A 72089-nucleotide genomic window follows, 5' to 3' on the forward strand; every position below is an offset into this window, starting at 1 on the left:
GCGGGGCCATGAGGAGTTTCCTCGAACGCCTGGCGGGACCCGGAGTCCAGACCCTGTCCCAGGTCCAGGGACCAGAGCTGGCGATGGCGGCCCAGAGACTGAGGGAGAAGGAGCAGGAGCTGCTAGAGACGGAGCGGCTGCTGGAGGGTGAGGGTGCGGGAAGACGGGAGCGGTGCAGCGGCGAGGGCCGGTCCGGGGTCCCGGAAAGGCTTCCAGGGGAATAGGGGAAAGGCTTCCTCGACTTTAAACTGCTCGTTCTGGTAATTTGGAAGGTTGGGGCTGCCTCATGGCTCATTGTCGGCACTAATAAGAGGTTAACTCCTTCATCTGTATCCAAGATTCCCCTCCTCCCTTTCATTTACACCCGTCTGTGGCATCTTAAAAATCATCGTTTGCAAGCCCTTCATTTTAGCCCTATTCCTACATAACCGTCCCTTGGGGCAAGGAAAAAGTAATTAAGCGAAAATATTAGACGGGATGACAGTGTCTGACATTTTATATAGTGTTTCGGCGTAGTAGCACCCCCACACACGCACACGCACCCCACCAGCCCCTCCCCCGCCTCGTTACCCCTCGGTTCCTTACATAGTCTTTCCACCGAACTGTGCTGACCCTGATCCATACTCCGGCCATTCCCTGAACATTTTTCCATTCCAGACACTGCTTATGTCCTTTCCCCTTAGAATTCCATCACCACTCTGCCTATCAGAATACTTAGAACCTGTAAGGAGTAACTGAAATGCTTCCTCTCCTATGAAGTTTTTCTTAGTGCCTGGAGCCAGAAACATTTTCTTTACCACTTTTGCCGAGCTCATAGCATATAACTGTACACACGACAGTTTATTATAAACCTTGAGGGCAGTGTTTTGCTGTGTATGCCTTACTTTTCCTTTACCTTTGACTGCTTTCCATTTTGCAAAATGACGGTCACCAGACTCTTTATCATTCTCCCTGACCATAATCAGTTCCCTGTCCCTAGAGAAAGCAAACTTGTTAGCAGATATACAATAAATGAAATCAGTGCCGTTACTGGTACCATGAAAAATTTGACTTTCCTCATGAAGATGTACTTTAAGAAGTACAGCTTGATAGTTTTTTACTTTATTTTTCTTGGGGATTTTGTGTGTGTGTGTGTGTGTTTACTTTGGCTACATGTCTAATATGGGAAATGTTTTACATGACTTCACATGTATAGTCATTATAATTCTTTATCTTTTCAGTGGGTGGGAGAGGGGAGGAAATTTGGAACTAAAAGGTTTTTTTAAATGTGTTAAGATTTACACATAATTGGAAAATATTTAATGAAATAAGTAAAAATACATTTCTTAAAAAGGAAGCATAGCTTGATACACTGTTTTAAGTAGTCAAGCAAAACATATCAGATTATCTGAAAATTTTAGTTTCATTGTAATTCTTCAGTTGCCTAGAGAATTCAGTAATGTAGATGAAACCACAGTCACTTTGAAGGGTGTTTTTAGATAAAAGCAGCTAGGCATAATTTTTAAGGGGATTACCAGTAGAGGCTGCTATTTGATTATATTAATTAACAATGTTCTCTAATATAAATTCCCTAAACTTAAAAATCTCTGCAGGCATATTGGAAAGTTACTTTGCTATTTGCTGGAAAAGAAAAATTAATAAAAATGTATATTTTTTTCAACACAAAATTTCAACTATTTTCTTAAAACTTATTAACTATGTAATTTCAAATCTTTGCTTTCCTAGATGAGAATGAAGACCTAAGGAAACTTGCAGAAAATGAAATAATTTCTTGTCAGAAAGAATTAACTAAATTGAAGCAAAAGGTATTGTACTTATGAAAAGTAAGTGATGTAGTAGAAAAAACATTCTTGGGCTTTTTTCACTGTGTATCCTAGAAGGGAAGTGTACCTTTAATAGTGGAAATTACATCCTATCCCTATCTTATCCTGTGGGACTCTTGCCCATCTCCTATGAATACTACAGAGGGGTTCCAACCATTTGGGGAGATTCCTTTTAGCTCTCTTGACATTGCATAAATGCCAGTGAAGCAGATGTACAAGCTTTAAATCAAGCTAACAGATGTTTAAGCAACTACCATATTCTCGGCACTGTGTTAAATATTGGGTATACAAAAAAAAGACAAAAACCAAACTGTCTACTCTCAAGAAGCTCAAACCTTTTTTTTTTTTAAAGCAACTGGGGTTAAGTAAGTTTTTTGTGTGTGGGTGTTAAGTATCTGAGGCCAGAACCGATCCCAGGTCTTCCCAACTTCAGGGTCGGTGCTCATACTCACTGTGCCACCTAGCCACCCCAAGAAGCTCAAATCTTAATAGAGGAGACAACTATACAGATAAGATATGTGTAAGATAAGGGTATACCCAAGATAATATCAGAGAAAAGGCACTAATACTAAAGAGCAGGGGAGGGATTTTTTGCAGAAGCTGGAACTTGAAGGAAACATTCTCACTCCATAATCTGTCCATCTTCTTTTCACGTTTATAATTAATGATATTACACTGGTTCTCCTTTCTAATTCAAATGTGTGTGTGTATATATATGTATGTTTATATATGCGTGTGTGTGTGTATACACACGTAGATACACACTGCAACTTGTTCTCATCCACCATGTGCTTCTCTTGCCCTTTGGTTGACTGACAAATTTAATTTTTTAAAGACTGTATTATCTGACTGTCAGCCATATAGCATCAACAGAAAAATATCAGTGTTACAAAGATGGGCCTTTATTTCAGGGGGAAATATGGATATTAATAAAACCACTATATGATTTCCCAATGGTAATTCAACTGCCTTTCTCCACCTTTTCAAATTTGGGTCCAGTCTAACTGTCTAACTGCAGTGACTCTCCAAGGTATGAGTACTAATGCAGTAGCTCTGCACTATCCAATTGTATATTATAGCCTGAATAGACATTTTTAAAAATAAATTTTTATTGGTACTAAAAAGAACGATAAAATCTGCAAAACTAGCACATTCTGAGAAGATATGCACTGTTCCATATCCAGGGAACTCCTAACCCTGAATAGGAGCTTAGAATCTTCAACCTAAGAACCCTGAGAATAGAAGACCCTAGGATATAGAACTAAGTCCTGTGATGTCAAATCAAGTGTTCTTTCTGATATGCCATATTGCTTCTCAGTGGTTCTGTAACAATTTGCAGTTGTTTGTTAACATCCATGTGTGTGTTTCTCCAATTACAATAAAAATTTGGACAAGGGCTATGTTTTGTTTTTTTTTTTTTGGTATTCTACCTGCATGGTACATAGTGTAATGCTCTCTCCACATAGAATGCTCGTTGACGGAATGGAAAAGCAGTTTGAACATATATAAAGAAATACATATATACTTATAGATATTATAGTTGCAACATCAACAGTTTGTCATATTGAGATGTGTATCTGGAATAGCCTGGTAAATCTTAATACTTAAATTGCCCCTGCCTGCCAATAGCCCCTTTGTTCAGTTTTTAAAATACCTATCTTAAATATCAGGATTGGAATTTTTGTTTTTACAGATAATCTTACTCTTGATTCCCTCCGAAGAAACAGATGAAAGTGACTTAGTCTTGGAATTAACTGCTGGAGTTGGGGGTCAGGAAGCTATGTTGTTTACTGCAGAGATGTTTGATATGTACCAGCGATATGCTACATATAAAAAATGGCATTTTGAAATACTGGAATATTTTCCCAGTGAAATAGGTCAGTAATACCATATCAATTCACTTGGAATTTAGTAGGTTGATTTCACTGTCCTAGTAAAGAGTCGACTTGGAGCTCTTTCAGGATTCAAATCCTGTCTCTGAAACTAGCTGTGAGAGCAGCAAGTCTCTCTCTTCTTCTGAGCCTCAGTTTGTTCACCTTTAAAATAAGAGTAATACTTATACTACTGACTTCAAAGAGTTGTTGTGAGGAGAAGACTTTGTTTAAAGTGTAAAAAAGCTTCGTAAGTAATTGTTATTCTTACAAAAGGATTTTGGAGAGAAGGAACAAAAATGTACATACAGGTTATTATTTGTTTATAAATTATAGAAAAATCACCAATATGAAACACAATGATAAAATACAGGTCCACTCCTTCCCCTTCTCAAAAAAGTTTGGGGACAGAGAGCATGTTATTTATGTTTTTATGCCCCCCCCCCCTTCCCACCATACCTAATGGGGTACATTGAACAAAATTTAAATCATTAAGTCTGATGAAACATATTCTTGTATTTAGGACATGTTGAGGCATAATATTACTGATTAGCTGAGGAAATAGATTATAAATAGTTATCTACAAAATTTAAATGCTTACTTTTTGTTGCTGTGTAAATTATATTTTAAGATGGTAGAAGTTACAGTAGTCTTTGTAAATGGCAGTAATGAATACAAATTGTGCTGCTTCTGTTTTGTAAGGTGGCCTAAGACATGCATCTGCCAGCATTGGGGGACCAGAAGCTTACAGGCACATGAAGTTTGAAGGAGGTGTACATCGAGTACAACGAGTGCCAAAGACTGAAAAGCAAGGCCGGATGCATACCAGCACAATGACTGTAGCAGTACTGCCCCAGCCTACTGAAGTAAGCAGCAATATTTCCAGTTATTCTTGATATAATTCTATACTTCCTTTTCTTCTTACAGACTTAATTGGTTTTGAGAACCCATGATTTCACTTTGGGTTGTAAGGAAGGGGAAATTATAATTTTCCTGTGCACCTCTTATCCTTAACTTGTTGTGAATTATACACATACTGTGTTTCCCCGATAATAAGGCACTGTCATCATTTTTTTTGGAAAGAAAAACACCAGAGGGCTTATTTTTAGGGGAGGGCTTATGTTGTCCTGCCTCAGCTCTCCTTCGAGGCACTGCTCTCAATGGCGCCAGCAAGCAAATCACTGGGGAAGAACAGGATGACAAGCTCACTGCTGCAGCTCTGATTGGATGCAGCTCGGAGCGCGGCATGCGTTTCACGAAGGGGGGGGCAGTGCATACAGAGGGTACCATAATGTAGCGTGTAGCGCAGGGGATCACCTTGACTACAGTAGCAATCTCAATAGGGCTTATTTTCGAGGAATCTTACACAGTAAGGGGAGGGCTTATTTTCGGGATAGGTCTTATTATCGGGGAAACACGGTACTTTTCCTCATTGTAGCACCACTTTTACTGGTGAAAGGACTTTATAATATCCTTTTAAAATTTTGAAAACTAAACTACCTTCCATGGGGTGAATTCTATCCTTTGCAAATACAATATGACTGATTCTAGCATATGAACTATATAGATAGAATGCTACTTTAACAAATTAAAATATTCACAATATGTCTAAAACCCATTAAAATGAAAACCTAATCCTGAAGGCCCAGAACAAGTATATACTGGGGGTTTTTTATTCACATTTTATATATTCACATAAATTATTAGGTTAGACTGTATTTCCTGAAAAAAAACAAATTAGTTGAAGAGTGGTTCCTAAACAGTTATCAGAGACTTAGAGCTGAAAGTGACCTCAGAGGCCATTTAGGCCAGTGGTGTCAAACTCAAATGGAAATGGGGTCCACTAAACCTGTGGGCTGCATATATATTGACTTAGAAAATAATATATTAACATTATGTTTTATTGGTTTTTTTCGTTGTTGTTGTTAAATATTTTCCAATTACATTGTAATCTGTTAAAAGGCTGCACTTGGGAGTGGTGTGGGCTGCAGGTTTGACACTTCTGGTGTAGTCCAGACCTGTCATTTTACAGGTTAGAAAACAGATCCCAGACCAGCCTCAAGAATTCAGTTAGTTTGATCGTTATTCATCTTGTATATTGAATTCTGAGATATTCCATAAAAATTATTTTAGCTAGTAAGTTCAGTTGATCTCCTATCTTGAAGTAGAACCTTGCTAATTTCCAAGGAATCTCTATTTTGAGGATTAAAAAATTCTGAATGGCATTCTTTGTTCCCTTTTTTAAGTATCTGTCCTCTGACACCTATAAGAGACTATCAGGTGCATTACAGTTTGATAATGACTCAGCTTTATGCAAATAATCATACATAAACATATGTATTTGTGTTTGAAATTATTTTTAATGCTATTTCTTTTTCTTATGTAGATTAATCTGGTAATCAATCCTAAAGATTTACGAATTGAAACTAAGCGAGCTAGTGGAGCTGGGGGTCAGCATGTAAACACTACTGACAGTGCTGTCCGAGTAGTTCATCTTCCAACAGGTACTTCTTGATTTTCTAACATAGAAGTTGAAGGGAACTATATAAGCTCAACTGAGTGTCGTAATATGGTCATTTTTCCTAATGAAATGGATCTCTGATTATTGGCATAAAAAATTATTGAAGAGCCTTTGAATAATTAAAGAACATATCAATACATAGACACACCTACCGTAAATCCCTTGGTGTAGATAGCTAAGTTTAGGGGACTGCTCATCAAGTTGCCACGTCCCTGCTATTAGACATTACAAGCCTTTGAAATACTATTAAAAATCATTCAAGAATTCAGCCTCAATATTCACACAAAAATAGCAAAGTTATCTTGTGTCTAAACTGTAATATGCAGTTGCCTGGATAACCTGTTGAATGTATCTAACAATATACATATCTAGGAAAAATAGTGCAAATGGACACTGCGTTGGGCCCACATTTAAGAAAGAAGAAAGTGGGCTAGACTGAATTTGGGAAAATGCACAACACTTTGCTATTCTTTGAACAGGCTGCTCATCGAATGACTCCACACATTTTTTCTGGCTGTCTTCTATCCCTGGAACTTTGTCCCTCATCTCCACCTCCTAACTTCCCTGGCTTCCAACTTTATCAAGAAGCCTTTCTCAGTTCTATTTAGTTCCTTCCCCACGGATCATTTCCAGCTTACCCTCCATATATCCTTTTTTATACAGCTGTTTGATGTTTGTCTCTGGATTAAAACTGAGTTTCTTGAAAGCAAGAACTGCTTTTTCCTTACTTTGTATCCCCAGGGCTTAACACTTTGCCTGACAAATGGTGTGTGTTTAATAATGCTTCTTGACTGACTGATCTTCCTATAAAGACTTTGGGGAGTAAATGAATGTGGATGGATAGCCATTTATATCTCTGGAGGGAAGTTATCAAACTTGTTGAGATCACATATCCACATATCTAGTACCCTTTATTCTGGAGAATCACTGTTAATATTGAACAATGCAAAAAAAGTTTTAAAGATGAACCTCCAAAAGAAACCTAATTTTAAAAATTAATTGTAGTGCAACTGGGAAATAAGGCAACGGGGTATAGAAATTCATCTTGCCCTATAAGAAAGGAAGGGGGAAGCAGATTGGGGGGGATAGAAAAGAGGGAAGACTGAGGGAAGGGGTAATAAGTATGCTTGCCATCTTGGGGTGGGGCATAGGGGAGAGATGGGGAGAAAATTTGAACTCTAAATCGTGTGGAAATGAACGCTGAAAACTAAAAGATTAATGGTAGATGGCAAGAATTGGGGGTAAAATATCGATCTTTTGTTAAATGATTTATGCTTATTGTTTGATAAATGTCTAAAGCAGGAACCTTTATTCTGTAATTGGAACTTGAAAGGTGATTTGTGAGCCTTTGAAAAATCGTCATGCTTTTATAGTTTAATTTTTTACTAGAGCCCTCTTTTTTTTTTCTTATGAAATAGAAAAAGGAAGAGAAGGAAAAAAGGAGCATAAAACATGAAGAAGGCTTTCTGTTAAAACTCTCATTCTCATGACACTATTCAGGTGTTGCTACTGAATGCCAACAGGAGAGGTCTCAAATAAAAAATAAAGAAATGGCCATGAAAAAGTTGCGGGCAAAACTATATAGCATGCAACTGGAAGAAGAGACCAGCAAACGATACAATGCTAGAAAGATTCAGGTAAAATTTTCTTTAATGATATACTAAAAATAAAGGTATCTGGAAGAAAATGAAAACTTAAAAGCAATGAAAAAAGCTGTATTAATCCCATTTCACAACTGCTACGAAATGTGTTTAATTTATATCTTCAGAGTATGAAAGTTATTTAAAGAGTTGAACAAAGGACTGGATTCCAACTTCTTTGATAATTTTTTACATCTTTCCTAGATCTTTAGCATTATCATGCTAGGTTCTAAGGGAGAACAAAAGTTTAGATTAAGGCACACCTAGCTTACATTTAGTTTAGGTCTAGTAGGATGTGTGATGGGGCAGCTAGGTGGCACACTGGGTAGAGTGCCAGGCCTGGAGTCAAGAAGACTAATATTCCTGAGTTCAAATCTGGCCTAAGTCACTGTGTGACCCTGAGCAAGTCACTTAACCTTGTTTGCCTCAGTTTCCTCATCTGTAAAATGAACTGAAGAAGGAAATGGCAAACCAGTATCTTTGCCAAGAAAACCACAAATGTGGTCATGAAGAGTTGGACATGAATGAAGATAACCGAACAGGATGTAATGACAAGCAATTAGTAGTACAATAGATAATATAATAGTACTGATAGATTATTAGATGAGTGCACAAAGAATCTCTTAGTAAATATGTCTCCTAAACTTTATATCTCTCCCAAATTTCTTTTTTTATAATACAGCACAGGTATTCCTCTCTTAAGGCCTCACCACCTCAGTGACTCGAGGCACCAAAGCCTTGATCACAAGTTCTTTGTTTTTACCAAGTATATATAGGTTCAGTGACAAACTAGCATCCAAGGACCAACTAAGTTGAGAGATTGGTTGCTCAATGATGATTATTTTTGGCTACAACTCTATAGTATGATTTACATTAGTGAAAAAGTATCCACATATCAGTGAATGCAGATATTTTGAAATACCCAGGTTTTTTGTTTGGTTTGGAGGGTGGAGAGGGACTGGTGGTCCTGACTGGTTATTCAATTAATAATTTTTAATTATTTAATTAAATTTTAATTCCTTACCTTTAATTGGGTAAGAAGCTATCTACCAATGCAGATCAGTATCTGCCTGCAATTTGTAATCTTACAGACATGTGTAAGGTACTAAGAGGTTGAGTGACTGCCCAGAGCCATATATCTAGCTTGTATCAGAAGCCTCTCATCCACCACACCATGCTATCTAAATACTTTTATAGGCATTAAATTGTTAATATTTCAATCTAGTTTATGTTGCAGCCTGAGGAATAAGATATGATTATCTATTTCTTGTAAACTTACCTTTTGTTTTGTAGATTGGAACCAAAGGAAGATCAGAAAAAATAAGAACATACCATTTTCCACAAAATCGGGTTACAGATCACAGAATAAGCAAGTCACTGTATGACATCCAAAGTTTCATGTTAGGAGAATATCTACTAGATGAACTTGTACAGTCATTAAAGGAATATGCTGATTATGAATCCGTAACAGAAGTTATTTCAGAAAAACGTTAATATGCCCCCCCCAAAATCCTGTATTGTAGCTTAGCAAAATCGGTTTCTATTATGTCATCTTTAATGTACATAAGGCTAATCCTTTTTAAAATGCCTACCTGAACACCATAAACGTTCACTCATTTATAAATATGTATTTGAACAGTAACAGAAGCCAGAGTAATTTGTATTCTGGGGTTCTTAAACTGTTCCTCCTGTTAAGTTACCTTGTCAAAAGGCAGATACATTTTCAGGCGTCTTACATCCTATTCCTCAAAAAATTCATTATGAATATGGTTGTAAATTTATTTGTTGCTCTAATAAATTATTTTCTTTTCAATTCAAATCAACAGATATTAAGTGCCTACTATGTGAAAGTATTAAATAGACAACTGGTTTAATATTGTCTTCTTTCTTGTGACTTTTTTTCCTTCGTTGTAATCGTTAACACACAAGCCTTTCTAATACAAACCACCTGTTTTATTTGTAGCATATTTTCATACAAAACCCAGGATAAATGTAAGGAATTAATAAAAATGAGAAAAACTATATGCTAATGCAAATTGTCCTTAAATATTATTTTTACAGTACATTTTTATTTGTTTTGTCTTTTTTTTGCAGGGGGGGAGGCAGGGCAGTTGGGGTTAAGTGACTTGCCCAAGGTCATACCACTAGTAAGTGTTAAGTGTCTGAGGCCGTATTTGAAGTCAGGTAGTCCTGACTCCAGGGTCAGTGCTATATTCACTGAGCCACCTAGCCTCCCCAACAGTATGTTTTTAAATACTATTTCTGCCCAGGGAGTGGGTAGAAAAAGCCAGCCTTTTGGAACAGTTTTTCTTTGCTTATACTTTAATACACCAGTATCATTTTGGACCTTTGTGCCCTCCTCCTTCAAACCATATCTGGGTCAGTTAATACAACCAGTGCATTTATTAAACACTATGTGCCAGGTGATAGGAATTAAAAAAAATTTTTTTTTAAGACAAAGAGTGCCTTCTCTCAAGCTCACAATCTAAATGGGGAGACTGTGCAAATAACTACATACATGCGAGATACATATGGTTTAAGTAGATGATCTCAGTTGCCCTGCCTGAGCACAAACTGCTGACTGCATAGTTCTCCATTTGGTCCTAACCATTCTCATGGTGAAGTACCACAATGAGGTCCAAATCACCCATCTATCCTCAACTGTGTCATCCTGACCTGCTGCCTCTGACAAATCAAATAGAGTAAATATTAATGGCCATAAACTAGAGATTTAAACTTGGCACAGGAAATGTGCATGAGCATTATAAATCATAATTCCATGGTACTTTCAATATCATAAAAGGTGAATGTATCTACTTAAGCAGCCATAATCTCATATATCCCTTAAGGAGACAAACCTTATAGACTCAAGGTTACAGATTAAACCATTTAGAGGGCTCACCATGGATTGATTTGAGAGGGGTATGCTGGATATGGAATGAAAGTGGTAAATCACTTCCTCTCTCTGGGCCTGTTTTCTTATCTGTAAAATGAGGTGACTGTACTAGTTGCCTTCTAAGATTTCTTCCCGCCGTGAATCTGATCCTGTTATCCCTTCTTGAAAAGATTTAGTTTATCAAGTGGTATTCCTAAAATGTGATGCCCAGAACTGAATTCCAGTTGATGGTTTAGAAGTTTCATTTTAGGGAATTCAGGCTGTTATTCTAGTCTGAGATAATTTGAGATCAGATCCCGACTCTCACCCAATTCAGGATCACTTAACACTCATTTCTACAATTCCCCAGGGGATGGCAGTGTGGTCAAATACACAAGAGGGCTAGACTTCAAGGCAGGATGGCCTCCTTTAAAACCTAAATCTTGATTATAAGCAAGTTACCTAATGTCTCTGAACCCCAGCTTTCTCATATACGAAATGAGGATAAATACCTCCTACATAAGGCTGTTTTGAGGCTCAAATGACATACTTTAAAATGCTATTTATGCAATCATTATGCCATCACATTTGGCTCTTTATTTGACAGTCAGGAGTCTCCTGTATATCTCAGTAGGTATGGGACACACCACAGTATAGTGAGTCCATAAAATTCTTTCCATTCACTTCTAACTAGCAATATTTAACAAAGATAGTCATCTCTGTTTTCATTACATGAAGTATTTTCTTCTAAGAAGCTTTCCAACTTAACACAGTGGTTGAATTTTATACAAAACTGATTTGTATTTTTGTAGAACTGGGTGCAACAGTCCATGTGTATTTATTTTAGTCATTGTATTTACTTTTGACCCTATATAAAGAGATTTTTGTTCATCTAGAACAAGAACTCTTAATTGGGGGGGTCCACAGACAAAGGTCTTTAACTTCAGATTCACTATTCTTTCTACCATGCACACTGTCGATGGAAGTAAATGTTTTATGGATGTGGGACGGTCTGGAAAGTATTAAGAGCAGGGAAAAGCCTTAGAGCAAGGAGTTTTGGCTGGAATGAAGGTGAAGTGTCTAGAACAGACAAGGACAGTGGGACGAACTGATAAAGACTTTTCCTAGCATGTAGAGAATGTAACTTAATCCACCCTTTACAGATTAGGGCCTATTATAGTCCAGCCTCTCACTGAGGTTGTCATTCCACTGAACTAAGCACCTAGCATCATACTTAAAGCTAGCACATTACCAAAACTAGTAAAAATAAATCCCAGGTAACAGCAGGGACATGGGGATGGGAGTGGCTGGGAAGGGCTAAACTAATAACTTTGCAATTGTCAGTCATTGGATGGTTCCTCCTAGAACCTCCATTTAAAGAAGGCACCTAGATCAGCCTTCTCTTCATTTTTCTCCAGACTCTTCCATTATGCTGCAGTGCCCAGTATTTTCTTTCTCCTGTTCTCCTATGCTCTTTTCAACTTCCTTTTGTGTTGTCTTCCCCCATTAAAATGTAAGCTCTCTAAGGCAGGGACCATCTTTCTTTGTATTTGTATTCTACTTGCTTGGCACAGTGCCTGGCACATAGTTGTTCAGTCCTGTCCAACTCTTTGTGACTCCGTTTGTGGTTTTCTTGGTAAAGATACTGGAGTAGTGTGCCATTTCTTTCTTCAGTTCATTTTACAGATGAGGAAAGAGAGGCAAATAGGGTTAAATGACAGGGTCACATAGCTAGTGTCTGACACCACATTTGAAATTAGGTCTCCCTGACTCTAGGCCCAGCACTCCCCATCCACTACAATACCTGGCTGCCTAAGGCACATAAAGAAGATTTAGAAAATGCTTGTGGACTGAATGACACACAGTAAGCACTTATTAAAATACTTTTTTCCTGCATTTGTTGAATTACCATACAACACTGGTTCTAGCCTAACATTTGAACAGTTTGCTTCTGGTTTCCAGATCTCATCTCATATCACTTTGTACAACCCAGTCAAATTAATCTACATAAAGCCTCTGGCCACTCTAGATAACTAATTTCCTAGCTCTAACTTGGCCATTTCCCAACTTGGAATGCAGTCTCTTCCTAGTTTTTCTTTTCCTAATTAAGAAACATCTTTTTTCCCCCTCAAAACATAACTTAAAACAGCCCCTTTCCTGATCAGTCTGGGTTCATTATTCCTTCATTCCATATTCATTCAGCACTCCTTCCTATATTGTGCCTATTATAGTTCATATGCCAGGGGAGGCTGCATGGTACACTGTAAGAGTGCTAGATTTGGAGCCTGAGGGTCTGGGTTTGAATCCTGGCTCTTCTACTAATTATTTATGTGACACTGGACAAATTAATTTATACCTCTGCTCCAGTTTCCTAATCTGCAAAATGATATGATTAAACTAGATGACCTCAAATGTTCTTTCCAAATCTAATTCTATGAAACCGTCCTAAGATCCAGGTTTGAAATCCTGACTATGATCTTATAACCTGTGTGACCTTGGGCAAATTACTTAATTTCTCTGGCATCTGTAAAATAAGTGGACTAGATGGACTCTAAGGTCCCTCCCAGTTCAAGGACTCTGATGCAAAGATTTCTACCAACTGCTAGTACCCTCCCTCCCTAAACTACTTTGTACTTTTATTTTTCATTTTAGTCATTGTATTTTAAGTGACCTGCACATAGTTAGGCACTTAATAAATGCTTAAGACATTAACCAATTCTCAAGTTTTTTATGTATGTGCTCTGTGTTCATAAACTTTAAATTTCTCAAGTCATGGCGCCAATGTTTTCTATTTCTCCTGTCTATCGCCTACCTTGCAGCAAAGAGCACAGCACAGTGGGCTTCATTAATCCATTCAATCAAAAAGTATTTCTTAAATGCCTACCACATGCCAGGCACTGCAACAGATGCCGGGAACAAAGACAAAAATAAAGCACCCCTCCCTTTATGGAGTTGACATTCTTTTAGAGCTCCAGGTCAAACTAACAGATAAGGAGATAACAATTGGAGGAAGATGGCTCAAAAAGTACTCGTGGTTGCTCAGCCAAAGCCCATCTTCCCAAAGAAACCTTTCCACATTCTCCCTGAAAGCTAGGGCTCTCCTTCGGAGCATCACCTCCAAAGGATGGTGTATTTACAGCTGTTTGCATGTTGTCTCACCCATTTGAATGTGAGCTCCTTGAGGGCAGGCCTCTCTTTTCCTTTTCTTTGTATCTACAATGCTCAGCACAATGCCTAGAACATAGTAGGCACTTCATATACGATTGCTGACTGACTCCTCGGAGATTTCATTGTGCTCTGACTACAGCAATAGGTTACGGACCAGGCTTGTGATTTCAATGTTATGGGGAATTCCAGGATGAAGAAACTCCCTCTACCTTCTCCCCAACTTATAGTATTAGAGCTGTCTATAACAAAGGGGTTAGGTAACTTGCCCAGGGTCACACAACCGGTATGTCAGAGGCAGTGATGAGATATGGGTTCTGGGAGTCCCCTTGAGCTCTGATTAAATGGTATGAGGCATTTGCATGAGGCAATAAGCCTTACTTTATGGCTGGGCCCACACCTCTGTTACTAGCCTAGCCCTCCATTGTCCCACCCTTGAGCCTATCAAAATATCAATCCAGGCTTGAACTGGCCTAGCCCACCATAGTCTGTAGTCTCTAGGTAGCCTCCTGCAACTTCCCACCCTTAATTGATTTCATCTGACTTCTCCTGAAGACCCTCCCCAAACTCCTCAAGACCACCCCTAGATTCCCCCCACAACTTTATGTATATAAGATCCCCTCTTGCCTCCATGTATGTGAGAGCGCCATAGAATGACCTAACACAGGCTTATTCTGTGTCCAATACAAGCGAACCTTTAATAAACTACTTTTCTTTGGCTAAGAAGACTTGAGTGGAATTCATTCAGTAAGACCCAGCGTGTTGGTATTTTGTGGTCTCCAGAGCAGCCCTAACCCTCTTTATGGGTAACCTCTTCAGCAGGACCTGACCATGTCTATCTGGTTCAGAGGTCAGCTCTCCACTAACTACAACCATGCTGCCTCTCATTGTAGGAACAGCAACTCAAAATCCTGCCAGCCACCAGAGTTTAGGACAGCAGAAAATGGCTGGCACTTAGCCTGGTACCAGATGAAAGTTTTCTTTTTGGCTTCTGGCTCAAAATTTTAAAAAGCAAACAATAAAGCAAAAATAAAACAAAACAACCCAACGATGCCCAGAAAAGCAGGGGCCCCTTCCAGCTAAGTCTTATAACCTATCCCAAGACCTGGCAACTCGGTTTGTATTTTGACCCTTGTACTTTTAGTATCTGTATCATCTTAGGCAAGCTGACATCTCTGGGTCTGTTTTCTCATCCGTTGAAGTTGGATTAGATGATGTCCTCATGTGTAGAGAAGTTGGATTAAGTTACATTCTCTATATGTTAGGAAAAGTCTCTCTAGCAGTCAGTCCTCCTGTCCCCCTCTGCTCCAGACAGCTCACCTCCATTCCAATCAAAGTGACTTTGCTACCCCCTACCCTAAGCCCTCCGGAGCTCTCTCATCCATAAAACTAATTTACTTCCATCTACTAAGCACCCTGTGGAAAGAACACTGGGGGGTTCTGCATCCTTTGTCCCAACAACCTACACTGTCCACACCCTCAGTAATCGAGGAGATGGCATACACTAAAGCAAGGTGACCTAGAAGCAGTTAATCTGAGCAGTGGAATGAAGTCAAGGAAGACTGGAGTTCCAATACTTAGCAGCTGTGTGACCCAGAGGAAGTCCCTGCCTTTGTTTCCTCAAATATAAAATGGGGATAATCATAGCACCGACGTCCCCTTATATACGTGTTCGCTGTTATTATGATTAACACTGACAACACAAAATCGTGGATAGGATGGGGGCAGTTTTCAAATCGGGTGAATCCCCTTTCACCAGTAAACAGTCTGATTTTCCAGGGTCCCATCTTCATTATTGGTCTTGAAAAGTGGCTCCTGGAGTGTATAAATTGGGAGTTAAAGAAGCAGAATATTAAATAAAATCAAAGCGGTTCTTTCTAGAGTCTGAGGATTTTGCACAGATATCCACAAAACAACAGAAAAAGAGACTTGAAAATTGTAGTAAGTTGCCGTTTCCCTCCAATTACACCCACCGGCCCCGCCCCTCCCGCCCGATTCAGAGATCTTGGGCCGGGCGCCCGAACAGGCAGGCGTGGGGAGGTGCCTTAGGCTCTTTGGGCCGGAGTCCAACTCTAGGCGGGATCCCCGCCCTCTAGTTTGGCGGGGTCGATTGCGCGGGACTCCCAGGGCGGGGCGAACCAGGAGAGACTAGGACTGCATCCGCCCCGCGCCTCCTCCTCCTCCCATCAGAAGCGCGGGGGATCCAACACGCACGCGCCACCCCGCCAACTCTCAAGGCACCTGGCGCCTGCGTAGTGGGAGTTGATGGGGGAGGGGAGGGAGAGCGGGAGAGAGAGGAGGAAAAAGAGAGAGGTGAGCTCGTTTGACAGAATAGGCCGGGGAAAGGCGGGGAGGGGGCGAAGGAAAGGAGGAGGGAGGCGTGCGAGCTCCGCGAAGAACCGGACTCACAAAAAGATTGACCGGAAACGCCCCTCTGACGCTCACAGAAGCTATCACCTGCTGAAGGAGAAAGCCACTGCCCACCCACCATGGATTCTCGAGCTGGAGCTGATGCTACCCGCAGACTGGAGCAGGAGCATACAAAGAAGCCTGATGCCATGAATTCTGAGTTGGTCCTAGCTGAGGGGCGTGCGTGCAGGTTGGGCTGCGCGCCACGTGTGGTTGAGCCGCCCGCCTCTTGCAAGCCCCGCCCCTTGTGCTCTCGGTTCCTGCATCTTTCCGGCGCTGCAGAAACTGTGCTCCAGAGATGGAGAGAGGCGGGGCACTGTCGGCATCGGCCCCGCCTCTTGCCGGTGACCGCCGCCGATTGATTGGCCGGCGATGGAGGCTTCCCCTCCTTTCGCCTCCCTATTGGCGGGCTGGTCAGACCGCCTGCCATCATTGGGTTTCACGGATTTGGGCACCAAATTCAAAGATTTTAAAAGTACCAGCTGGCGCCTTTTACTAGGTACTGCTCTGGTGCAGCCGGTGCTTCTCCTGCCTGCTGTTGGAGGAGTCTTTTCTACCTGAGCGTTGTTTCGCTCCCAGCGCCTAGGTCTGGGCATGAGCCGCCACCGCAGTCGCTGCTCTTGCTGCTCCTCACCTCTTTCGGCTGCATCCTCCTGCTGCAGCAGCCTGGGCGCCGTTACGGCCGCAGAGTCCCCGCGCCCGACTGACAGTGAGTATCTCAGGAAAGAGGGCGCGATTCGGGGCGCGCGGTCCCCTCGCGGGGGTGGAGCGGGGATGGATGGGGACGATTCCCCCCCTCCCCAGGGACGAGGCCGCGAGCCAGGCTTGGGGTGGTTGACATCTAAGGGGGTTTCTGGGATATGGAACTGGGGTGGGAGGGAGAGGGGAAGAGAGGGAGCTGGAGCTTGAGAGAGGGGATCGAATGGGGGCGGGGGGGGGCGGGAATGAGACTTGGGAGACCCAAGAAAGATAGCGGGCTTCTACCCCCTCCAAACTGGGCTGCCCTCTTCCCTAGGGAAAAAGGAGCCTGGGTAGATCCCGGTGTCCCTTTTCCGTCCGGCGGGCAAGTCTCGCCCCTGGAAGAGGCGCCAAATGCCCCTACTCCCTTCCCCCACCCCGGGCCTCCTCGACGGGGCGGCCAGGCCACCTCGGATCCGAGTCCGTCCCGCGGGGAGCCAGGAACCCCGAGACCCTTGGTCCCCCAGAGCTCCCCGGCGATGGCTTCCCTCCCGACCCAGGGCAGCTCCCCATAGCCAGGGCGCCAGTTTCCCCACGGTCTCCCGCCTCTTGCCCCCTCAGGGCCGTCCCTGCGGGCCCCTCAGGCCGGGTCCCGTCCGCTCCTCAGGATTCGTGGGCCTCACTTCCCTCTCCCGCCAAATGCGCCCAGCGTTTGGACTGAGCCTCCCCGGGGCAGGGGCCTGAGGAAAGGGTTAAATTCCTCCCTCTTGCCCTAGCAAAGCTTTCTCGCACCCACGGGTGCCGAGGGAGGGTTTTTTTTTTTTTAATTAAGTGAAATTTTATTCGCCCCGTATATTAGCTTGATCTCCATTTAGCCATTTCCTTGGGAGGGAAATACCTTATCTCCCTGCAGACGTGTGTGGAGGTGGAAAAGTCAGGTTTCCCTCCTAATCCCGAACTGGGGTGGCCTCAGCCTGAAAGCACTAGAATAAACGCTATTTCTTACCTCTGTTGCTCTCCCCTTGTTGGGGGCGTCCACCCTTTGGGCTGTTGTTGTTTTTCTTAATTTAACCATTTTACTTCAAAAATGACCACAAAGAGAAAAGTAGATGGTTAATGATACTACAGTAATCGATATTCTGTGGAGACTTCCCCAAAAGAGGGGACTAGTCCTCTGAATCAGGAAAATGACAGTACACTTGTATTTCAAAGGGAATCTATAGTGTCCCTGGGTGATTCAGAGACTGTTGAGATGGATATTGATTGCCCTTCTTACTTAGTACTCTATAACAGAAGATAAGGCCTGAAGCATAGTAGGCACTTAATGAGTCTCTGTTGATAGGTTGTTTGGCAGTTAAGGTTGGCAAGGACAAAAAACCCAAATGGGGGTGGGATGTTGGGTTTTAGGGGTCTTTTTGTTTGTCTTTTCAACCTGGAAATGCTTTTGAAAGTGCATCGAATAGGGAACCTTGTGACTTTGATCATGGATGATATGGCAGCTAGTGGCAACCAGGCCCCTGAGTCATGGAGAGACCATGCTCATAACCAGACACATGGTGGTTATCTATAAGGAGCTTTTAAGAAATATAAAACATGAGAGCTTTCCTGAAGGGTCTAGAGGTTTTATAGACTAAGGTGTTGAATTTGCTAAAGAGAATATTTTTCATAGTTTCAGAGAATAAGTTCAGTGTCAGATCTAACATAGAACACAACCAGTGAAAGGTCTAATAAAATGATAATGAGAAGGGAGTTGCTGAAATACATTTTGCTGTATGATATATTTTTGTTGCTATTAAATGTTTTAAAAGTAGTAGTTCCTAACATCTTATGTACCATGCATTACCATTCTGCATTTTTGTTTAACGGATTATTACTGATGACGGAACTATTATGTGAGGGTCCTGGGAAATTTATGACTTTAAAGAAGCTTCCTTATAGTTAAAATGTTGGGAACCACAGTTTTATTGGGTATATTGGTTGTTGATGGTGAATGATAGGTGAATATATAAAACTGTCTAGTTCTTTTTAAAGCCTTCAACAAATAATTACTAAGGACTAGAATAAATGCTTTAAAAACAAAAACCTCTTTGTCTCCCAGTTTGTTGGGTTTTTAAAATCATTTTATTTTAGAAGTGACCACAAGGAAAAGGTGAAGAGAATGATTAGACCACTGGAGGGAGAGCTGGCTTTTTCTAAGTGCTCTTGCTGCTCCTAATCCAGTAGGGGGCGGGGGTATGACACTTAAAAATAAAGTAAGCAATTTATGCTTCACTTCAATTCTGAGCTATGCTGTGATTTTCTCCCCTTTTCCAAAAAGTAAAAAAAAATTAGCTATATAAATAGGGAAATGTCAAGACACCGTGGTTTTATATGTAAAGTGATCTAATAAAGCATCTCCAAGACAGAATGCTATAGTACTAAATGCATTCTCAGCTACTTAACAGCCATGTGACCTTGGGCACATCTTTCAATCTTAAAAATTAGAAGAGACCTTTGAAATAATTTACTCTGTCTATTTACAGATTAGGAAACTGAGGTGATTAGAATAACTTTGCCTAAGGTGGCACACTGAGTTGTGACTGTGCCAGGGTAGAACCCAGATCTCCTAATTCCCAGCATTTTTTTTTTTTACTTTATATCTCTGAGCTTTAGTTTTCTGCCCACAAAATAACAACTGCTCTGCTTATTTTAAGGGATAATTTTGAAAAAAAAATCAAATAATATATGAAAGTGCTTTGAAACAAGTAAAATTTTATGTTCAGTAAGGTATCAGGTGCAAAGTGTTGGCATGAGATTAAGATATAATATTTAATTTTGACCAATCTTAATTTAAAGCAAAACTTAATGAATTTATAATTTTGGAGCCTGGGTGTTAAAAATTATAGGAGTTAAGTGTCACAACTGAGGAAATTAATATTGAAGTACATTCCTGCACTATACATTTTTAAAGCTGATGCCAGGAGATAGTATAGATGGGGAAAGATTAGTAAATACCGCCTTTACCCCCATTCTTTTCTGATGTTTGATCAGAAAGAGGAATATCCCAAACCTTGCCATACCATACCATATTCAATTACTTTAATTTCCAGAGAATACATCTTAAGTGAAAAAAATTCATCCTTAAAGCTTCCCCATTTCTGTACAGGGCATCAACATCCTTACTGTCACCCAGATTAGCAACTTCTGAGTCATTCACTTTTCACTGTGCTTTTCTCTACTTACCAAGCCCTAGAGATTCTCATCCATTCTCTCTTCTCCATCCCTTCCTCTACATCTCATCCCTTTCACATCTCTCCTTTGTATTTATACCTCTTACTTGGACCAATATGATGGCCTCCTAATTGCTCTCCCTGCATCCACTCTCCCCCTTCTCCAGTCCATCATCCATACCATTGCCAAATTAATATTCATAAGGCAAACCTGGCCATGTCACCCCCAAACTTGAGTGCCACCTATTACACAGATCTTTCCTGATCCCCCAGTTCTTAACATTTCTACTTCTCTAAGTTACTTTTTGCGAGTCCTTTTATTTACTTATGTATATGCCTTACATTCCCACATTATAAACTTCCTGAGAGTTAGCTCCCTGGGAGAGGGACTGTCTAGGATCTATATAGTTATAGATATTTATGGAGCACCTGTTCCTTACTAAGCACTGAGGATACAAAAAGAGGCAAAAGACAGACCCATGTCCTGAAAAATATCACTATGTACTAGGGGAAACAACAAGCAAACAAGTATGTACAGTGAAGAGTTGAGGATAACATTTAGGTAGCAAGACTGAGGAGCTGGGATGATAGTGTTCGTCTCATCAGTAATTAGAAAGTAGAAGTTAATAGGGGAGAGTTGAGCAGAAAACATGATGGATTCTGTTTTGGACACTTTTGAGTTGTTGCCTCCATGGAGCTTACAGTCAAACTGAAGAATGAGATAGACTATAACAAGACCCTTGTGAAAAGGGGGTACTTGAGTTCCTCTGAGTGAAAGATCTCTCAATTCCTATGCTAGGAGATTTGGGAAGGCTTCCTGGAAGGAATGGCATTTAAATTGGGCTTTAACATACATAAAAGAATGTAAATTGGGAGGGGTGGGGGGTAGATTCCAGGAATTGCTAATTACTTGAGTGAAAAGAGAAAGGTGATAGGAAAACATTGTTAGTTGATGGAAAGCACTACTGGATCGTGAATAGTTCTGATAATGAATCCCCAAATTCACACTATTCCAAGTCATAATTATATCTAAAAAATGGTTAGTTGGTTCCTACCCAAAAGAAATATGCCGTGAAAATAATATGGAGAGCCAGTGAAGATTTTTAATCACTGTCCAAAGGAAAGCCCCGGACACCTAAGTGGACCCTTTATAGGTGACCATGCAAGTCCTATAGGATATTCAGTAATGTATTATTATCTGTTTTTAGAGGAAGCATCTGTGTTCTTGTTATTGCAAATCCAGTTGAGCTTTGTCTCTGTAGATTGGTTTTGTGACGTTTAAAGAACTGATTTGCTAATTTACTATACAAATTCAAAATGGGTACTAGAGCACCTGAGGCATTCCTAATAATTTGGTTTGATTATTTAAGTACTTAAATTCTACCAGGGTACCCCACCCCTTGCTAGTTGCTCTTTTGTTCAGTTCTCTCCTCTTTCTACTTTCTGTATCTTGAATCACACTCATCAGAAGCAAAGAACTTGAAGGACGAAAGAAGCAGGTTTGAAACCTGTGTTCCTAATACTTTTTACTTGGTTCATTATATGGTTTAGAGAGTGCCAGAGATGAATTCCCTCTGCCCCTGTTGATAGGATGGAAGGATTTCTCTCACTGAGTGAGAGTGGTTCTAGGTTAATCTGTACCTAGAATTAAGTATATGAATAGAGAAACTGGGATATAAACGATACTGTGAAAATACAAGTAATAAGATTCAACAACTGATTATTTTATTTTTGTTTTATTATATTATATAAATGCTAGTTATTGGTCTTATTATGAATTCCAACTCCAGTACTCTTTCTAAGCACTCAAAGTTCTATAGGAATACAATGGTAGAGAAAGATTATTTTTAGCAGTGTTAAAATTAGGGAAAGCATGACATTTACAAAATCAGGGTGACATTTGAACTGTGCTACCTCCTTCCTTGGGTTATTAAGGTGAAACATATTTTGAAAATTTTTGAGTGCTGTGTATTTTTTTAAGCAATTGGGGTTAAGTAATTTGCTCAAGGTTACACGGCCAGTTACTTTATGTGGGTGCCAAGTATCTGAGGCCGGAACCAATCCTGGGTCTCCTGACGCCAGGGCTGGCTCTCTCACTCATTGCACCATCTGGCCGCCCCTTGAGTGCTATATTATTCACCATTATGTTGATGGAGAAGATTTCAACTAGCAGCAAAAGATACTCTCTCCTGATTCCAGCTTGCTGAAATCTGCAATTTCAGAATATATTCAGGAAGTAGTAGATCCTAGAAGAGGTCTGGCCTTGAAAATCCTCTCTTTAAATGGAATTGGTTAGCATAATATCATTGGATCCTTTATCTAGAGCTAGAAAGGACTTAAGAGACCATCCTAATACCCAAAAATTTCACAAGTGAAGAAATTCAGTCTCTAGGAGGTTAAATGACTGCTCACAGTCATGGTGGTAAGCATAAGGGGCACAATTTGTACCCAGGTCTTATAACTCCAGAACCATTTGTTATTTTCGCTTTGTAGTACAGTGTTCTTGATGTATAATAAAAAGAAATGAGCTTCATTTTGAGAAATCTGCATTGATAAATTTAGAAGGAAAACACAAGTCAGAATTCTTCAAAATAAGGATCATGTTGCAAGTTTTATTTTTGAAGACATCTAATTATGAGACTGTATGTACCGTGTTTCCCCGATAATAAGACCTATCCTGAAAATAAGCCCTCCCCTTACTGTGTAAGATTCCTCGAAAATAAGCCCTATTGAGATTGCTACTGTAGTGAAGGTGATCCCCTGCGCTACACGCTACATTACGGTACCCTCTGTATGTACCATCCCCCCCCCCCTTCGTGAAACTAAGCACTCCGCACGCCACGCTCGAGCTGCATCCAATCAGAGCTGCAGCAGTGAGCTTGTCATCCTGTTCTTCCCCAGTGATTTGCTTATTGAATAAAGGTACATTTTTTGGTTCACATTTACCTGTTTATTAAAATTGCTGTCAATGTTCATTAAAATAAGCCCTCCCCTGAAAATAAGCCCTGTGGTGTTTTTCTGTCCAAAAAATTAAGACAGTGTCTTATTATCGGGGAAACAACGGTAGTTGTAAATATATTACAATAGTCTTTGTGTGTTCAATACAGTAACTGTTATGCATAGGTTAATTAGTAAACTACATATTGGTCACCTATTTTGAGCTATTTTTTTATTATTTAAAAAAATTTAAGAATGGGAAGTCTCTTGTCTGGCATTCTTTACAGGAGATAATGATACCCTGGAATCCAAAACTTTGTATGAAAGATACCCTCTTCTTCCCAATGAATAGTGTTGTGGTATCAGAACCTTTACTTTGTTTACTTTGTCTAACAAGAATTTATAGCACCTGTTTTGTATCTAACACTGTGTTGGGCCTGGGGAATACACAGTGATTGTACTGGAGCCAGATGATCCATCCCTAAGGTCTTAGAAATTATCTGATATTATTATTTGATTCATCTGAATTTTGGGAGGAAGATCTTTCTATTAGAGTGCTCCTGACAAGACTGAAATTGTAAGGAAACAGGCACTTCTCCCTTGTAAATTGTCCTCAGAGCATTCTTCTGAATTAAAGCCCAGCTTATATCTTATCTCAGGTTTCTAAATTGTACTTTACACAACTGAACCACCATTCTACCTTCACTGCCCTCCTCAAAATTCTTTACCCACAAAGCAGTTCCTGTAGGGAGGATACCAGCAATAGACATTCATAGTGGTACCTGAGTTGATCGAGCCTTGAAGGAAGGTAGGAATTGCATGATACTGGGGTGGAAAAGAAGCATGTTCTAGGCAACAAGTGAACCAATTTGACTATATAAGAGTTAGGTAGACCAGTGTATAGTAAACCTGGAGAGATAAGACTAATACCAGATCATGATGATCTTTAATAAACATACTACTGTTTTCATTTTCATTCATCAGCTAACCACTGGAGAAATGATCTTAGCATTGTATCTGAATTAGAAGTTTGCCTTGTAACAGTCTAATGAAGATACAGTTTCCAGACAGTCTGTGTCTAAAATCAAGGACTGCTTAATAAGCTTGTAGAAAAGTAGAGGTCCCTATCATTAAGGAGCTTATAGGAGACATAACATCTAAAAGGTGTGATTAAGGTAATGAAAATAGTTATAGTCCGTAACTTGTATGATTATTGTTATTTCCTTACAAGTTATACCTCTTGTACATCATACAAATAGTGATCACAAGGATACATACACACAAATATATATATATAGGCCAAACTTTTCATTTTATAGATGAGGAAACTGAGGCACAGAGAGGCTATGTAGTACAAACTACAAATAAATGCTGATGGAATCTTAACTGTATTTTTTTTTTTTGTTTTGTGAAGTGATTTGATTGAATGTTTTTTTTCTTTTCTTGGCAGGATACAAACAGGAGAATAAAGACAGCAGTCCTAATTATTCTGTTAAAATGAAATGTGATTTTAACTGTAACCATGTTAATTCTGGGCCTGCATTTGCAATGCCTGAGATTAACAAAAAACTGGAATCTGGTACTCCTGAATATTTGGAAGATTTTTGTAAAGACTGTATTAAAGATGATAAAAATCTATCTTATACTGGACCTCAGAATGTGAGTCCCAGGATTGTAGAACTGAAAACTGAAAATGGGCCAGTTCACAACAAGGAAAATCAAGCACTACAGAGGCTTGATGCTTCAAGTGAATTAGAAGAATTGGAGAGCAGTAGACTTTATGAGGACAGTGGCTACTCTTCATTCTCTCATCAAAGCAGTCCTGGTGAAAAGGAATATAACAGCCTTCTGTTGTCTCGGAATTTCATTGTCAGCCCCAGACCCTGCCTTCTACAGAACCAAAGTACTGAACAGTTTCCAAATAAAAACTTGTTGCCAATCCTTCATTTTCAGGAAGTGGTTTGTTCGACTTTAAAAAAAAATGCCAAAAGAAATCCTAAAGTAGATTGGGAAACAGTTGAAAGAATAGTTGCCCAAGGAGATTTTGGACTACATAATGTAATTGGTAGGAAAATGGGCTTAGATCGACTGGATATTCTTAGTGAACTCTTCCAGAGGGGACTCAAACATATCTTAGCAAATATTCTAAAACGACTCAGTGAGATGGATTTGATTAAGTAAGTACCCTTTTGCAAAGATGTCTAATGGTGCTATGTTATGGTTGTAACCTAGAGTGGAACTTTGGAATGATTGTTTTAACTCATGTCATTCTGAAGCTTAATCTGGTTCCGTGTTTCTGATACTTTGGAGTAGGGAAAGAAAGAGCGATTCGCTAATATGCCTTACATCATATTTGAGGACCTCTCCAGGAGAAACCATGTAGATTATAGGATACCCTCTTTTTTTTTCTGTTATAGAGCCTTATACAAACTCCAAGGTGGATATGGTACATGATCTCTGGGACTATTAGTTAAAATTTCATCAGACCCAATTAACTCTTAACAATTGTTTTGTTATTTCTGTATTAGCTTTTATGAAAATTCTTTTAAAAGTCTGTGATTTCATTGGTATAAGTATTCCTTTCACAGACACAGATTGTAGTCCTTATACTATAGCTGATATCCTTTATGAATTGCTGTGGCCAAAAAATATTTGACCTCTGATTTTCAATTTTCTGGTGGTGAGCCTCTCAAAACAACTAAATTGAGCTTCTTACCATACTTACAGAACATGAATGTCTTTACAGTTTGGTAGGATCTGGCATATCTTTTAAGAATCCATATTCACTTCCTATAGAGTGAACTTGAGTTGGAGATTTGGACATATTTAGTCCCAGTCAAGGCAGTAATGTATGCACTATAGGTCCAAGTACCTAACAGCTAACTGCAGTGTATATAGATATATATTCAGAAAAATGAAAACTATTTGTAGAAGTAGGATTAACTTTTTAGTGTCATTGTTTTGCTAACTTTTATGAATATAACTATTGGAATAAAATAATTTATATTTGTACTTTTATCAGTGTGGCCAGAGTGAGTGCGACATGGAAGAAGATTCTGAAAGACAATAAAGGAGTTTTCCATTTATATAGTGCAGCAATGAAAAAAGCTACAGTAAGTTTTTACAGTTAATTATTCATTTTTGTTTATATTACCAATTCCTCATTTTCATTGTAAATAGAAAACTGAAACCATAGATAATTAGAAATCCTAAATAATCTTGAAATTCTTCAGCCTGTATTTATTCCTCCAAACCTCTTGCCCAAGTGCCCAACAAACAAAATTTAAGGTTGATGTTAATTCCTGATGGCTCTTCTTAGAGTGAGCAGTTGGAATGACTGAAATGAGGAAGCAGGTGGGAAAAATTAAACAGGTTTTATAACCTATGAACTAGTTAATCAGAAAGATAGTGAGGAAAGAACATTGGCTTTAGAGATAAAGGAATTGGTATGAAATCTTGCCTTTACCACCTATCTGACCTTGAGTAGATAAGTCTCAACTCAACTTCTGGGCCTCAGGTTCCTCATCGGTAAAATGTAGGGGTTGGGTGACTTGTGAACTCGTAAGTCCATGAAAACCTATAAGTCAATACTAATTTTTATTAGGTTTCTACTATGTGTCAAGTACTATGTTAGACACAAGTAGACTTTTGTGGAATTTACATACCACTGGGGTAATATATTATGTGGCCTATGATCCTAACGTACACTTGAGAAGTGACAGTAATCCCTCAAAAGGATTACATATTCTATATTTAGCAAAGCATTCATCAATATATACAAGACAGCTACATAATAAAAATTTGTCAAGCCATTTCTGCCAAAAATAAAACAAGTTTAATTATATACTGCATTTTATGATGAAAATTTGAGCTGATTGATTGCAGATTGTTTAACTTTTTAAAGATGGAAAATTTGGAAAGGAAGATACATTTCCTGGGCAAGATCCTACAGGCTAAATACCCTGACTGGTAGCCGTATTGAAATATGGGTTGTCAAAACCATAGTGAAGGATCACTTAAGAAAGCTGTAATTGGCTAGTATTTCTGCCCTATCCACATCTGAGATTTGAGTAGGAAACAAATAAAAAGAATTAGAGAGAAAAGTTATTTGTATAATATTTGCTTGCTAATTTTGAAAACATTTTTGTATACTTGGTGCATTTGAGTAATATTCTAGGTTAATTTGGGGAAATCTTTATTGGCTCTGGCTATACTTTTTCTAAAGGATTGTTAAGTATATCATTCTCAGTGGCAAGGTAGTGATGCTGTTTCACTAACTCTTTTTCTAACAATTTCTCATAGGAAAGTAGTGCCAAATTTTCAGCTCATGCTGCAACTAGAGAATATGTTCTAGTCAGGGCAGCATTGGCTTCTGTCCAGAAATCAACAACCCAGGTTACTAGCCCATCCAAAAAAGGATCTCAGCCCAGATTATCTGATCAAGGAGTTTCTACATATAGCCGACACACTGAGTTTTCTGAGGTAATTCTTTCTTGTTGATATATTAATAGTATAAAGATAGGAACATGGGCATTCTAAAATGGAGAAATCTGAAGGCACAAATAAATCCATACTGAAACCCAAAGTAGTTATTAGCACTAACAATTAGTTATTAGCAGCCACCTATTTAGAAACTGAGTTTATAGTACATGATTATTTCATGATGTGATTATTGGCCTCTGCCTTTTCATCAGATGCATTTCTTCTGTTTTCCCCTAAATTCTCCATTGGGATTTACCAAAATCTCTGGAATCTTTTAGTGTTGGGCATGTATCTTAGGGTACCAACAATCATAGCTGGAAGAGAACTTAAAGGCATTTAGTCCTATCTTTAAGTCACTGTAATCCTTGGCCCCCAGTTTCCTAAAGAGGAAAAGATTGGGGCAAGTGACAGGACCAAGGTTCCTCTTCCATTCCAAGCATTCTTTGTATGTAGTACATTCTATTATACTGTGTGGTGCAATATCTGCTCCACTAGGTGTTTTCCATTTCATTTTTGGATGTTTAATTCTTTTGAGGCTGGTGTTTTGTGATTCAAAGCTATTAGTGTCACTGGGAGAATAATGATATTAAATGGGTTATGGGGGCAGGGGGGTGTGCAATAAGCAATTTAAGATTGTGCTTGAATTCAGTCAACAAGTTGCTTTGGTTTTGTTTTTTGCAACTGGGTCTCCCCTTACCTCACCCAGCCTAGAAATTCAACAACCATTCATAATTCTAGTCTCAAAACTGATTGGTATGGAAGTTTTAACCTTTACTGCATTTTTAAAGTGCTCGCTCTGGCATGACAAAGACAATAATGAAATTTTTTTTTCTTTTAAAGGACTTACATGTTTAACCATGAGTGATTTGTCCTAGAATGAGCATTATTTTGTTTTCTTTCCTCCCCCCGCCCCCACCCTCCAATATTTTGTTAGCCAGTCAATTTGTGTTTATTTTTCTAGGAAAGCTTTATATGACAACCCACTTCAAGAAATGGGTGAAAAAAGCTCCTGTGAGAGTTGTAGTTTGTTCCTCTGACACTTTAATTTTGCTCTTTATGTAGTCATAACTATGCTATAAAAAAATTCCTATACTGATTTTTTAACATGAATTTTTTTATAGGTTGCCAAGACTTTGAAAAAGAACGAAAGCCTGAAAGCCTGTATCCATTGCAACTCACCTGCAAAATATGATCCCTTTTTGCATAGGGCAACATGCAACCGAGAAAGCTGTGGCTTTGATTTCTGTACAAAATGTTTATGCAGCTATCATATCACCAAAGACTGTTCAAATGAAAAACCCCTAAAAGCAAACTCCACAGTGGGACCTCTTCCTGGTAGTAAAAAAAGCAAAAAGAATTTGCAGAGGTTATGATCCTTTGTTATATCAATTGCAACTAGTAGACTGTAAAAGTTGGATTGGAAATGTTATATTATGGCCACCTAAGACATCACCTATGGTTCTGTTTGAAGTCTTTGTTTTAAACTTAAAAAAGTATATTATTTTTTTCAATTCTACATGAAAATCAGTTTTAAAGAAGACAAAACAAACTTCAGCGAATTTTTGGAACTTGGTAGCTTTGGCATTTTTTTTAATCCTACTGCATTTATTACCAAATGAAAATCTCAATACAAAATTCTGAATTAAATTTTTTAAAAAGCAGAGGGTACAGCCAGTTAAGAATGGAATAGGTTACAGTCAAAAAGCTTCATCTAGAATATCTTCATAAATGTACTTTGGAGATTCATATCAAAAAAATGCAGTTTAGCTAACTCTTGAAACATGTTATTCATTTTCTCAAGTTATTTTAATATGTAATACCTAAGTTTAAAAATGTGTTTATATCCTCATGCCTTTTCTATTTTTTGAGACACTTTTATTTGACTTCCAAGTAAAAGTAACTACAATTGCAATATTCAGTAACAGGAATCTGTCTATATAATTGTTTTTTGTCCTTTTTCAAATGTTTTTTCAATGTCAGTGAGTCTGAATTTCCAAATGAAGGGGAGGAATGTCTGTTACTGTATTGTCTTACTTTCTTCTTTAAAATCTGTTTTTAAGACTTTTGTACATTTGTTATATATTTTTTCCATATTTTATTGTATGTGCTTGTATAATAAAAATTAAATGTTCCATTTAAATATAATTGATTGTTTTGTAAGTACTTCAGCTGAATAATAGAAACTATGTTCTTTGTATGACACTAACACATCTACCCTCTCATCAGTACTACTTTAAAATGTCCTATACAAAATTTTTTTGTGGCAGAATCTGAATTGTCACTATCGACACTAATTATTTAATTATTACAAAGTACGACTCTTTCTATTTTCTAATATATATCCAAACTTCCCCAAGTATACTTAGTGCTGATGAAATAAAATCTATATAGGTTAAATATATAAAAGGGCCATTAAGGATAAATTATTACTAAAAACTTGAATATGAGAAGTGATTAATTGCCACTACTCTTAAAAAGTTTGTTAATTATAGGAACAAAAATATACCTTTACCCATTCACAAATTAAGAAATCCTTTGTGACTATTTGGTGTAGTTCCTTATCTACTAATTTAGATCCGAAAACCCATAATCTCATCAAGTTACACAGAGCCACAAGATGGTGCTCTTGTGACACTCAATAATTTTATTTTTCTTTTACACAATGAATTTTAGTTTATTGTTGATCAAAAGTACATGGCCAGGCTGCAAATTTAAGCTAGAATTTTTTTTTTTTGAGAGGTTAACTGGCTAAAAACATTTATATATCAGACACATTACTCTGAAGGCAGGAAGTCTCAGTGAATGGAATAGACTGAATCTTTCAAAAATGTGTAGAAATGAAGAACACTAAATAAAAAAAATGAAAGTTGATAATTAAGGGGGAAAAAACTAGTGATAATAAAATGAGCACATTTTGTGCTATCTATCTACAACTCATTGAACTCAATCAAAATGTTTTCCATAACATGAAATAAAAGACTAAATCCTCTTATGGAAGCACTTAGCAATTGTAGATATTTATGAGGTATCTTTTTCTTCAAAACTTATTCTAATTACCGTCCATTTAAAATATATGCAAAGCATGGCCTCAAAAACCTTATAAGCTAAAATCATTTAATAGAAGAGCCAGAAGCAATCCACAAAGACCACCTAGTCCAATGTTCTCTTCAGATAATAGTTTCCATTTGTATGGGACTTGAAAGTTTAATAATATATATATGAACTTGGCACATAGGTGCTTAGTAAATGCTTGATGATAGATTGATTACTAATAGATGAGTACTACAGGGTATTTCTCCAGCATCATTTTATACTTTAGGCCTGAAGTAATATTCAGATTTTTTTTTCTTTGTGGCTAGTTAGGCCAAACTCTTTCAAGTGATATTAGATCTCATTATGCCCTGAGTCGATGAAATCAGCATCATGTCATCTGCAAACAAGAATGTGTGAAGATTTCACCATCTATAGAAACTGCCTCTTGAAACTGGAAGATGTGAAGTACCTCTTCCATCAGTAACAGATGTAGTGTGTGAGGAATAGCAAATAGACAAGTATAGCTAGAAAGTTCTTGAAGGGCAGTAATTTGTTTAAAGGCCGGAAAGATAGGAAGGGCCAGGTTGTGAAGAGCTTTGTATGCCAGACAAGTTTATATTCAGTCCTACAGGTAATAGAAAGCCATTGGACTTTATTAGAGATTTGGATTTTCGTCTTTTTTTTTTTTTGGTGGGGAAGGCACTGGCACAAAATTATTTTGTATTGATTCTGTATGTAGTTACTTCACATGCATATTTTGTCTCCCCTGATCAACTTAAGATCAGATATCCTTGAATTTTTCATCTTTCCCTAGTGCCTAGAACAGTACCTGAGACATAATTGTTGCTTAATATGTGCTTGTTTGTTGACTGATTATTTCCTAGCCTCTAGAATTCATCCCATTGTACCACTCTATGTATATATGGCTCTTACTCTGTGCTTTATATTTGACCTACTTTTCTCTTTAGATAATTGGCTGTATTTTCAAGTCTCATATGTGTGTCATTGCATAGTGCCACTATTCAGCCTCCAATCAGATCAATGGTTTTATCTCCTGACAAGTATGATTTCTATGTTCTCTTTTCCTTATTTCCACTAGAGGGCACAATAACTAGACAATTTGGTGGGGATGGTATTGATTGGCACAAAAGATAGACCTTTGTTTTAGGAAAATCACTTTAGCAGCTAGTAGATATGATGCTGTTCCTCCACTAGATGTCATCCATTTGGATCAAACATTTAGAGTACCAAGAGTTAAGTTAATTTTTGTTATTTGACAGTCTAAAAACTGGCATTCTTAGTCTCCTCAGAAGAGTATGCAACACCAACCAGCCCAGCACTATAATTTGCTTTAACAATAGACAACAACCATGTACCCCAGCTGAGAGAACAATGTCGATAGCCTGAAAATTCAGACAATTACTATAAAATGTGATCTTTGATGTTAACTACTCCTATGGAAAATATGTCAATTCCCTGGAAAAAAAGTTTGGACTAATTCACTTTAGTTTTACACAGTGATAATGCAGAAATTTGAAATAGTTTGGGCTTTTTTTCTCCCAATATAAATTGTGCTTTTGACATTTCACTCTAAACACTACTACTCTAACAACTCTGAGGTAAGGCAGGGCAAGTGTTAGTATCCCCATCTTTCTTCCTTGCTGGTTGCATTTAATCCATTTGAATTACTACCTCAACCACTATAATTCACAGTGCATTGTTGCCTTCTCTGTACAATTCTTATTTATGTCCTCTCATAAAATCTTCATAGAGGATCCTCCTAACCATGCTTGAGGCCTTTGTCTTGTTACATTTCTGGGTAATCAGGATAGCTCTGGGCTTTCTATTTTTTTCCCCTCCTTTGCTCTGGAAGCATGAACTGTCCATATCCTTTTTCCAATAATTCATTTCCTTGGTGATAAATTTTATGTAACTTTTTCATGCAAGTTATTCATGGTAATATTCCACAAGCCAACTTAAATCCAGGATGGATTGCTCTATGGCTCTTCAGATAACTCATAATTTTGATTCTTCAGAGATTGTAGTGGTTCTGATTTGCAATCATAAAATATTACAGAACATATGTTATTATTAGATAAGATTTTGTGTTAAGAGAAATTTGGGACTGGTGAAAGCATTGCACAACATCCCAAATATAATCCAGATAGGGGATGTCATTATACCCCTTTTGCAAATGAGGAAATAGGCTTAGTTTAAGTGACATACTGGGTCCCATAGCTAGAAATCATTGTGACATCAAGAAGACCCAGGTCTTTTTGACATCTTGCTGCTTTTTCATAAGAGTGTAAGCTTTATGGAACATCAATAGGGTATGATCTCCTTGAGGACAAGAACCATATTTGATTTTTGTTGCCATGCACTTGCTTAAATAGGAATGTGTTCCTCCCTCCCTTCCTCCCTCTCTTCCTTCCTCCCTTCCTCCCTTCCTTTCTCCCTCCCTCCCTCCCTCCCTTCCTTCCTTCCTTCCTTCCTTCCTTCCTTCCTTCCTCCCTCCCTCCCTCCCTCCCTCCCTTCCTCCCTTCCTCCCTTCCTCCCCTCCTCCCTTCCTCCCTTCCTCCCTTCCTCCCTCCCTTCCTCCCTTCCTCCCCTCCTCCCTTCCTCCCTTCCTCCCTTCCTCCCTTCCTTCCTTCCTTCCTTCCTTCCTTCCTTCCCTGGCTGTCCCTATCTCACCCAGAAATACAGCACTGGTCACCCATGGCCCCAGTCCCACTGATGATCAACAACATGGGATTTTTGACCTCTGTTTCCAACCTGGGCTGGTGTGCCTCTCCTTAGGCAGCCTAGTTGCTCCTTGCTCTCTGGACTAGGACACTAAGTATCTGGGGCTAAGAACTTTGAAGTTCAAGTGATCCACCAGCCTTAAGTCTCCTGAATTGGAAGGATTAAAGTTGTGTACCACCACACCTGGCTAATTTGCATTCTTTCCACTTTCTTTTTTACTGTGTGTATTGCTCGGCCAATCTCTTGAGTGACCTCATCAAAAAAGACCTCAGATTCATTCAACATAAGAAAACTTAAAGGGAAATGTGAGAGTTAATATTTACATCTTTGGAGGGCTATTGCTTGGGAGAGAAATAACATTCTGTTTGGATCCAGAGGGCAAAGCTAGTTAGTTGAGATATATAAAGGGTTCAAAGAAACAAGTTTTATGTAAGGAAAAGCTTTTTAACAACAAGCAATAATCAAAAATGAAATCGTCTACCTTGAGAAGTAATAGACTTCTTTTCCCTGGAAGTCTTCAAGCAAAATTTAGATGCCTATTTGTTGGGTATGTTTTAGAGGGAATTCTTTTTATGTATGAAATGGTCTAGTACTCCATTTAGGTTCCTTTCAACTCTAAAAATCTGATTCTGAGCCCTCCACCATTTGTTTTTTTTTAAATATAACTTTTGTCTATTCTTTAAATTTCTTATCATGAACTTAATAAAAATAACATTTTAGTTGTTTGCATATCTTGGATACAAAAGAAGGAATAAATAAAAATAAAGGCTATTCAAGGAATCAATAATGGAAAGGAAAATGAAAAGAATGAGGGAAAGGAAAAAAATTAAGAAAAATGCAGAGAATTTTAAAATGACTAAAAAAAGAAGTTGAAGGGTAATAGGAATGGCCATTTTAATTGACTATAACTAAAAATAATAGGGGAAAAATTAGATAAATAAAAATTAATGTTAAGTAAAACTAGGAAAATGGGTGACACGTGAGAAGGAAAGTTAAGGCTGAAGGGAAGAAGGCCTCTGAGAATAAGGTTGACTTCAAGTAGATTAAGTAGAAATAACTAGAGAGACAAAGCACATCTGTAAATTTATAGAGGAAGAGAAACAAAAAAAAAATCCTATTTGATTGAAAAACTTCGTATCTCCTACAAGGGAAAAATGTTTAGACACTACTTTGGACATCATTTGATACAATAACACCTCACTGTCTTCTTTTCATATCTCCTGCCTTCTGTTACTTCATCAAGTGGATTGGAGAAAAATAAAATGATCAGAGGATGCAAATTGAACACTTCCCCCATAATGCATTTAAATACCTTGTGTCTATTTTTACTGATTCTGTATGTAGTTATATACATGCATTTTGTCTTCCCTGATGAACTTGAAAACAGATATCCTTGACTTTTTTTGTCTTTCCCTAGTGCCTAGAATAGTACCTGACACATAATCGTTGCTTAATAAATGCTTGTTTATTGACTGATTATCTTTATTTTCTGGTCCCCAGGATTCATCCCATTATATCACTCTGTGTATACATATATGGGTCAAGTGTTTTGTATTTGATCCACTTCCCTATGGCTGTTTTTAACTCTCATCTTTGTGTCATTGCACTGTTCTACCTCCATCAGATGGATCAATGGTTTTGTCTCCTGACAAGTACAATTTCTGTTTTCTTTTACCTAATTCCATTAGAGGGCAGAGTAACTCTAGTCAATTAAAAAGTGCGACTAGAAAACATTTTAAAAAGGAACTAAAGGCCTCTTTCATAATAATAATGCCCTGTTCTCAAATAAAGTGGTTACATTAACAATATCATGATGGATTTCTTGAGCATCTTAAACTCTCCAACTGACTTGGAATTAAGTGTAAGTTTAGAGAAATTGATCAGTTCTCTGGAGTCAAGTACCAGCATTCAAAACACTAAAAGGGAAGGAACAATGTTTGCTTAATAAATGGGGAGCTATTTGATGACTAGGGAGATAGATAAAGATAGATTTTATAGTTGATGAGCAGCTCAGACACTCACTTTTGAAAGTTTTCAGCTGGTAAAGATAGGCTAGGAGAAGCATTAATTAGTTTTGTGAGCAAGAATAAATCACTCATTCATTTACCAAGCATTTATGAAGTACTACTTAGCACAGGCCTGTACAACTTAAGGCCTGAGGGCCGCTTGCAGACCACCAAAGGATTTCAGACTACCCCTGAAAAATGTAGAGGATGTAAAGAAAGTAAAGATGTAATAAGTGCTTTGTCCCTGTCCCACTTAAAGGATCTTCCACAAGTCACTATGGTGCCCATCAAATAACTTGGTGGGTGAGTTACCACTGTGCACTCTCTTCTGTTTGTCATGTGATTTTCAGCAACCAACCATCATCAGCCTGTTTCTAGTCTGAGAGGAGTAAGAGTCATATCTTTTTGTTGTGTTTTCGGTCATTGCTGGTGTTGAATTGGGACAAAGTGAGTGCAGCCATGCACCAGCACAGCTGACACCTGGTATTCGATGAGCGGCAAACACGTGGGGGCTTCTTCCCCTCCCTGGAAGTGCAGCTGCCCTCCAAGTTACACGAGTGTCTTGAGCACTCTTCCATGGCAGACACTCAGTTCAGTATTTCTTTGTATGTGAGCAGTTGCTATGGAGATGTTTTGGTTCTAACATTAAAGTTTTTGGGGTGACTATAAAATGGGTGATAAAAAAAGTGGAATATTGAATCAGAACTTGGAGTGTTTAATCCAGAATAGGCAAATAGATATTTAACATAATAGATATTAAACAAATGTTTGCTTACACGAGAGACAAAATGTTGTGCCTTGTTTGCGGAAAAATAATAGCCTTTCCAAAAGAATATAATCTTAGTTGCCATTTTGAATCAAAACATCCTGACTTAAACAGATTGGACACCAACGAGAAAGAAATGAAAACATCCAGATTGTTAATTCATCAATTTTTCAAGAAAGTAAACTCAGAAAATGAGGTGGCTACTAAGATTAGCTTTCAGATTTCTAAAGGAAGATCTACTGCTGGGAAGTCTTTTGCTGAAGTTGACTTCATATTCATAAAGAAGTGTTTGCTTATTTCTGTTTCTGTATTATGCCCTGATTTAAAAAAAAAAAGTGATTTTGAGAAATAGTTTAGTCATTAATTATACCTTTACTTGGAAATCAAATTGGTAAAAACCTATCTGCGTCCTGAAAAAGTTTGTCCTATTTTAATTTTGGCCCCTACCTACTGCCAAGTTGCAAATTTGACAGCATAATGCCTGATGATGAGGTGCAGGCTCTGGGAACCCCCCTGAGCTCACTCAATTGACCTCATCAAATGTCTCCTGAAGATTCTCTCCAAACTCCTCTAGACTACCCCTAGATTCCTCCCACAGCCTTCTTTATGTAAGATCCCATCTCACTCCATGTGGTGTGAGAGCGCCATAGAATTTTCTCGCACAGACTTACTCTGTATCCAATACAAGCAAACTTTTAATAAACTTTTCTTTGGCTGAGAGAAGATGAGTCGAATTCATTCAGCAGGACCTGGCATGTTGGTATTTTGGGATCTCTAGCTCCCCTCACCCTTAACCTTTTCACCTGGCACATAAAATAAATGCTTGTTCACTTTCTTTTCCCTTCTGTTTCAGGTAGTGCTAGACATTGCAGAAACAAAAATGTAATTCAAAACAGTCCCTATCCTCAAATAACTTGCCTCACTTAACCTCTAATTCTCAGTTTCCTCAAATGTAAAATAGATACCATAATACTTGCATTGCAATCTACTTCACAGGTTTAATGTAAGGAAAGCATTTGTAAATTTGTAAAATTAAAAGTTGTATATCAATGACAAAATGTAAGTTCCTTGAATAGAAACTATTTCATTTTTAAATTGTATTTAGGAATACAATTTAATAATATAAATATAATCCCCATGCCATGTACATAAAAGGCACTTAATTATATGCTCACTGACAGATTCAAATATGAATTACCATAATTATATATTGCTCTCACATTTTCACTAGCGAAATCTGCAGCTAATTTTCTACATTTATAACCAAATAACCAAAGATGAAAAATAGTTAATTGATTTTAAAAGTTATTTTGTGTGTATATATATAGAAGAGGAAGAGGAAGGAAATCTATAGCGCTAGATAAAGAACTCTGAAGACTTTTGGTGAAATGCACCACTCCCTAATCCCTGGCTGTCTTGAAAACTTTGCTATCAGCCTTATTCTCTCCCTTTCCTTCCCACCCTCAGTCTCTCCACTTCTAGAACCACAATCAAATCAACTCAGCCATTGTTCCTAGAAAGGTCGTGACTCCTCTCCCTATTCCAGTAACTTTTCAGATCAAAGTACCACTCCCCCGTTAGGTTATCTTTATTTAGAAGTATGGCATGATAAGCATTACATTTAAATAGCTGTTTCCTTATTATATTATCTTCCCTACTAGAATGGAAGCTTCCTGAAGGCAGGCACCATCTTTGCTTTTTTAATCTAAATCCCCAACTCATAGCACATTTTTTCATTAATTTGTTCATTCATTCACTCAGTCAGTTAGATGGCATAGTGAATAGAGCACTGGACCTGGAGTCAGGAAGATTTGAATTCAAATCCCACCTCAGACATTTACTAGTGACACTTGGGCAAGTCACTTAGCTGCTGTCTGCTCAATTTTCTCATCTGTAAAATGGATTATTATTGCTCTAACTCCCCGGATTGTGAGGATAAAATAACATAATATTTGTAAAATACTTTGCAAATGTTAAACTGCTATATAAATGCTATCTATTAATGAATTGTTTAATTGATTAATCCCTCATATAACCCACTCGCTAATATTAGGGCTATATTAGTATGTGTTTATCCTTTCTTATTTGCATCAAATTGTATTGGATTGCTCTGCATTGGATGAAACCATAAGTATATAAGTGACAGGAAGAAATATTTAGGAGGAAGGAATTCAGTTTCTTGTGTTTTGTTGCTGGAATGAACCTCTAACCTGTGGGTTAGAGCCGTACAAAGCAGACTAGAGACAGGACAGTCAGGACACAAACAGAAGTTTAATTTCAGAGTGAGGAAAATGACTTTTGCAAATGGAACCCTCCCCCTGCCCCACAAGGAGGGCTTAACCCTGCTGATCCTGGGGCCACTTATATATATGAAAGGGACTGGACTACAACAAAATTATTCCTAAGTCTAGAGACTGTTCTCATAGTTGGCATTTCTTGAGACAATACGGGCATTCTTGAGTCCCATGGGATTAGTCATTGTCTAGAGTCTTGGGGGTCATGATTACTCTTCGAAGTACAGAACCAGAGTTCTATGACAGGAAAAGGAAGGAATGCAGTACCTGGCAGTTAGGAGGAAGAGGGATTGTGAACATATGATGGATGGCCCTGGGAAATGGGGGGAGCTAAATCCCTCAGTGAACACTTGGTGCTGGTCCAAGTCAATACATTTTGCCAGAGGGTGATATCATCCAGAGTGCAAAAGATTATTGTTATGCGAAGTTCAGGCTTATGCCCAGCCTGCTTGTTGGGCCTTAGCTCTGGGAAACAGGGTATCTCCAAAATATTTTGACATTGCTTATCTATCCTTCCACTTTTATAGCAGTTTGTTTTGTGCTAATTATTTCATTTAAGCTTCTCAATGTGCTGGAAGGTAGGTCACAAAAATGATATTATCTCCTCCTTGTAAGTAAACAAACTCAGGCTAGGAAAAGTGGAATGGTTTGCCAGGTATCACAAAGCTGATGATGGCTTGTTGAGTATTGCCTTGCCAATATCTTCTTAATGGTCTGCTTACATGTGCAAATTATTTGGGTATATGAGGATCATATACCAGATCCAGAACTGAAAAGGCCTTGAGAAGTTGTCAGATCCTATCCCCTCCATTTATAGTGAACCAACTGAGACCCAAAGATTTGACTTGCCCAGGTCCCATAAGTAGTAGTGGAAGACTTGGAACTTGAATTCAGTTCCCATGATTCCAAGTTCAATGTAAAATTTCATGAGGCAAAGATATATTTACACCTCAATTTTCCAAATAAAAAAGATTAGCATCCCTTCCTTATCCCTTCTAAAACTTCTACTTGAGATAGCTGAATAATTAAGGTCATTGGGGGGATTTTTTGTTGGAGGTAGTCTCAATTTTCTTTATACTTAGAAGCTTAGAATACAACCTTAAGGTAAATCTCACAAAAGCAGTAGATTAAGGGTTCATTCAAGAAACACTTATTAAATACCTACTGTGTACAGAACACTGCACTACCAAGGAGTGGGATAGAGAGTTGAACTTTAAATACATTGTTCTTTTTCATAAGAAACATACACAGACTACATCATAGCGTATGCGAGACTGGCAAAGCAAAGTGCTGGCGAAGGTTCATTTCTATAATCTCTAAAGGGTGAGGAGTCCAGAAATAGCAAATTGAAGAGGTTATACTTGTGCTAATCTATATTGATAATCTAATAAGAAGAAAAGGACTTCTATTACACTATTATAAAGAGCTATGAAAAAGTCATCAATATGATCTTATTCAGAAATTCAAAATGTTAAATTTTCTAAAAAAAAAATAAGATTGTTAAAATGGGAAAAAATCACACCTATTCATTTCTAAAGAGAAAATTTGTCCTTGTTAGAGGATGTCCAATGAAGATTCCAAATGGAAGAGGGAGTCCCTATAGATTAGGTCTTCCAGATGTTCCTTTTTTATTTCATCTTTTATTTTGAATTCAAATATCAAAAAGGAGCATTTTTATATACATAGAAGATAAGACCATTGCATATGAACCATTATATGTGAAATCTTCATTTCCTACTACTTGATTTAAATAGAATGTATAATAATACCACACATAACTTTCAAAATTGTCCTTGCTTGTCTGTTTCCTTCTGAACATTGGTTCCCTTTTATGCACTAAAAAAAGTTTCAGTGACCCCTCTTTTTTACATCACTATCTCTTCCCTCTCTACCTCCAAATTTAAACCGAAGCAAAAATAAAAACAACAGGGGCGGCCAGGTGGCTCAGTGAGTAAGAGCACCGGCTCCAGTGTCGGGATGACCTGGATCAAATCTGGGCTCAGATACTCAGCACCACACCCAGAAATAACTGGTCGTGTAACCTTGAGCAAGTTACTTAACCCCAATTGCTTAAAAAAAAATAAAAAATAAAAACAACAACCTCTTATGGCAAATAAGCAGAGTCAAACAAAATAAACTCATCCAGGATTCATGCCACTTTTCATATTTGACTCTCAATACCCTTTGAAGACATTAAGGTTCTAAAAGGAAGCTTGTTTCTCCATTCCCTATTAACACTATGTCATCACACAGATCTTTTAAATTGCTTAAATAAATTTATCTTTCTAGGTTTCTTTTGATTTGTATTTTAAAGTTCCTATTTAGTCCTAGTCTTTTCCACCTAGTCTTTTTATCCTCTATTAAATAAAGGTTCATTTCTCCCTGTCCTTGTAGGATTATAATCAATTTTGCAGGATAAGTTATTCTTGGTTGTAAGCCTATCTTTTTTAGCCTTTGGAATATTGCATTCCAAGATCTCCCCTAATTTATGGTAGAAGCTTCCAGATTTTCTGTGATCCTCACTGTGGTTACTTGATACTTGAACAACTTTCTAGATGTTTGTAGTATTTTTCCTTTGATATGGGACTTCTGGATTTTGGCTGTGACATTTCTGTAATTTTTCTTTTGGGGATTTATTTCAGGAGGTGATGAGTATATTCTTTCTATCTTTACTTTGCCTTCTGGTTCTAATAGATTTGGACAGTTTTAGTTTATGATTTGTTAAACTATAACACAGACCACTCTGGCCTCTACTACCAGGTATATTAGATTTTATCATTTAACTCTCTCTCAGGGTTATCCCTTAAGGTCACTGAAGAATAATCTAGGTTCTTTGCCAATGGTTCCAGTCCCCACCAGTGATGTTCACCCAGTTTTGGGGGAGAGGGGTTTCCCTAAACCCCAATCCCATTTAGCCACTGAGAGTTGCACTAACTTTTGCACAGAAATATTTATTTCCTAAAGGCAATCTGGACATACTTTAAGGGGCCCTCAAGGCACCTAAAATTAGGAATGGCTAGATAAGCCTGGACCACATAGATATGGTGTTTAAACTTTTTTTAAAAAATCATACTATAGGGGTGGCTGGGTGGTGCAGTGAATAAAGCGCCAGCCCTGGAGTCAGGAGGACCTGAGTTCAAATCTGACCTCAGACACTTAACACAAAAACTAGCCATGTGACCTCGGGCAAGTTGCTTAACCCCAATTGCCCTCCAAAAAGCAAAATAAATAAATAAATTATACCATATAGGAAATAGTTAGAAAAGGCCTTGATGAAGTGGGAGCTGAGGGGGTCAGGGGGAGGTTCATGAGTAACCTGGACTCTGATTCTAGCTCTGGTTCTGAGTATCTGCATGACTTGACAACTTACTTTACTTCTAAATAGACCATTATTAGATATTAGATGATCTTCATAATCAGGACCCTTCCCGTCCCTTTACATATCATTTTTTGACACTTTGATGGGGTTAGAGAACTGTTTCTCAGCCTTGCCTTTTAAAATCAGTTCCTTTTGGTACTTAAGTGGAATAATTCAGATAAGTTAGAGGTACTGGTAGTCTCCAAGATTCTAAGTATCCAAGCAGCTTCTTTCACTATTTGTAAAGTACTTCAAAAACTTTTAGATGAAGGGATTGAGAGTCTATGCCTTTTATTTTCGATGACTTTTATCCTTTAGGACCAGATTTAGTATGACAGCTTTACCTAACATATCCCAATTTAGTGGATAATTTGTGTGAAGGTTACCTGTACGGAGAAAATAATTTTGTTAATATTTATGGTCTTGTGTATATAGAAGGTGTTTTATTGTTAGTATTGGTCTTATGCTCTCCTTGTGAATCACCAAAATGATTCTTTGATCCAAGAATGAGAAAAAAATCTGCCCAAATCTAAATTTATGAAACTCTCATGATCCTCTGTGACAGATTTCCCATTTGGGGTTATAAGCCTTTCCAGTGTACCAAAGGGCAAAGAACCCTCTGGGGAAATAAAAACACTTCGACCAACTACACAGATAAAAATATTCACTTCAAATGCTTATATATGAGTTGACATTTTTAAAATGCTTTGAAAACTTGAAAGTGCTATATAAATGCTATTTAGTATTATTTATACCTATATGTCAATTTGTTAAAAAAATGTTTCCTAAGATAGTTGTTTCCATTATAATAAAATAATTCTATAATCATGAATGAGGTTAATGTTTATCATTTTTTTTAGTATAATAAGTGGTAGCATTGGCCTGCCTTGATAGAATTTGCCTATCATATCATTATAAATAATATAATTAGTTTAGATTACTTCATACTAAAACAACTTGCATTTGATGTAGATAATTAATTAATTAATTTTTTGGACTGGGGATGAAAGAACCAGACTACTGATTTTCTTGATATAAAAAACTCCCCCAAAGAGGAAAGTAAATTCCTACAATCAATGAAAATCATTACCTGCTCTGGAAACTTACTGTTTGAGAGAGTTGCTTCCTGCTGTTGTTTTTTTTTTTTAGCATGTAAGAAAAGCTATCAAGTTTTTGAGTGGATAATTCCAAGGACTGTGTGGCCCAGTGAGTAACCTATTTTCATATGCATTTTCTTTTGTTGTTATTTTTGTTTGTGGTTGTGTTTATTTTTAAAACTTTTTATTGATGTGTTTGTTTTTATATCCCCTTCATTTCTAAATATATTTCTCTCTCATCTCTTACCTGATAAACTATCCCTGGTAACAAAGAAGAGAGAAAAGAAAGAGAAGAAAAAAGATTTGAAAAAGAAGAGGAAAGAAAAGTTATTCAATAAAATTAACCCACATTGCAAATGTGTATAAGTGTATCCACACTTGTAGCAGATTCCCCTCCCCACCTACCCTGCAAACATGGTCTTTATAATTTTATAGGAGTCAGTTTAATTTTTTTTGCTCTTTCCATTTACATGATCATAGTCTTTGTATATATAATTTTCCTGTTTCTCCATACTTGCATCAGTTCATGTCTTTCCATTCCTCACTAAATTTTTCATGTTCATCTTCTCTTATGGAGCCATAATGTATTACACATATATATTATATTCATTTAGCCACTACTCAAAAGACGGGCATCTACTTTGCTACCACAAAATGTTTAGGTATGAATATTTGCCATATATGAGATCTATCTTTTTGTCTTTGATCTTTGTTATAAGGGAGGCATAGCTTAGGCTACTACAGTGATTCAGGCTTAGTATTGAAGTGCAATAAAACACTTCTAGAACATAAAATTCAATAAAAATAGATTTTCTCACAATATGATTTAAAAAAAAGAATTTGTTAAAATAAATACTGCATTCCTTTGCTTCCTAACTCACCAGAGCAGTAACCCTAGGTCAGAAAAAAAACATTCCTCAAAACATTGAGAATTATAGCAAACCTCAGGAACCTCAGTTCCCTATAAGTTTGACTCTTTACATCCCAAGTAACAAGGGAGACACACAATGATTTAAGCTTTAGTCCTCTAGACCAATCAAATTCTGTCGATGGCTTCTTTGCCCTCTTAAAGGGTTGGACTATATAAAAGAGATACTGCTTCTACTACCCCCACTTCTTGGACACTTAAATCATCCAGTGGACCCTCTATCACTTAAATGACTTTGAGGCCATTACTAAACAAATCTAAACTCAAGAAGCATAGCATAAACTACAGTGGAGGAAGAGAAACCATGGATGGGCTGTCTTTGGAGGAAATACATGAATATACACTGTATAGAGCGTACATATTGTACAAGAAACCAAGATATGGTTCTGTATGTGCACAGATATAATTTTTCAATGCTCTTTAAACTGAATAAATATATCATATATGGCCATCTTGTCTACCTCCTCATTTCACAAATGAAGAAGGGGGCAAAGCAGTTAAATAACCTTTCCCAGGGTCACATAAGTAGTAAATGTCAGAACCAGAATTTGAATTCTGGTCCCATTACTCTGGACAGGTAGGTGGCACAGTGGAGGCCTCATTTTCCTGAGTTCAAATGTGACCTCAGACACTTACTAGCTGTGTGACCCTGGGCAAGTCATTTAACCCCATTTGCTTCACTTGCCTCATCTGTAAACTGAATTGGAGAAGGAAATGGCAAACCACTCCAGTATCTTTGCCAAGAAAATCCCAAATGGGGTCAAGAAGAGTCAGACACGATTGAAAAACAACCTGTCTTTAAAAAACACAAGTAATGTTTTTTTTTTCTGTCCTTCCAAACTTCAATGAATTCTTCAGATTTTTTTATTATCTGGTACCCTGAAAGTATCTCCTACCCTAGCATTTGTAGGCCCACGAATAAAGGAGTCAGTGTAGTAGAGCTTTAAGGACACTAGAGAGAGCTCTATAACAGAAAGAGAAAAGCAAGTGCCCCCAAAAAAACCTCTATTGCTTTTTTTTTTCCTGTATTTACTGGAATAAAGACTTAAGCATTGATTTCTTATTCTTATTTTTCTCTAATTCAAGAAAAAAGAAACATTACTTAGCAAAAAGAAATTATACATTTGGTTGTAAAGAAAATTTACTATTTATGTATCTTTTTTAATTATAAAAGATAATTATAGAGGAATGCTGGGTTAGAAGTCTTTTTTAAGATGACTAATAGCATTTCAAAGTCTACTCACCTCAAAGGACCCTCTTTAAAAGAAAAAATTTAGATCGTTATTGCCTTCAATTGTATTTATTAGGCAGGGGATCCATGTTATTCTCTCCTTATGCTATCTCATGATTTCTTAATTGCTTTTGTCTCTGACAGTAAGTTATGTGTGCTATTGGTAATACCTTTATCTTGTCATACAACAAGAATTCAAATTAAAAAAAATATCGAACACCTACTTTGTAAAGCATTATCATAATAGGCAGTGAGGGAGATAAAAATTTCAGAAAAGCCATCATCTCTTCCCTCATGAAGCTTATAGTCCAATAGGGGAACAAGACACCTTCACAAATAACTATAATTAGAACAAATACAATAAACATCTAGTGAAATGGAAAGTTTCTAAAACTATTTACTCAAATTCCCCAAAGCTGCACAGCTATTAAGTAGGTCTATGGATTGTAAGTATAATATTCTTACAGTTCCATCATTTTGTCACCCCTTAGCTTCCTACCAATACAAAGAAGAGAAAAAGAATTTAAAACATCTCGGGACTTTTTCTAGGAGGGCTAATTTACTATATCTCCTGGAAATTGTATCAAACAATCATAGGTCTAGAGCTATGAGGTCCTAAGGGCTATGACTCACTTTGCATCTGCAGAGCTGCACAGTGTCTGTCCCATAGGAGGCATGTATTTACCTATATGCCCTTATACAAGTCAGTTACCCTCCCTTGGTAACAGTTTCCACATCTATAAAATTCAGGGGTTGGGCTAATTGACTTCTAGGTTCCTTTCTAGCTCTAAGTTTATAATCCTATGATCCTATTGTTGATTAACTGACTTAGTCCTGGGAAACATAGGCCCTCTTTAGTGGCTCAGGATTGGAATTTTCCCAACACAGAAGGGGTATCAGCTTGTGATGGCACTGGAATCCCAACTTTAGCATAGCAGCAAGATGAATGTATCAATAATTAGAACATTCTAGCAGGATGGGACACCAAGCATAGGTCACCCCTAGTAAGATCCATTCTTCTTTGTCTCCTACTTCTATCCTTTTAACTAGTTAGTCTTCACCTTGATTCTTCTCCTGTTTGTTTTTATTTTTTGGTATTTTTGTTTTTATTGTTTTTTTTTTTCCTTCAGTAGTTTTGGATGAGCCCAGCTGGCCAAGGCTATGGATCTGGGCAATGGAACTGACTCTCAAGTGTACACTAATGGTAGTGGCTGGAAAACACAGTGCCTTTTGGCATATATCCATCCAACATTATCTCATACTCTTTCCTTTTCTACATGGAATGATCCAGCCAAGTTTCCTAGCTTACTGTTTCAGATCTTTCTAATACCTGGGGTCTACTTTGCTCATGCAATTACCTATACCTAAAATATACTCCTGTTTTCAACTACTCTGTTGCAACACTACTCATCCTTCAGGATCAAGGCCAAAGGCCCCCTCTACTATGAAGGTTTCTCTGATCTCCATCCCTGCCTTTCCCATCCAAGATCTCTCCATCCTGTAGCTCTTCTGATATCTCCTTATTTGTACCTTTATTATACATTTATTCTAATATTTTGTTATTCTGATTTGTTTACGGTTCTTATCCCCTCCTTGAAAGAAGGTACTGACTTATTTATCTTTGCATCCCTAGTGCCTTGCATAAAAGAGGCACTTAAAAATGTTTGTTTATTGAACCACTGAAGGATAGGAAAGAATTAAAGGACCCTGGTGAGTGTTCTATCAAGGAGTTTTCAGTCTCCTGGTGACATTGGTAGTGTCTGCTATGTGGCTAGGAAGCAATGAGGAGGCCCTTGTCTGAGACTGAGAGATTGGGAACAACATCAAGTCAGAGGTAGGCAAGGACGAGTTGGAGATCCCATTTTCTCTCATGATTAGTTCAGGGAATCAAGGTGGGCCATCTTGGTTTAGCAGAAAGAATGCTAACCTTGAAATTAGAAGATCTGGGTTTAAGGTTCAGCTCTGTTATATATTTACCTATATGCCCTTATACAAGTCAGTTACCTTCCCTTGGTCTCAGTTTCCACATCTATAAAATTCAGCAATTGGGCTAAATGACTTCTAGATTCCCTTCCGGTTCTAAATCTATGATCCTATGAGCATTATTTTGTTCAGCAAATATTTCTTAAGAAAATACTATTTATAAGATGGGCTAGATACAACCACTTCGATGGAAATATCTCATACCACCAATTCAGAGTTTTCTAGTTTGAACTTCTTATTATATCTATAATACTGTAAGGAGTATGCATATGTGCTCTTTTGTGTACCCTCATGGTACTGTCTAGATGTGGCTTGCAGGAAGACAAGAAAGTTTTTTCTAGCATCTCCTCTTCTCACCCTTCTTCAAGGAAGACTTTGATTTCTGCCAAGAGGGAAAGGAGGTTTAGGTCAGAGGTTGACCACTCTGCCCTCCTCAGAGAGACAGGGTATTAGGCTAGAAATTATACCTATTTATCTGCTTTCTTAAACATTGTTAATGTAAGGGAAGCAATTTTTAGGTTTACTGCACTCGTGATAGCCATCTCTTGATGAGAAAGGACACCTTCAAACTTTAGACATAAGACAACTCCTTTCCCACCAAATTCCAGTTCTACAATGAACGCAAATAGCAAATGAATCAATGTAGTCAAGTTTATAACACAAACAGAAATCAGAGAAGGTATACATAAGAGCATATATATATATATATACATACATATGTGTGTGTGTGTAAAATCAGATAATACAGAGAATGAATGAGCTCTACCTTTGGTACCTCTTTCAACCAAGAGAAAGGGAATTCCAGATCTCACCTAATGGGAAATTTCCCAGTCTCTAGTGTAGCAAGCTGGGTATAGGGCATGACATTGTAGAGATTGTCATCTCCTCTACATGTCAGTTCTTTCCCAGAGTCTAGGAGTCTTTCTTTACCTTCAGTAACCTAAAGAGAGGTTAGAAGTATACATCTCTCTTGATGATGGAAACCAGATGAAGCAAGATCTCTCTTCCTAGAGCTCATCAATTCTGCCCACTCCTGACAAACTTGAATTTCACTTTGCAATTCATAAAGTACTTTTATTATATTATTCATATGATCTTTACAACAACTTTGACAGAAGAGGGATCTCTCCTGTTTTATAGAGAAGGAAGCTACATTTTAGTGAAATTAAGTGACTTGCCCAATGTCATATAACTAGTAAGTGGTAAGAACTCAAACCTAATTCTTCTGACTCCTAATCCAATGCTGTTAATATACTATATCTGCTCATAGTTTTTCAAGTTCTTAGGAAATAGAACTAAAGTACCAGACCCTCAAGAGTGATATTTTTTGCCTTTTTTTCCCTTCTGACTTTTAGAAAACAACTTTTCAAATCTATCTTACCCTACAGGAAAGTAGAAGAGGAAAGGGATAAAAGAAGTGAGAGGAGGTAGACAGCAACAAAACACTTTTGAGGAGGGACAGGGTGAAAGGAGAGAGAGAACAGGGGTGGGGGATCTGAGATAGGGTGGAGGGAAATATAGTTAGCAATAGTAAATGGGAAAAAATTTTGAAGTAAGTTCCTCTGATAAAGGCCTCATTTCTCAAATATATAGAGAACTGAGTCAAATTTATAAAAATAAGTCATTCCCCAATTGATCTGTGGTATAGTTGTTTTCAGTCCTTGAGAATACAACCAATAATCTAATCTGAACTGGTCCATGATCACAGACAGAACTGTTGTTTACAATCACCTGGACTTAATATTGATCTATGAATTTTAAGAACATTTTAAGTAAATGTTACCAAATCCTTATAATCTTCAAGACACCTAGAACAAAAATGTTTCAAAACATAGAGACCCAGCAAAAGAAATCAAAAGCATATGGAAATAGGCTAAGTTATGTATCATCCCTACCATCTTGTCTGTTACTGGAGTTGTCCCAAAGATTTCTTTCAACTAATCTTTGGAAGATGAGTTGACATCTTAATATTTTCATTCAATTACAAAAAATAGTTATTTTGTCCACACAACATTACCTATAAAAAATAAGATATCCATTTATCCTAGAACAGTTTCTATCTAAACTCCGTCAAAACAATGATTTACATGAAACTTTAATATTTCTGTAACAATTAAACATGCAATATCTGAGTCATTTGCAAACATACTGAGAATTCTATCTCAGGTTTTTCTGACTCTAAATCCTTTAAAAGACAATATTATATTGCAGAAGTTTCCAAAAGGTAAAAAGAAACAAGTGCTTACTTTATACAGACACTCTAGTATTTGAGATTTCAATTCTTTGTTCAGAGTTAGAAATATTGATAGGACAGCCACCATTCCTGCTTCAAACATGCTGGAAAGCTTGTTCAATGATAACAGTTAGCATTTATAGAGCACCTTATGGCTTACAAAGCTCTTTTCAAATATTTCATTTTATCCTTATGATAACCTAGGGGAAACATATTATTATTTATTTTATAGATGAGGAAACAGAGAGAGGTTAAGTGACCTGTCCAGGGTCACACAGCTATTAAATATCTCTGGCCAGATTTGAACTCAGGTGTTCTTGAATCTATGTCTACCACTCTATCTACTCCAGCATACTACATATCCCCATTCCAAGCATTTTCATTGACTATCCACCATGCCTGGAACTCTCTCCTTCCTCATCTCTGTGTAAGCTTCCTTGGCTTTCTTCCAGTCTCTGGGAAAGGCTCAGCTTTTGTAAGATGTCTTTCTCATCTCCCTTAATGTTAGTACCTTCTCTGTGTTGATTAGCTCTAAATGTTGTTGATTATCTTCAATTTATAAAGTATATATCTTGTTTGTATGTAGTTGTTTTCACATTGTCTTTATAAATTCCTTAAAAGCAGGGACTGTCTTTTTGTCATACTTTGTATCTTCAGCACTTAGCACAGTGTTTGACACATAGTAGATGATTAATAAATGTTGATTGAATGATTGAAGGAAATATCTCTTTTGGCAACCATAATGATAATTATAGACAGATCTCTCTTGTACACATCTTTCTTGAGCTTCTAGGTTGATGCTTCCCAAGTCAGTTTTGACCTTAGACAAAAATCACAGAAGGTTTGAAATGAAAAGGCCCTTAGAAACCATCATGTCCAACTTGTTTTCACTGATTAGCAAACTCAGGCCCGGAAAGATGAAGTAAATTGCCTAAGGGCTCACAACTTGTTAAGGGTAGAAGGACTTGAACCCAGGCCATATGGCTTCTGACTCGCAGGGCAGTATCCTTTTCATCGCTGCCTTGGAATACAATATGCTTTTCCTTTGATTATCCATTTTAAATGGTATAGGACAGTGGCCTAAAAACCCCCAAAATAACTTTACCACTTTTGCCCTTTCCATTTTTCTTAATCTGCTAGGTCCTGCCTTCTCCTTTACATATGTTTCCATAAAACCAACCTCAAAACACCTGAAGTCAACTCTTCCTCATTAAATCCACCCCACTTTTGTAGTTTCCTCAGTACATTTACATTTAGTTTTAAATTTGGCAGCCATGGGCTCCCTGCCTGACCATTTCTTCCTTCTTTGCAAGAGGAAATTCCACAGAAGCCAACCTCACCTGAGGGGAAATCTCCAGTTGGCAATATCACACCAAAATTCTAATCAGTAGAGCAAACAGGTTGAAATTCTAAACACTCCTAACACACTAATAATAATGATGATGATGACTTACACAACACTTTAATAAAGCACGTTACCTGTGTTATCTCATTTAATCCTTACAACAATCCTAGGAAGTACATGTTATAATTATAATCTCCCACTTTATATAGATGGATGAAAAAGATTAAGTGATTTGCCCAAGGTCACATAGATAGTGTCTGAGACAGTCTTCTGGACTCTAAATCCAGTGTTTCCACTTAGCCACTTCTACAGTAGGCACTAAAATATTTGTTAAATAAAACTGATAAACCAGGTCACATCCCAACCATCCTTGTTCCCCTAGTATTAACAGGTATTCCTAACCCTATCCCCAAACTGCTCTTCCTGATATGCATTTGCTACACAAATTACCCTTGGCTAAAATCTCTTACTCCCTAATTTCTCTCACCAACCCCTATCCCCATGTCCAGCCCCATTCTATTTTTAATGTAGTTCAGCTGAATCCCTTTGCGTCACTCCTCCCTTTCTGACTGGCTCCTTCAATTACACTCCATGAAACTCTTCTGTTGTGAGCAAACTTTCCTATATCCTTGACATTTTTCTCAAGCACTCATTCTACTTCCTCACTGAAACCTTGTTTTCCCAAGATAGCACTGCTTCATTATCAACCCTCTCTATAGAAGATGGATTTTTTTTTTCCTGCTGCCCCTGATTCACTGAAATGCTTGAAGAGTGGTACATTTACTCCTTGATTCCCAGTGCTATTTCCAGACCATAATCTACTGTCATTCTATAATTCCTCCTTCTTTGAAGTTGATACCATCTGTACCTATCACTCCATCTACATTTTCATCTCTGTTGTCATCCTTCACAACATACTTTCCCTTCCCTCAGAATGGTAGTTTTCCATCAAGCTTTACTATTTACAAAGGCTTTCCTCCCAACTACCATCTGACATAGATTGTGTATGTATTATTGCATTCAATTTACTGTAGAGAGAATTGCACTTTTGGTTAATGATATTCAAAATGGGGCAAAGGTAGACAGTTGCCCCAGTTCCACCTCCCTTTTGAGTCTAGTTTCTGAACTGATTTGCCTGATATCATGCATAGGGAGAGGAGTTGAATATAATCTATTCACCCATGTTATACCCAGCTCTGTTGTTATTTTGCTAAGTGGAGTCCCTAGGATGATTTGAAGGGTACCCAGCATATTAACCAAGGGGTGGATAGTATTCAAAAGGGATTTTGGAACATTACTCAGATAGTAGTTTGGATTTAGGGACTTTAGTACCCTGGGGGATTTATGGACTTTAGTACCCTGGGGGAGAAAAAGAGTTCAAAAGACTGTCTGAGATGGAAAGTTTTTGCTGCTTGCCTAGTAGGTGAGAATCTACACAGCATCTCTAAACCAGAAGGTGGTAGCATAGAATATCAGAAAATAAACCCAGCAGAGGGCACAGAACAGCACAGGATCAAAGGTTAATAGAGAAATCAATCAATTGGATGATAGGACCAGAGGATATCAATAGCTCTGCAATATTACAACTGAAAGTTGTCCCTACCATGCATGGGATTTGGCTAAAAATGTTTTCTAGATGTGTATTCCTTCACATGTTTTCCTGGTAATACACATCCCATAAAAGTATCCTAGCTCTCTAGCCATGAGTATTGCTTAATATTTGCCCTTTCATATGTGTTTCCTGGACATTCATGATACCTAGATTTATCCGTTGCTGCACTTTTGGGTTGGCAGACTGTGTAAAAGTATACCTTTATATATATAAGGATATCTTTTCTGTTATTTGTTTTGCTCTGCTGATTGAATAAATCTTTTGTTTATAAGTAATTTATCTTCTGATTGGTCTAGGAGTGATGGGAGGGGATCATGAACACCCATAAAGTACCTTGAACCTGGGGCCCCAGATACTGCATTTGAAGAAATCTGAAGAAATTGGGTCTCAGATTAAGTGAATTGCCTTTGGCTGTGTGACCAATAAGTGTCAAAGGCAGGATGTGAACCCAGGACTTCTGGTTCCAATACTTTAACTTATATTTCATTCTGCCTTTCATAACTGTAGCACGGCTTGTGTTTTTCTTTTCCCTTATCTTTGGCTCACTTACTTTTTTTAGTTTTTAAAAATATTTAATATTTTTAAACATATTATTTATTTTGAGCTCCAATTTTCTTTCTCCCTTCTCCCTCCTCCCCCCACTGAGATAAGTAATATGATATCAACTATAAATGTTAAATCATGCAAAACATACTTTATTAGCCATATAATGCACAAGAAAAGCAAGAAAAATAAAGTGAGAAAACTAGATTTCAATTTGTATTCTGAGTTCATCAGTTCTTTTTCTGGGGGTAGATAGCATTTTTCATCATGAATCCTTTGGAGTTTTCTTGGATCATTGTATTAATCAGAGCAGCTAAGTCTTTCTTAGTTTTTTTATCATTATAGCATTGCTCTTACTGTGTACAATCACCTCCCAGTTCTGTTCACTTCACTTTGCATCTTTCATATAAGTCTTCTTATGTTTTTTCTAAAGCCATCGTTCTTGTCATTTCTTATAACACAATAGTACTCCATCACAATTATATACCACAACATGTTTGGCCATTTTCCGACTGACTGACATCTCCTCAATTTCCAATTCTTTACCATATCCAAAAAGTTGCTATTCTTGTACATGTATATTCTTTTTTTTTTCTTTGATGTCCTTTGGGTACAGATCAAATTATCTGTTCAGCTCTGGTCTTTTCATCAGGAATGATTGGAATTCCTCTATTTCATTAACTGTCCATCGTCCAAAGGATTCTACTCAGTTTTGCGGATTAGATTATTCTTGGTTGTAATCCTAGATCCTTTGTCTTTTGGGTTGCTGCCTCTCATCACATCTGGCTCCATCCCTTTTTTAGATCACTTTTTTAGGCCCCTTGGACATTCAAAGCAACCTTTGAGAATTTAACTATTTTAAATTACTCAGTTCCCAAAGGATATACCAGGTCATACCAGGTATTGATTAGGACCCTTGTCACTAAATATAGAGAGATATGAAGACTGAGTTTTTGATATAGAAAGAAAATTGGTGCTGTCAGTTAATATGGATTTTAGGTATGAAGCCTCTGGGGAGATAATCATAATGTGGAAGGTGACTGTGCCAAGCCAATTCAACCTTATTTCAGTTAATCAAACATCACAATTACCAGTCAAATTCTCTGGAGAAAAATACTAGTGATTTATGCAGGGGGAAAAAAAGGTATAAAAATTTAAACAAGAATGTGACTATAAATTAAAAGTTTTAAAAGTTGAAAAAACTCTCTATGTCTCCTCTTAATGTCTGTAATTAAAACAATTTTAAAGCATGTGTTATTGTATTGCAAATGTTTACTACCGTGTTTCCCCGATAATAAGACACTGTCTTTTTAATTTTTTTGGAAAGAAAACCACCAGAGGGCTTATTTTCAGGGGAGGGCTTATGCTGTCCTGCCTCAGCTCTCCTCCACGGCACTGCTCTCAATGGCGCCAGCAAGCAAATCACTGGGGAAGAACAGGATGACGCGCTCACTGCTGCAGCTCTGATTGGATGCAGCTCAGAGCGCGGCTGTGCGTTTCATGGGGGGGGGGAGACGGTGCATACAGAGGGTACCGTAATGTAGCATGTAGCGCAGGGGATCACCTTCACTACAGTAGCCATCTCAATAGGGCTTATTTTCTGGGGAGGGCTTATTTTAGAGGAATCTTACACAGTAAGGGGAGGGTTTATTTTCGGGATAGGTCTTATTATCGGGGAAACACGGTATGTTTCTTCTGTTTGTGTTTTATTCTTTAGGAAGAATTTAAAGAGAGTACTAGTCTAATCATACAGCAACCATCAGACTGAATTCTGGAGCTAGGGAGTCTCAGCCTCTAAAAATAAGCCTTTACTTTAGCAATAACTTTTTGCACCCACAACTTTGGATTCTTTAGTGTTTAGGACAGTTTATTCTCTTGATGCAATTGTCAGGGATGACATAGTCTTATTATTGATTGCAGAATTTATACAATTGCAGGTTCCTGAGACATATATGAACATGTTCTTTGAATTTAGGTGATTTCCAAATTTTCCAAGTGAAATGGAAAGGTAGGTTATAGCAGGCAGGATTTGGGAAAATGGAGATCTGGTCTAGGTGAGAGCATCCTAAGGGACACTCAGCACTCAGCCATTTCCTGGTGGTTCACAGAACACTATTCCAAGTAGAGATAAAGGAAAGTAATGGTAGTAGGCTTTTTGCCAGCCCTCCTCTAGTTCTCTTGATATTGTCTTCCCTTCAAGGTCCACCTCTAAGAATATTGCCCTCTTGTAAAGTCTTTCTATCAACTTGGCATCATGGAAATTTGTCTGACATACTAGGAAGAAGTAGTCAAGCCCAGATCTGGTAAAGGAGGAAGTTCTAAGAGAGAAAGAACAAAAAGAGGTCCTAGTAAAAAAGTTGAGAGAGTTTGGAATGATGTTAGTTGGAGGTAAGGAAAAGATGAAAACTAGAGAGATTTAGAAGAAATAATTACATTCTGGTTGAATGAATAATAGGCATATGGAAATCGAAGAGAGAAAAGATACCTAGTTTAACCCTGAGAAAACATGAAACTGAGAAATATGGAACAAGAAATTATTAAGCATCTACTATATGCCAGGGCAGAAAAAAAAGAGTTGAAGAAATATATTCAGAAATAAATCAAGGATAACCAAAGATATCAGTGGGTTGAAGAAAATGGGATAGTGGTAGGAAGATTACTGTGGCAATAGAAAGAGTGGTAAGAAGGACTGACAGTATGCTAATCCAATGTAATTAAATTCAACTAGCATTTATTAATGTTTAAGCCACTGTACTAGCAAGGTGCCCAGGATACAAGCTCAAAAAACAAAATAGAACATACCTGCAAGAAGATAATATTCTATTGGGAAAAAAAGAGCATATTAATGAATCAATCATTAATCATTTATTAAATGCCTACTGTGTTCCAGGTATAAGCATTGGGGGTGTAATGACAAAAGTGAGACAGTCACTTCAGTCAAGGATCTTTCATTTGCAAGCAAATTCATTAGGAAGTAAACTGTATAATAATACATACATAAATAAATAAACTTGTATAATAATACAAGAAGCTTCTGGTCAGTATAATAATGAAGCTATAACTTTGAAGAGGGGTAAAATGATAGCAGCAGAAGACTTGGAATGTGAGGGAGAGTGTTGGCAAGGGATAATGGAGGGAAATGATTCAAGGCTCTTTTGAAAAGACCCAAAAGAAAATAGAAGGTAGGATAAAAGAAGTAACTAGAATTCGAGTCTTGAGAACAGAATACTAAATTGGGGCTTGGGGAAAGTGGAAGCAAGGAAGTGCTTTATTTTCATACAATTGTAGTTAATTAATGAGGTAATTCAGGACTCATTGCCCTTTGACAAATTAACCATGGAAATTAACAAATTACTTTTGCCTGGAGGAAACCATTTACTTTTTCTATTCACCCAGAATAGTCATTCACCTGTTCTGCTCTCCTGAATAGGTGCAATAGTTCGAAATAGTTTGGTAGAGGATTTTTATTAATAGGATGAGAGGTATACTATAGGACAAGAACAAAAATTGTGTTGTTTTCTTCATAGAAAATGGAAAAAGGAGACACTACTTCATAATTCATTTCTTTTTAGGAGTCTGACTCCCCACCCTAATCTTCCATCCCCTTTACACTTCATTCCCTGACCTCCTCACCTTCCCCCCCACCCAACACTTCCTCCATACACAATGGGACAGAAAATCCTATTTGCTCCTAAAACAAAAGTTGGATTAGTTTGGTATTTGGGTAGATCTAGCTATGAGAACATCCTGTATGTGCAGAGAGAAATACAGACAGTGGTCCTTGTTTCATGGTACAAATCCTGACTCTCATAAGTGAACAATGTTTAACTTTCCTATTGCCACAGTTTCAGACATTTCAAAAGAAAACATCAAATGTAGACTAATTTGATATTTAAACAAAGCACAGACGTGAGGGATGGACTTGGATTAAGGACAGAGGGATTGCCAAAATCGGTAATGTGACATAAACTGGAATATCAGGTCCTTCAACTTCAGAAGACTTTCTTTCATAAGCCACTACTTAGCTTCCTATGGCTAAACAAGTGAATTTACAATCTGCAATTCATAGCTTCAAGGGCTAATATATGGAACTTATAATTACAACCTCTGTGGAATCATATCAAACTGGTTAATGCTGATTGGACTGGAGTAGAGGTCCTAATGAGTCATATCCCACAATGCTGAGGGTCTATCTACCCCCACAGTTCTGCTTCTATGCCACTCCACTTTACTGGCTTGCTCTCATCGTCCTACAATCCTTTTCAAGGTAATTGTCAAGAGTAAGGGTCGGGGAGGGAAGTACTGACAGTTTGCCTGCATCAAGAGTGAGACTGCCCATTGTCCTCATTTCTCACTCAACCAAATTTGCCGTAGGTGCAGTTTGAGCTATTTTGGTTCTGGTCAGTGATCAGAAAGATCTGGTGGCTAGTATCTAAAACCCAGATTCAAGAATGGGAGTCTAAAGGTAGGATTTCACTTTTCAGAACTGGGGAACCTAAACCACGGTCCTAAATCCCAGAGACAGGTTGATCACAATAGGAAGCTGAAGCAGCAGCTCCCAAATGATGCCAGACACCACTAATTGGGTCTAAAGTACATAGGAACTTGGTCATTGGATTTAGAGCTACAGGGAAGTACGTCTAGGTGGTGCAGTGAATAGAGCACCCGTCCTGAAGGGCCTGGAGTCAGGAGGACCTGAGTTCAAATGTGGCCTCAGACACTTAACACTTACTAGATGTGTGACCTTGGGCAAGTCACTTAACCCCAATTACCCTGCCCTCCAAAAAAAAAAAGCTAAACAAAAAATAAAGCTAGAGGGAACCTAATTAGTTCAATCTCTTCATTTTGCAAGTTAAGAAATTGAAGATGAGAAGTGTACATTGTGTGTGTGTGTGTGTGTGTGTCTGTAGTTGTCAAGGAAAAAGGAGTTTTTGGAAAGTGAGGGGGAGATGGATGCCAAGGAAAAGCAAAGGCAAGAGTGTGGTTATTAAAAGCCCTGCTGTGTGGGTTGTACCTGGCCCCATGCTGTCCCCTCCCCAACCAGCTCTCCTTCATGGAAGTGGGCAGACTGCCGGGTTTAGCTTCACCCTTCCCTAGCCAGCTCTCCTTCACAGAGGTGGGTGGGCTGCTGGTTTGGCTCGGCCTAGGAAGACTTGGCGCAGGTGGCAATTTCAACATGTACTGACCAATCACTGATTTTAGTCTCTGCAAGTTCCTGTTTATGTAATGCCTAACCATTGGCCGGGTGGTATCCCTTTAAAAGCTGAGGCTTTGCCTGGGTTTGGGGCTGCAAGATTTGGGGAGGGGCCTCATTAGCCAATTCTAAATTGTTACTGGGGTCTTGCTTGTGTTTTGGGTACAACATGTGGAACTGCAATACTGACCATGCTGTGCTGCCAAATAATGGTTTCCTAGAGCTTTTTTATGTTCCCTTTCCAAGGACTATATTGATCTGAGGGTCTAGGACAGGGCTAAGTGACCTCAGTTTTAGGGACTAAGAGATTTCAGGGCAGAAAGGTCAGTCATTACTTAACCGTTTAATTAATCAACAAGCATGAATCAGATCCTTCCCTCTTTTAGTAGAAGAAAGGAGTTGAAAGGAACAGAAGAGAGCACTAGGGCCTGAGTAGCACCCACCAACTTTGCAGAAAAGGAAGGGTGAGATGAATAAAAAAGGAAGGGTGAGATGAATAAAATCCTAAGTAAACCTCAACTTTTAGATCCTTCCCTCAGTTGCCAGCAGTTGAATCTTCAAGTAGGGGGAAAGAAGACAAATAGAAGTAGTTCTTTTTGTCTTGCCCACTTGTGGACTTTGTAATGTGCTTTATGAAGTCCTTTTTTTTTTTCTTTGGAAAAAAAAATTCATTCATTCATTCAAATACTGATGCTATTATGAGGTCAGGAGCCTTCAGCTTTTCATGTTCCATTTTATTAGTTCACCTAGGAGTGATGATGCTCTTGGGGACTGAGTCACACCAACCAAATTCACAAAAGACTAAACCAAAATGAAATTGTATTTATTTACATTTGGAAATATAACTGTCAAGCCGACCAGAATACTAACTGATATGATCCTAGGTCAGTGCATTCTCTTCCTGGTCTGAAAGTCAAATCTAAGCTCCTATTGTCTATTTAGAAAATGAATTTAAGATCAAAGGATTGCTTGCTAAAACTATAGAAAAGGAAGATGTTAATGAGTAATGTCATCAAGCTACATCTGACACACCTTTCTTCACTATAAGGCTGCACTGAAGTGGAGGGGAATACTTGTCTTTGACTATTCAGGAAACTCTTCTTAACCACAGAAAGAGTCCTGTGTCTGGCCTGGAGTCAAATGATCTGGGTTCAGATCTAGTCTCTGTTATTGCCTTTATGACCTTGGGCAAATCAGTAAATCCTCAGTTTCCTCATACAAAAAAATTGGGTTAAATTGGCTAACTATAAAGTCCCTCCCAGTTCTAAATCTATGAATACAAAGTGATTTTTTTTTGCACATAGTAAAAGCAAAGTCGTTAAGACACCATTGCTCTTCAATAATAATGTCAAGGAAAGGAGTCCACCCAATGGAAAATGTTCTAGCAGGAAAACAGTTTTCTGCTAGCTGATTCTAGAGTGCTTGGTGCTTATGCACAAGCAGGAATGCTGGATATGTGCTATTATATTCTCAAAAGAATCTAGCCTCATAAAGAGGATAGAAGGAGGGAGAAAGAATGCCCATAAGGTGGAATAGAGATAAAATTCGTGCTCATATGAGCATATGTGAACTTGTCTTAATTTGTGTTTAGGGCCCCTGGTCTCCTATATGTCCTTTTCCTTGCCTGTTTTCTCTCCCTCATCCCCAGGCTTGAAAAACTCACTCTGGTTTTTTGTCCTTGTTCATTACTTAAAAACTTGTTCTCTGGAAAGACTTTGGTATTTATTTTTATATCTGATTACTCCTTTATACCTTACTTTGAATTTCAGCAAATATAGTCTCTCACCCAGGGGTCTTTCAGGTTTTGTCTCTAATTATGAAATAAAAGGATGCTGTGAAAGGCATTTTAGGTGTCAGAAAGTAGATGGAGAAGAGGTGTTGGGGAAGTCCTTCTTTATGCCTTATAGTAACACCATATATAGGGACCACTTACCTCGTGTACTAGAAAAGTCAAGTCTTCCTGGTCAGGTCAAGGCAGAAACTTGTTTCCTTTGCCCTCCCTTACTGGAGATTCTATTGCCAGTCCAGATTCGAAAAGCTAGATAGAGTCCTATGGGATGGGGATGCCAGTAAAATAGAAATATGAGACCTTAGATTGAATGATAAGAAAATATCTTAAGGGTGCTCCAAAATCCTTTGAAGAATACTGTGTATAATATAAGGCATCAGCAGTGTTAGTAATCTTCTAATTTAAAACTACAGTCCTCAGAGTCCTATACATAAAATGCCTTTTATAAACTAGATTTAAAGCAGGACAATTGGGAAACCTGACTGGGTCTGTCAGGAAAAAAAATCTGAAATGCTTTTTACTCTATAATAAATGGTATCTCTGTTGGGGGTTCTATTACAGTGTTGCTTAAAAAAAAGATAACCATTACTAGTTTTACTGAAGCTCAAAACCACTAAAATAGAACTCATATTTTACCCAAACCTACCTTTCATAAACTTGTTTATTTCTGTAGAAAGTACCACCATCCTTTTAGTCACACAGGTTGGCAGCCTCAATGTCATACTCCCTCAACTTTTCAGATTCTCTCACTCAAAAAAAACCAACAAAAAACCCAAACAATTGCTAAGTCTTGACTACCTTCCCACCATCACTCACAACCATTCTAGTTTAGAAATGAGGGCTAGTTCAGGTTCTTTTCTCTGGCCTGAACTATTGCTATTAGTCTTCTAATTGGTTTCCTTGCCTCAAGCTTTTCTGATCTCTTTCCTTGTACAGTCCCTACTCCCCTCCACCCCAACAATCTTCAATGGCTCTCTATTGCCTTTAGAATGAAACATAAACTGAGCCCTTCACAACCTCTCTCTAATCTATCTTTTCAGTCTTATATTCTTCCCTCTAAGTACTCATCCAAAGCAGCCTTAGGATTCATTCCCTATGTCTATGCAGAGACTTCCCCTCCTCCCACTTCCACCTCTATTCCAACTTCCCATGCTTGGAATAATCTTTTGTCTCCACCTCTTATAAAGTTCCTGCCCTTCAGAGAGCTTACATTCTAATGGGGTAAAACAATTCATAAAAGGGAGTTCAAAAGTGAGAGGAGATGCAGGAGGGAAAGAATTACCTGACAATGCTTAGAAACCCTAGTTTCCTGGCCTCAGATACTTAACACTAGCCTTGTAATCTTGGGCAAGTCACTTAACCCCACTTGAACTGCATTCAAAAAGCAAAAAAAAAAAAAAAAAAAAAAAGAAACCCTGGTTTCCTTTAAAGTTCAGTTTATATGGCAACAAATTCACTTGCTCTTTTTGATACCTGCAGCTGCTAGAGTCTCCCTCCCTCCCCACCTTGTCTTTATTTTGTATGTAACTTACTTAGGGAATTCTTCCCCTTCTGAGGTAAGCTCCTTCAGGGAAGGGATTTATATCCATAGCATTCCACAAAGTCCCAGCACAATAGGAACTAACACATGTCTGATGGATCGATGGATTGTAGTTTTACCTTTATTTTGAGGGGGAAGTGATTGCATTGCTTCAGTTTTTAAAATAATTACTCTGAAGTGTATTTTATAGGTTAGATTAAACAATTGTGCCATGTATTACACAGTTAATTTACATTATGTTTAATATGATCTTGTGTAGAATGATGGTGTTGATTTAATATCTTTTTCAGGGCAAGACACAAGTTGCTGGAACTAATTGCAAAATTTAATTTGTTATTAAAAGTGACAGGTTTATTCAGGCAGAGAAAGAAAAGCAGGAGAGCATTAGGATCTGTGCAGAGTACAATATGAAGAATAGCAGTAAAAAAAATCAACTCTGATTTTGAATCAGGGCTAACATAACATAGTACATAGTAATAGGTTAATGAATCCAACTTTGTTGCAAGTCTGAGTACCATTTTACAGAGTTTAGTCATTTTTATTTGTGTCTAACTCTTCATGACCACAGGTGGGGTTTTCTTGTCAAAGATTATAGAGCCCTCTGCCATTTCCTTCTCCAATTCTTTTTTATGGATGAGGAAACTGAGGCAAAGAGGGTTAAGTGACTTGCCCAAGGTCACACAGCTAAGAAGTGTCTTAGTTCAGATTTGAACTCAGGAAGATGAGTCTTCCTGATTCAAGGCCTGGTACTCTTTCTACCATGCAGCTAATTTTTTTCTCCCCATTTTTCAAATGCTTCATTAACTTCTGATTTACATTATTCATTTTCACCAGATTTTGAGTTACAAATTTTCTCCCCATTTTTCCCCTACTCACCTCCCCAAAATAGCAGTCCCACAGGATATCCCCTCCTCCAATCTGCTCTCTTCCATATTTTCTCCCATACCCCTTTCGACTTTTCCAGTAGGGCATGATGGATCTCTATGCCCCAGTGCCTGTATATCTTATTTCCCAATTACATGTGAAATAATATTAATAATAGTTTATATGTATACATATATATATTTAAACATTTGATTTTAAAACTTTGAATTCCAGATTCATTCCCTTCCTCCCTTGTCACCCACCCTTACTGCGAAGATAAGCAGTTCAGTATAGGTTGTTGTAATGTAATGCCAAAAGAAAGGCAACTTCCCAGGTTCAAAATACCAGCATAGGTGCTCTCTATTTTATTCAGTGACAAACCAAGAACAGAGAAGATCAAAACATGACATCATTCAAAATACAGCATTTACTAAGTGTGATTAAATAATCTCCAAGGACTACCCCACCCCAGGACCTTCCAATCATTCAATCAATTACAAAGTCCCTGTTCTAAATACTTCTCCACCCCTAGGCTATACCTTAATTAAGTCCACCACAAAGCCCCTCTTCTCAAATGTAGATTAGTTTCCAAACATAAGGTCAAAAGTTCCCCACCCCTGGATCACAATTGAATCTACCCCAGAGTTACATCAAGTTTAAACACAGCACTTAATACCCAAATGGAGGTCTTTTCTTCATCTTGACACGAGGCAAGTTCTCAGCAATCTTAGTTCCTAGGGAGACAAGGCTTAGCAAGGCCATAAGATACATTGCCAGTCCCTTCATGAATTTATCCTCTGTCTGTAGAACAGTCCTAGAACCCCTGAACACATTAGCAAAGCCCTCTCCCAGGATTTCTGTAAACATACAACAAGAAAATCCTTCTTCAGGGCTTCTGAACCAACAGAAAGGCTCCCAGACCCCTGCAACAACAGCACTGTCCTTCACCAGTGGACAGTATTCATTCTGTCTGCAGGACAGTCTCCAGACCCCTGCAACAACAGCACTGTCCCTCACCAGTGGACAGTATTCACTCTCTGTCTGCAGGACAGTCTCAGGGCTTCTTAGCGAACAGCCAGGTTCCAGGACTTCTTCAACAAAAGGACTGTCTTTCACCAGTGGACAAATCTGGCAAAACAACATCAAAACAGACAGACAAAGTACCAGCAAAACAGCCATGTCTCCTCAGTCCTTGGCAGCTCAGGGGGCAGGTCTCAAAAGTCCAGGGCAATTCAAAGCGGCCACCAGCAATTCTCTTAGTCTCCCTCTCTCCACGAGGTGCTGCTTCCAAAAAAATCTTCCGCCTCTCCCTTGTCTCTCCAAATCTACGTCACCAGCTCCTCCCAGTTCAGGACTTTCTTTTCACATCAAAAAGTCCATCCCACAGGTGGGATTAACAAGCTCTGGGTTTTAACACAATCAGTTTGAAAACCAAGCCAATACAGGGGGATCTTTAATTGCCATTACTATCACAGTTGTACATGTGTAGCTAATGGAAAACAATAACATAGTAGATATATTGTAAAAGACTGACTATATTTCCCTCCCTCCTATCCCACCTCCCACTTGTTCTATTCTCTACTTTGATTCTGTGCCTTTTCAAAAGTGGGTGCTTCCAACTTCCCTCCCCCCCAACCTACCCTCCCTTCCATCATCCCCCCTCTCATCCTCTTCCCTCCTACTCTCTTGTAGGGTGAGATACCCTATTTAGTGTGTATTTCATTCCCTCCCCAAGCCAAATTCAATGAGAATAAGGTTGACTCATTCCCTTTTGCCTTCCTATTCTTCCCCTCCATTGTAACCATTTTCCCTTGCCTCTTCTATATGAGATACTTTACTCAATTCTGTCTCTCCCCATCTCCTCTCATTATATTCCTCTCTCACCTCTTACTTTCACCTTTTAAGTATCATCCCTTCTTATTAAATTGGTCCTGTGCCCTCCATCTATGTATACCTGTAAACATATATACACACATTCATATATGTATTCATATGCCCATATACCCTCATATATATATATATATATATATATATATATATATATATATATTCCCTTCAACTACTTTCATAACTGAGAAAAGTTTCATAAGTTACAATTATTGTTTTTTCATGTAGGAATGTTAATAGTTCAAATTTGGTAAGTTCCTTATGATTTCTTTTCCCTGTTTACCTTCTCATGCTTCTCTTGCTTCTTGTATCTGAATGTCAAATTTTCTATTCAACTCTGGTTTTTTCATCAAGAATGCTTGAAAGTCCTCTATTCCACTGAATGACCATATTTTCCCCTGAAACATGATACTCAGTTTTGCTGGGTAGGTGATTCTTGGTTTTAATCCCAGCTCCTTTGACCTCTGGAATATTATATACCAAGCCCTTTGATCCCTCAGTGTAGAAGGTGCCAGATCCTGTGTTATCCTGATTGTGTTTACACAATATTCAAATTGTTCCTTCCTGGCTGCTTGTAATATTCTCTCCTTAATCTGGGAATTCCAGAACCTGGCTATAACATTCCTAGAAGTTTTCTTTTGGGGATCTTTTTCAGGAGGTGATCGGTGGATTCTTTCAACCTCTATTTTGCCCTCTGGTTCTAAAATATCAGGGCAGTTTTCTTTGAGAACTTCCTGGAGGATGATTTCTAGGTTCTTACTTTGATCATGGCTTTCAGGTAGTCCAATAATTTTTAAATTCTCTCTCCTGGATATATTTTCCAGGTCAGTGGTTTTTCTCATGAGATATTACACATTGCTTTCTATTCTTTCATTTGTTTGGATCTGTTTCACAGCATCTTCATTTCTCATAAAGTCATTAGCTTCCTTTTCCTCCAATCTAATTCTGAAGCAATGATTCTCCTCAGTGAGCTTTTGAGATTTTTTTCCATCTGGCAAATTTGGCTTTTTAAGGCATTCTTCTCCTCATTGCCTTTTTGAGCCTCTTTTGCCAATTGAGTTAGTCTATTTTTTAAAGGTATAATTTTCCTCAGTCAGGCTGTTGACTCTCATTTCATAATTTTCTTGCATCATTCTTATTTCTCTTCCCAATTTTTCTTCCACTTCTTTTATCTGCTTCTTAAGGTCCTCTATTGCCTGTAACCAGCTTGTATCTTCCTTTGAAGCTTTTGGTGCAGGAGTTCTGACTTCACTATCTTCCTCCTGTTCCATGCTTTGCTCCTTTTTGTGCCCAAAATAGGAGTCTAATGTTGAAATGTTCTGTCTGCTTTGTTTCCTTTGCCTGGTCATGTCGCCCCTGAGTCACTTGATCCCTGGGCTTTTTGCCACAGTAGGACTCTGCCACCAGACAGGGGAGCTTTGGTCCAAAATGTTGGGGTTTTCTCAGCTGCCAGAGGTATTAGGTAGGTGCCCTTTCTGAGGCCTCCACACGCACTGGCAAGCTGGACACACAATCCAGGACCTCCACCCTAGACTGCAATCCAGATCCAAGAAGGTTAAAGCAAGAGCGATTACCTCTCACATTGGTCACTTGGTCCCCCTACACTCTGCAGGCCAGGAGCTGAAGCTGCCATGTGGTGCTGGCTGGTTGTGCAGGGTGTCTTAGTGGCTTCTAGCCCCAGGGGCAAAAGTCCAAGCACTCCCACTTACTGGGTCCCAAAGTCCACACTGTTCTGACATCTCACTTTGTCCTTCACATCTATGTGTTAATAATTATGGAAAGGGCCACAACTGATGCTGATCTGGAGTCCCTCCGGCCGGTGGCTGGTCAGATCTACCCTGGGGTTAAAACCTCTGGCTCAAGGGGGCCTGGGCTCAGCTCCCAGAGCACTGCTGAGCTGTCCTCAGTGGGAGGATAGCTTCTCTGTGTCATTTTGTGGGTTCTGCAGCTCCAAAGTTTGTTCAGAGTCCCCTTTTTACATGGGTTGGGGAAGGTGGAAGCCAGAGCCTCTTGAAGGTCCTGCTTCTAAAATTAGGGCAGCTAATTAAAAAAAAATTAAAATATTAAATTTATTTCATCTATTCTTTTTTATCTAGATATATTTGTGTTTAAGCTTAAATAGTACTGAAATATCTATAGATATATAGAGATCCATATCTTAGCATATTCTGCAATATGTATACCATATACTTCAATGTATCTCTAATCTGATTGATGTGGACATTCCTTCTAAAGATGCAAATCACCAACCATCCATGTTTCTTCTACCTAAGTGACTCTTGTTCCTCACATAAATCTTCCATGTAGAGTTTTCTTCCAACGCAGTTCAGGCCTTAATTAATACTTGACTAATTGATCTGTTCTCTTTCAATTTTTTTACATTTCCCACCACCAAACTTTTCCAAGAACATTTCTGGGCAAGAATTTTTAATCATCTTTCTGGGGGTGGAAGTGATAACATAGCAATAAAAATACTAAGTGACTATTGATCTCATGAACCTGGGGCATGCTCTCTCACTAATATATATACTATCAGTGAGAAGAACAGACATATGTCAGGATGGTGAGTGGAAGTATATATGTAAGGAATATGCATGCATGGAGGGACCTACGGAGGGAACATGTATTGTCACCACACATATGGAAGATGTAAGGGAAAACTTCCTAAGAGACTATCCAAAGCAAAATAGCTTGTCTGGTAGTCTCCCTCCCTGGAAGTTTTCAAAGCTAGATAACCTTTTCTAGCATAGATAATTTTCTTTCAAATATGGCTTGAATAAGGTGGTCTCTGAGGTGTCTTCCTCTGTTGGTTGTCTGAATCAGATTACTCAGTGAGTGATTTCTAATATTTGGAGATTTTGAACACGTCCCTCCTTGTCCTTGTTTATTTTTTATATTTCTTTATAGGTTATCTAAATTGAATATCATTTTGTTTATGGAAAAGAAGCATGATATAATACAATAAACTCTACAATCTAATAGTTGTGTAACCATAGTCAAGTCATATAACATCTTGGGTTCAATTTCCTCATTTGTTTCAGTTTCCACAGGGCTGCCTCGTACAAAAGAAGGTACTTTTGACTCAAGACTCAGAGGACTTGAGTTCAAACCCCACTGAGTCAGTAAATTCTCTTTCCCCTTCCCCTGAAGGGTTTAGTTTTTTCGTTTGTAAAATGAGAGACTTGACCTAGTTGGCTGAAGTTCTTTCCATCCCTAAATATATGATCCTATGAATTTTGATACCTTATTTCATGTGATTGTTGTGAAGAAAATGCTTTATAAACTGAAAGCACCACAGAAGTGATGTATTATAATAATCACCCTCCTGACTCTATAATCCTTGAAGCTTAGTTATTTTATATAACTTCTGTCGATTCAACCTTTTCTCAAACTTAGGACTTAATATTGGCCTTAGGGGGAATATAGGGAATTTGATGTCAAAGTTCACTAACTCAGCACTGATTTTTGTCTTGCTGTTATTCCTTCTCTGACCAAGGCTGCCTACCTTTAGTGACTGATTTCTTAGTACTTCAGTTTCACACAAAATTGGGTACTTCCTTTGGATCTCAGTCTCTTTCCCCACAGGGCAACTAGGTGGCATTGTGGATATAGCACAGGACTTGGAATCAGGAACTCTTCCTGAGTTCAAATCTGGCCCAGACACTTAACTACTTGTGTGACCCTGGGCAAGTCATTTAACCCTGTTTGCTTCAGTTTCCTTATCTCTAAAATAAACTGGAGAAGAAACTAGAAAACTGCTTCAGTATCTTTGCCAAGAAAACCCCAAATGTAATCATGAAGAGTCAGATATGACTGGAAAAAAAAATGACTGAACGACTTCATCCCAGTAACTGGCTTTTCTGCTTCTAAACCTGGAGCCTAACAGACTTTTATTTTGGTCTTTAATCATTTGTTTACTTTTAGTTTACAAGATTCATTACCACAATTCCTTGAGTTTCAAAATTTTTCTCCCTTCCCCCCCCACCTCCCTCCCACCCCCACCCCATGGTGGCATACAATCAAGTATAGTATCTGCAAATACTTTCACATTAGGCATTAGTGAGGTTATGAAGAAGGATTGTATCAGATGGAATGAATGGGAAAGAAGAAACAAAACCAAACAAGAAAAAGAAAAAGAGAGGGCGGAGCCAAGATGGCGGAGTAGAAGCACAACCTTCCCGCGGCTCCGGCTTCCACCTTCCCCAATCCATGTAAAAAGGGGACTCTAAACAAACTTTGGAGCTGCAGAACCCACAAAATGACACAGAGAAGCTAACCTCCCTCTGAGGACACCCCGGCAGGCCGGCAGGAATCCAGCACAGTGCTCTGGGAGCCGAGCCCAGCCCTGCTCTGAGGCTTTAGCCCCGGGCCAGAGGGACTCCAGATCAGCAGCAGCTGTGGCCGTTTCCAGATTTATCAACACATAGATGGGAAGGACAAAGTGAGAGGCCAGTGCAGTCTGGACTTTGGGACCAGTAAGTGGGAGTGCATGGCTTTTACCCCCTGGGCGAGAAGCCGCTGAGGCTCAGGCACAGCCAGCACCACGTGGCGGCTTCAACTCTTGGCCTGCAGAGTGTAGGGGGACCAAGCACCAGTCTGAGGGGTAATCGCACTTGCTTTAACCTGCTTGGATTTGGATTGCAGTCTAGGGTGGAGGTCCTGGGGTGTGTGTCCAGCTTGCCAGAGCGTGTGGAGACCTCAGAGAGGGCACCCATCTAATACCTCCGGCAGCTGAGAAAACCCCAGCGTTTGGGACGAAAGCTCCCTGTCTGGTGGCAGAGTCCTACTGTGGCAAAAAGCCCAAAAGTCAAGTAATTGAGTGGCAAAATGAGCAGGCAAAGGAAACAAAGCAGACAGAAGATTCCAACAAGAAAAAGAAAAAGAGCAAGTAGTTTGCTTCAGTCTGGGTTCAAACTCAGTTCTTTCTCTGGATGTAAACATCTCTCTCCATCATGAGTCTTTTGGGGTTGACTTATGACTCTGGATTGCTGAGAAGAGTCCAGTTTATCAAAGTTGGTCATCACACATACATTGTGTCTGTAATTGTGTACAAATTCCTCCTGGCTCTACTCTTCTCACTCAGCATCAGTTCGCATAAGCTTCTCCAGGTAAATATAACGTCCGTTTGCTCCTCATTTCTTATTGCATGATAATATTCCATAACATGCATACACCACAACTTATTCAGCCATTCCCCAATTGATGGGGACCCCCTTAATTTCCAATTCCTTGCTACCACAAAAAGAGCTGCTGTAAATATTTTTGTACATATGGGTCTTTTTCCCACTTCTATGATCTCTTTGGGATACAACCCAAATGTTTATTGTTTGATTAAACCCCAGCCCTCCAGTCTACTTATAGCTACCAACTTCATGTCCCATTCCTCCTACCCTCCCCATTTCCTTTATTCCTTTCCTCCCTGTTTGGAACTCTTTATTTTCTTATAACAGAAAATAAACATTCAAGTCTGCCTTCACCTTGCTTGAAACAACACCCTGGTTCTTGGGTTCTCCTTACATCTTAAAAACTAAATTAATATATTGTGTTTTATCTTGAACTAATCAACCTTCTAGTGTCATTTCACCATGTGAATAAAACAGCTGACTGGCCTCCTGTCTTTATTTCTGAATTTCTTTTTTTTTTAATTTGCTTTTTTTTTGGAGGGAGGAAGGTAGGGCAGTTGGGGCTAAGTGACTTGCCCAAGGTCACAGGGCTAGTTTTCATGTTAAGTGTCTGAGGTCAAATTTGAACTCAGGTCCTCCTGACTCCTGGGCCAGTGCAGTGTTCTATTCACTGTGCCACCACCTGATTTCTGGATTTCTTTAATAAGAAGTCCTTTGGTTTCCATGTGAAATTGTGGCTTTGTCTACACTTCTAGTCCTGGCCTTGCCCAAGTCATGGCAACATACATGCCAAGCTACAATCAACTAAATCTCAGTTAAAACATTTTTGATTTGTGATAGGATTTGAAAGTTTATGAACCACATTTCTGGCAACCAATCTATGTAATTGCTAATAAACATATTGTTTTCCAAACTTTACAGATGAGGAAACAGGATCAGAGACATTAAGAGGTCTTCCTATGTTCACACAGTTGGTACTTGTCAAACCTAGGATTAGACCTTGGTTCTCTTGATCCAATTCTAGGGTTTTTTCTAGTATATCATGCTTCCACTTTCTTTAAAAAGTTATGTTTTTTATTTTAATAAAGGATTATATTTTTATCAACTGGTTGGCCCATGTGTCTCCAGTCAAAGTTCACTCAGTAGCAGCTATCAAAAGTTTAGACACAGTGAGTGCTTAGGAGGAAACTATACCCCTCTTCAAAAGCTTTCAAAGGCATACTCATTGGCTATCACCTTCTATTCTCTTTTTGTTTGAAAATGTGTGTTTGGGTTTAGCTTCAAGCTAAATATGTATTTTTAAAAGAATTTGATCTTTGTTTTTCTTTCAAGTAATAATTTTTATTGACTAAACTATAGAACTGTTAACTTGGCCTATATTTCAGAAGTTTCTGAGTTGTACAAATGTCTTTTTCTAAGTTTTTTTTTTTTTAATGAGGGAATTGAAGGATGCCTAAATATATTAGTACTGATTCATCTGTGAGCTCTGGGGCCCATGCAACTCCAAAGGTCTATGAATCAGTTTTAATGTAATATTAACTCTATGAATCAGACTTAAAGCAAGTTTTTTTTTTGTTTGTTTCAATGTATTCAAAATTGTTATTAAAAAAGCATGAAGTTTAAATTTTCCTATATTTTAATAAATGGGTATTCAAAAGGGGTAACTGGTAGAATGAATTGAGACAAAAAATGCTTTTAATGAGAGAAATAAGCTAGCATATCAGGCTTGAAAAGACTTTTCAAAGTTTTTTCTTACTATATGCTATTGATTTTGTGGTTTTATTTTGTAGATAGCAACTCATTGAAACTATTAATTGCCACCATTAGTTTCTTAGTTAATTCCCTAGCATTTTCTCAGTAAACTTCCATGTTACTAGCAAATAGGGATAATATTGTCTTCTCTTTGCCTGTCTTTGACTTGAAATTCTTTCTTTTTTTTTTTCTATTTCAAGAATCATTGCAAATAATGACAGGAAAAGGTGGCATCTTTGATTTATGTCTTATCTTTTTTTGGGAAAGCTTCTAGTATATTCCCTATTTCATATGATGCTTTTGGTTTTAGAGAGAAACTTTATGATAGTTTTTTTTAAAAAGTCCTTCATCCCCATGCTTTGTACTTTTGTTGTTGTTGTTTAAGTATTGGGGAATGTTGTACTTTCTTAATGGCCTTTTCTATATCTGTTGAGATAACCATGTGGTTTTCTAGGTGTTTTTGTTTTAAACATGCTTAATTATGTTGGTTGTCATCATTGATTCCTTCCTATAACTCCAACTCAGTCAGAACAATTGATTTCCCTTTTTCCTTAAATGTTATATCAACAACATTTTTGTCTTTTTTAAATTCAACAAGCATTTTTAAGTGCCTACTCCTTTTTGGGTCAAAAAAAAAAAAAACTATAAAGGCACTGAATGGGAGGTACTGGGAATTCAAAGATAAAACCAAAATTGTTCTTGCCCCAAAAAGTTTACATTCTACTGGCGGTGGGAGGATCCTTTAAAAACACAGATGAGTAAATACAGTATGTGTGTAGAAAGTAAATACCATGAAGTTTGGAAGGAGGGGTGGGATGTAGGAAGAGCCCTATCAATTGTTGGAATAAAGGAAGGACTCTTGTAGGAAGTGGTACCTTGCCTGAGCTCTGAAGGGATCCAGTGATTCCAGTGAGCTGTTCATTTTGCATAGACTTTACTGTCTTTAACCAGTGAAGAATTGACACTTTCAAATTGTGGTGCTGGAGAAAACTTTTGAGAATCTCTTAGACAGCAAGGAGATCAAATCAGTCAGTACTTAAAGAGATTAATTCAGACTATTCATTAGAACACCAGATACTGAACCTGAAGCTTAAATACTTTGGCCACATGAGAAATCGGGCCTCGTTGGGAAAGACCCTGATGTTAGGAAAGATTGAAG

The 72089-nt window shown here is 38.2% G+C and overlaps 2 protein-coding genes across 4 annotated transcripts in view; both read left to right on the forward strand.

The window, feature by feature from the left end:
• Positions 1–9918, forward strand: part of MTRF1L (mitochondrial translation release factor 1 like) — a 10100-nt gene extending 182 nt beyond the window's left edge. Inside the window, exons 1-7 of one of the 3 annotated variants that reach the window (XM_069069637.1) lie at positions 1–147; positions 1726–1805; positions 3517–3700; positions 4397–4560; positions 6081–6198; positions 7716–7852; positions 9149–9918. The exon at positions 1–147 is cut by the window's left edge and continues 181 nt beyond it. In XM_069069637.1, the coding sequence (XP_068925738.1) occupies positions 1–147; positions 1726–1805; positions 3517–3700; positions 4397–4560; positions 6081–6198; positions 7716–7852; positions 9149–9349 (1031 nt within the window). In that variant the 3' untranslated portion in view covers positions 9350–9918. Of the gene's footprint in view, positions 148–1725; positions 1824–3516; positions 3701–4396; positions 4561–6080; positions 6199–7633; positions 7853–9148 lie in introns of those variants that run through there. The other 2 variants (XM_069069638.1, XM_069069639.1) reach the window with 2 other exon arrangements.
• Positions 9919–16202: 6284 nt separating this feature from the next.
• On the forward strand, positions 16203–29755 carry FBXO5 (F-box protein 5). Its single transcript, XM_069069640.1, has 5 exons — positions 16203–17013; positions 24579–25305; positions 26151–26241; positions 27431–27610; positions 28732–29755. Exons 1-5 carry the CDS (start codon positions 16899–16901, stop codon positions 28981–28983), a joined length of 1365 nt encoding a protein of 454 aa, XP_068925741.1. The 5' UTR covers positions 16203–16898; the 3' UTR covers positions 28984–29755.
• The last annotated feature ends 42334 nt before the right edge of the window (positions 29756–72089 follow it).

This window comes from Petaurus breviceps, unplaced genomic scaffold (genome assembly GCF_028583685.1).
Source record: "Petaurus breviceps papuanus isolate PSGF00001 unplaced genomic scaffold, PetGlider_PUasm1.0 90784, whole genome shotgun sequence".
Lineage (NCBI taxonomy): Eukaryota > Metazoa > Chordata > Mammalia > Diprotodontia > Petauridae > Petaurus > Petaurus breviceps.

What these genes read in the sequence shown, in the direction of transcription:
- FBXO5 (XM_069069640.1), top strand. Translation starts at nt 16,899, where the DNA reads ATGAGCCGCCACCGCAGTCGCTGCTCTTGCTGCTCCTCACCTCTTTCG. An exon ending in CAGCAATGAAAAAAGCTACA is followed by an intron (nt 26,242 to 27,430) that starts GTAAGTTTTTAC and finishes AATTTCTCATAG; the next exon opens with GAAAGTAGTGCCAAATTTTC. An exon ending in GACACACTGAGTTTTCTGAG is followed by an intron (nt 27,611 to 28,731) that starts GTAATTCTTTCT and finishes ATTTTTTTATAG; the next exon opens with GTTGCCAAGACTTTGAAAAA.